Below are 72089 nucleotides of genomic sequence, written 5' to 3'. Positions count from 1 at the left end.
GAGTCTCCCATGACTGATTCTCCATGCCAGGATATTCAATTTCCCGGGGATTAATGGGTTCCACTACCACTTTTCATCAGAACAAGGTAGGGTGGTTGAGTCAATAAAGTTCCTCAAAGATGATACCGAATATGTCCCAGATGAGTCCAAGTCCCAGCTCCACTTCAATGATCCTGGACTGTTATCATTGTGAACCAGTTGGAAATGACTTACAAATGAGATATTATCCTTTTCGAATAATCTAGGGAGGCTAGCAATTACACCCCAGCACCCACTTTTCCTTCGAGCTACCGAGGGCCTGTTGAACCCTCCTTTCGCTCCAAAGATTGACTTTATTACTACAGCCCATATGTTGTTTGGATTTGCTTTGAACCGCCACCACCACTTTCCCAGCAATTCGATGTTTTGAGCTTTCAGGCTGCCAATACCTAGTCCGCCCCTTTCTTTAGAAGCACAGGTTTTGTCCCATGCAACCCACGAAATCTTTCTTTTGTCCAAACCACCACCCCAAAAGAACATCATTCTGATCTTCTCAAGCAATTTAATCACTTTAATGGGAGCTTTAAACATAGAGAAGTAGAAAGATCCTAGGCTGCCCAGGACCGCCTTACACAGTGTTAAGCGACCCCCAATTGATAGAGTCGAAGCCTTCCATTTTGACAGCTTCGTTGGAATTTCGCTATCAGTGGGGGTTCCAGTGAACAGCTCTAGCCATGGATGCACCAATTGGGAGGCCAAGGTATATAAGCGGTATGGAGCCGATGGAGCAGTTTAGGCATCGGGCCACCAACTCCAGTTCACATCCTTGAACGCCAAAGCCATATATTTTACTTTTGGACATATTAATTTTGAGGCCGGATGCCAATTCAAAGCAACGGAGAATACAGATTAGGTTTTTTGCATTTTCTATCGACCAAGAACCTAGGAAGATAACATCGTCTGCGTACTGGAGGTGAGAAAGGCTTGGGCCATGGTTTGGCAGTTTTATCCCTTCAAAGATTCCAATTTCTTTACCCTCTTCCATGGCAATATGCAGTCCCTCCGTTGCAATGATAAACAAGAAAGGCGACAACGGATTGCCTTGCCTGATTCCACGTTCCATAGAAAACTCTGAGGTAGCAGCTCCATTTATTAGAACTGAAATCCTAGCTGAGGAGAGGCACCCGTGAATCCATGATCGCCATTTGGTACCAAAGTTCATCTGTTCAAGAATCGAATCAAGGTATCCCCAGCTAAGGCTGTCGGAGGCCTTTTCAAAGTCGACCTTGAAGGCAAACGCCTTCTTTTTACACTTTTTTAGCCAAGAGATCGTTTCGTTTAGAATGAGGGTGCCGTCGAGGATATATCGATCTTTGATGAGGGTCGTCTGGTTTGGACTCACAACCAGGTGAACGACCTTTTTTAATCTTTCTGCTAGAACCTTTGCTATGGTTTTATACAAACAACCAATTAAACAGATGGGACAGAAATCGTCAATGGTATTAGGGTCCTGAATTTTGGGAACCAGGGTAATAAAGGAGGAATTGCATCCCTTATCAATGTTGCCTGACGCTTCGAAATATTTAACAGCGAAATAGAAATCGTTGCCTATAGTGTCCCAATGTTTCTTAAGAAATGCAAAGGAGAAACCGTTTGGGCCGGAGGCCTTATCTGATCCACATGCCCATATAGCCGATTTTATTTCATCCAAGGAGAAAGGTTTTTCAAGGGACGAAGCCAACTGTGGAGTTAATTTTTTAAACTTAGCACTGATAAACTTTGGTCTCGACCTTATAGGCTCCGAGTACCTCTCCCGGAAATGGTTGACTACTTCTTGTTTTATCATTGATGGGTCGGTGATCCAAAAGCCATTTACTTTGAGGCCATTTATTCTTTTTACCCTATGATGTTTGTTTATAATTCCATGGAAGAACCCACTGTTTTCATCCCCATCCAACGCCCATTTTACTCTAGATTTTTGTTTTAGATCCGCCACTCGTGAGGATTCAAGCGTCAGGATTTTTTGGTGGGCATTATGTCTTTGTTGCAGCAACTCATTATCAATTGGACACCGCTCTGCATGGAGATCAATGGCATTGATAAGATTAGACAGATCAAAAACCTCCTTTCTTCGCATCTCCAATAGTTCCGTTCTCCACCTCTTAATGTGCTCCTTCAAGTTTTTAAGCTTTCCTGCTGTGATGGATAAGGGGGAGGTATGAAGTTGACTTCTAGGATCATAACGGGTTGCCCAACCCTGTTTCACTATATTTTCAAACCCAGCATCAACCATCAAAGAATTGAAGAAACGGAAAGGGTAGGGGCCAAAATCTAAGGAACCGGAAGAAAGGATAATGACACAGTGATCCGAGTGAATCCTGGGCATCGCTGTGACGTTTAGGAATGACCACGTGTCAAGTACATTTGCAGATACTAGGTATCTATCCAGCTTGCTGTGTTTGTTACCAGCTCGGTTCGCATAGGTAAACCGGCGCCCACCCATTTTGATTTCAATTAGCCCTGCCAGATGGATGAATTTATTAAAATGATATGCACTGTTGGGGCAAAAGTTTGGGCCAAGCCTTTCTTCAGGGAGCCTCACAACATTAAAATCTCCAAAAACAAACCAATGGCAATCTGAATCAGAGCTCACAAGACTTTGGAGATTGTTCCATAGTGTCTTCTTCCTCACCGGTTCTTGGGGAGCATATACATTTACAAAGCAGCATCTCTTTCTAAGACAGAGCCAAACACCTTATACAGCTAAGAAACCGTCACCCTTAATTGATTTGGATATATCGAAGCTCATAGGGTCCCATAAGGACACAATTCCACTTGAGGCCCCAACAGGATCGACCACATCACACTGAAAATTTAGGGATCCCCATAATTGTCTATCTAGGTTACCTTTGACTTCAAGGGATTTTGTTTCTTGAAGCCCAACCAAGAAGGAACGATTTTGGATTCTAGACTCCTTGACCCAATTTCTTTTGACTTCACACCCAATTTCGCATATATTGTTGGAGAAGATATTCATTGATCCAGAATCACCACTCCACATCTTTAGATCAGGGGTTTGAGATGATCTGCACAGTCTTTAACCCTGAATCCTACTCTCTCCCCCACTTCAATCATCTAGAGCACCTCCATAGATGTAAAGTCAGATTTCTCTTGAACCTGATGGGATGGAACACCTGTATTTTTATGGGGCATCAGCGGTTCTTGGAGATTATCCTGGGGATGACTTCCAGCCGGGTTGATTGGCGTTGACGAAGAGGTTGGGGATAACTCTATAGGAGAGGATCTCAGATTTTGGGCCAAGATAGAATTAGAATTGCAGGGCTCATTATTAAGGTCCAGAAGCTTGGTGGGCCTTCAATGTCCACTAACGGAGTTGACCCAATCCGAGTCCAATCTCATGCTGGAGCAGGGGGGGACTTCCACTTTGACTTACATGCGACGGATCGACTCCCTTCTGTCGTCCGTTAGGGTTCTCGTTCTTGTACTGCTCCTTGAGAACTGGGATCGTCTCGCATGATCGCAACTTTTCGTATTCCCCGTCCTGACTCTGGTGAGAATACGTCGGGGACGAGATCGGCGAATTCAGGTCCTCCTCCGAATGTACTTCATAGTCATCATCACGACCTCCATCATACCACCAGTTCCCATTAGGGTACTGGAAATCATTTGATGCCAGAACAGGACTGAGCTTTATAGACTCAAACACATCTTCCATACATTGATCTCAAAACGGATTCCATCAACAAAGACGGGAGTAGAGAAGTTAATTAGTCCAGGATGTGAGGTGAGAATACCTACTCTCCCAAAGGCTAGGTTTGGAGAGTCTGTTGGGCATTATTCCGGAATAACCACTGATCCCCACAGCTTGGCTATAGTGGTGAAGGCTTCCTCACACCATGCATGTTGTGGCACCCCTTGAATAATTATGGAGGCTATTCTCTCATTATAATTGTACTCCATAGACCAGTTTGTGAGGGATTTGAACCATGGCCTCCAAATGGCTTCCCCATTAGATAGAAAGTCATTTTTCTCATGAACACTTTCGAAATCCAATAGCATCTTCATGCCCCCTAGATACCTCAGCTGGATGTTAGGGCAACCTTCAACTTCCGGAAGTGCCTTGACGTTCATAAGGGTCTGAAAGTTTTCAGTTTCTCTAACCAGAGTGCTATTCATGCACTCCTTCGACCCTTCTGTAGAGATCATTCTGATACTTCTCTCATCTGCCCTGACGTTATTCTTGTTTCTAATACCATCCATTGGGTCGTCAGTCATCCTCGTATATTGGTTAGGAGGAGATCCTTTCACTGCATCAGCATACGGCCTACCGTTTTCATGTTCAGCTCTCGTATGAAGAGATGCATGGTTGTAAGAGGCCCCTGGTTTACCTTTCGGGTGGGGGGTAATAATCTTGGACTCTTACCTTTTCTATGAAACTTGGCTACGTTAACTCTAATCCTTTTGATACCGATGAGGATCTCATTCAGACGCGATTCGAAAGCTCTTATGTCTCGGACCCTGAGGAAGCGAACGAAACCAAATCTTATTTTTAGTCGGTTCAGCTTTCTGGCAACATACACGTCCACCACGGCCCCATACATGCTGAAAGTTTTCCACAACGCCGTTTCGTTCCAGTCCGGAGGGAAGTCTTGGACGTAGTAAGTAATTGCTCTCCCATTGACGTCGTACTCTTTACCGTAGTTTCCCTCATGTTTCTTCTTCCGACGGACTTGCTGCCAATCGTCGAGTCTCTCCACGCCGTTTCGTTCCCTCATGTTTCTAGTCTCCCTCTCTCTTGAAGAGTTTTATTATATAACGATTGTTGCTTTTTTTTTCTTGATTTAATATTTTTTTTTGTTATTCTAATTATTTTTTCCAAATAAATACATTTATTTATGTCCGTTTTGAAATATTTTTGTGTTGCCGTCTTTCAATCAAATATTTAATTTTATGTTTAATATCGTATATAGTTCATATTTTTTTTTTTTTTAACATTTTGTTATATTAAGTTCTTTTTTGAAACCAACAAACTTTTATTAAAAAAAGGAAAAGAGAAGAAGACACAACCTCACAATTAAGGGGAGAGAAAAGGGTAAATTATTGAAATCGTCCATATGGTTTGGTCAAAATTTCATGTTTGGTCCTTAACTTTTCTTTTGCACTCGGATCGTCCTTGTAGTTTGATTTTGTTGTATTTTTCGTCCTTTACATACATAAAATTAGGGACCAAACGTGTTATTTTGACCAAACCATAGGGACGAAAAATGCAACGAAATCAAACCATAGGGACGATCCGAGTGCAAAAAAAAGTTAGGGACCAAACATGTAATTTTTATCAAACCATAGGGATGATTTTAGTAATTTACTCGGGAGAAAATGAAGCAAGACCTCACCACAACATAGATATATCGAGTTACCCTATTTCTACTTTTACATAAATGGATTAATACATCATTCTAGCCAATTATATGCATCCTTATTGTTTCTATCTTTGAACCATAAGAACAACGTTGATTGGACAATGTCCACAACCTTTGTTGATGTAATCCTTGTTTGATTAAAAGTTTTATCATTCCTCATTGTCCACATACACCAAATCGTTGCAAATCAAATACTCACTAAGACCTTTTTCTTTTTTGGGCAATTCCCCCATGTTGTCGCAAATTCTAGTATTTCAGTTGTCTTATCAAATAAGGCATCGGAATACCACACAATCTGAAGACCCATTCCCAAGTATCTTTTCCAAATGGGCACATGCACAATAGGTGGTCAGTTGACTCCTCTTTTAAGTTACATTCACCACATGTAATAGATGTAATATTAATTCCAAGATTCTTGAGTGTTAAGGTGTCACTTCCCCGGCCGACGGTAGAAACGTCGGGTTGTGCGACGTTAGGATGTTGGATCATAGTTATCAGATACATTGAATATAATATATATATATATATATATATATATATATATATATATATATAACTTCTCTCTAAACCCTTCCCAACCCTTAGTACTTCCTAAGTGCTAAGAGGCGAGTCCCAGAGCGCCAGATGTCTCCGAGAAGAACAATTTTTCGGCTTGGAAGTTTTGTTCCCGCAGAGCTCGGTTCCTATCCAAACTCTCTTATAAGTAAGTTATGCTTACCCTACTTTAAGTATAGGTTATGTTTAAGTTTATTATCGTTATTATGAACTTATAAGCAATATATATATATATATATATATATATATATATATATATAATATGATATGCAAAGTGTTATTATAATATCTTTTAACTGCTCGCAGTACGGGGAATCCGGTTTGAAGGGTCGCATAAGGTTGTTGGATTTCAGAAGTGCTATAATGCCAAAATGGTCCTGTCCTCCGGTGTTTCATGTCTGGCTCTTGTCTGTACATGGTGGTTGAAAAGTATTGTATAACACTTATGAAACAATATCGCTCGTAAGTAGTCGTAATAAATATAGTGGTAATGATACTAGGTTTCGTCAAAGGAAAATAGAATTATTAGAAGTGAAGCGCTACCCGAGTTGGGAATCATCACTTTAACAAGTGGGTGCATAGTTACTTTCATATTATACATAGATATGAAGTATTTTAATATAAATTACGTGCTATGTGTGCATATTATTTGTGTTCTTGATATATATGTTGGATGAACAAAATATACATGTATTATTTGTTTTAAACTGTATATGTATTTTACACCTATAATTATGATGGGTAAAGATGGGTGGATGATACAGATTATGAAATGAATGATGAGAGACCTCGATGTTTAAGATGATTTAGTCATTCAGCGGAGTATAGATGACGACCACAGACTATTCTCGACAGTCCAGTGGAACGCTAGCAGGCTCATAACCTGTAGGTGTTTTTAAACTAAGTGTTCACCAGATGTACTCCATCCTCCTCATGATTGCCTTATTTGACATGTATTGCTGAAGAATCCCCTAAGTAGTGTTGTCATCCTGATGAAAATCCTTAGGCTAGGTCGTTTACTTTAGATGCTTTAGGGACAGAAAGTGAGGATAACGGGAATGAGTAATCGGGTTGTTTAATTTGATGGAATTAATAAACTTAATTATTATGGGTTGAAAACCATATTTGCTTACCAGGCTCCCAAGCCTGACCCACTCAGTTTCTTGTATATATGTAATGGAAAAAGAGCACATGAGTGATGGTCTGATGAGAGATCAATGAATTATAGGTCACTAAAATAAATAGATGTTGTAAGGCCTATGTTGTTTCGGTTTATGCTTTTGATCTGTATTGACAATGATATCCCGAGGTTTTTAATATAATGAAAATACATTTCTTCGGAAACGCTTTGATAAATTCTTTATCACATTTTTGGGAAAAAATTCCGCAACATAATTCTTCAAAAGTATACTCTGATTTTCAAATAAAACATAAACAAATCGGTCTTTTGTGGCTGTGAAAATGGGGATGTCACAGTTATATCATGAAGCATTACTTTCTATTCATTATATAATATTGGTTACATAATTGTTTGAAATACAGGTACGAGACTAATATTTTATGTGTTTTGATGATTTTGGGATACTCTGATTCATGATAATGACTTTTGGGAACTTGTTTTGTAAAACTTGTGGATTTTGGGATGGTTTTTTAAAAGAAATTTTTGCTTTGATTTTTGGGATGTTGCAGCATAATATTATCTAAATAGTTTGGGCAGAGTATCTACTAGGCATAATATCATCCCATGTTATGAGCATAATTATCTAACTACATTTATTAATAAATATGTATGGTTGCATTTTAACATGTACCCCCCCCCCCCCAAAAAAAAAAAATTGGAAAATGGGGTCGTGAACTAACATGTGAGTTATGAAAACGTTGTTGTAAGCTAGAAACCACAAGTCAGCACTTCAAGAGGCACTTAGGGCAGTGGTACGAGAATCATCGCACAAAGAAAACGAGTGTGAGGGGTGAGGAAATGATCTGTGGAAGCTTGTTATTTATAGCAAGTTTTGGAGTGCACGTCGTGCTTCTATGTGTGATCCAGAGAAGGATTCCACATGTCGTCATCTCCTCGTTGTAACACCGAAAATTTCAAAACAATTTTTCATTTAAAATAATCATTTTATTCTTAGAAACACTTGTTTAGAATCTCATTCATAATCGGATTACAAAACATAACTCCATTTTCACTTACATAGAAAACCAGGATCCTCCAAAACATAACTCTTTCTCTGGTGTGTACAATCAAGCCAGTGCCGTCCTGTGATACCGAAAGAAACCTGCAAAACATCACACAAACACTATAAGCACGAAGCTTAGTGAGTTCCCCAAAATACCACACACATAACACATATAAGCCACTCGAGGCTATAACTCTATGGGTCCGTGCACCCAAACTCTGTGAACCCTCAGGTTCTAACTCTGGGAACCTTCCGGTTCTAACTCTAGGAACCCTTCGGTTCCAACTCTGCAAACATGCACAACATAAATCACATAGAAATAATGCAGTACAACACATAACATACATAGCATACAAATACTCTGTCACATAACTCTGGTTACCTACTCAAGGTAAAGTATAGTGAGAAGACTCACCTGGCAAGCAGAAAGCAGATATCTCCACACTTGAATCTCGAACTCGCCACCGCCTAACACGTAAGGCAAAAACTCTCATGACTATAACTCTCGAGACTAGAATCAATCCTCTCAATGCACCCTCTTAAGGGTAAAAGACTATTCTACCCCTCTCTTGGCCCAAAGGCCACATCGCTGACCAAACCCTAAAAGTTAACGGTCAATTCTTGGTCAAAGTCAACCCCTGACTGACCCTACTCGCCGAGTCAACCCTATGACTCGCCGAGTTCCCATAATCAGTACTTCACTCAATCCGCGACCTAACTCGCCGAGTCACCCCGAGACTCGCCGAGTCCAACAACTCTGAGTCCACTCGCACACAACTCACCGAGTCATCCCTTGACTCACCGATTCTCGACTCATCCAGGGAATATCGGGACTCTTCGACAAGACTCGTCGAGTCCAAGAACAGACTCGCCGAGTCCAAGACTATCATCAACCTACTCGCCGAGTTGTTCATACAACTCGTCGAGTTCCAGGCCATCTTCATCCAACTCGCCGAGTTGTTCTTCCAACTCGCCGAGTCCCAGCTCATCTTCAAGCAACTCGTCGAGTACACTCATGTGACTCGCCGAGTACCACCGGTCTGAATCCATTCAGAAGCATTCCAGGCCATGCAATTGCTCCAAAACATAGATCTAGCCTCCTACCACTCATCCATCACGTAAAGTGGCAAACTTTACGTGAATCCAAAGAGATCTATGCATTTTCACTCTAGGGTTTGGGTTTGGGACAAAATAGCTCCATCAATCACTCACAAACAGGGACTTTCATGCTCTCTGATCCTTCTCCCTTCCAGATCTGAGGTAGCAACCTCAGATCTAACCTCTAGACTCCAATATATCCAAGGATATGGTCTCTAACACCCCCAAAATGATGAATTAAAGAAATAGCAGCTCAAAAACGAGATATTACCTCCAAGAGGACGCCCCAAATGCAATGAAACTCAATTCCAAGCAAAGCCCCTTGCTCCAAACCTCTTCTTTTCTAGGATCTCTTCAACAATCACCTCTCCAAGCTCCAATTTGCTCAACCATGCTGTTTCTCCTCGAAATTAGGGTTTCTGGGACTCAAGGGGTGATAGAGAGGCTGAGAAGGAGACATAATGATCTTTAAATAGGGCTCAACCCCGAGAATTAGGGTTTTCTCCACTCAGCGCCTACTCGCCGAGTCCATCTCATTGACTCGCCGAGTCGGCTACTTAACACGCGACCCAGTCGCGACTCTACTCGCCGAGTCTACACATGGACTCGCCGAGTTGCTCTTTCCCCATTTACTCTTTTAGCCCTTCACTCTACTCTTGATATTTCGGGATGTTACACTCGTGCCATGTCATCCCATATCCAGACGGATTGACTGTCAGAATGCGCACAACGCACTACGCGCGAACGTGTGTGACGGTAAAAATCCAACTTTGAAATTTCGTAATTCTCGCTTACGAACTCTATTTTCTACGAATCTTATATATATATATATATATATATATATATATATATATATATATATATATATATATATATATATATCTGTGTAGGTCTCGTCATTCTCTACAACTATTCTTTTGGTCGTTTTAGCTAGTTTTGAATTTCGTTTTTCGACTAGTTTTTATTACCGTTTTGATTTTATAAAAAACATAATTTTCTTATACGGCTTCCGTTTTAGGTGTCCTTTGTCTCATAATTCCTACTTTAAGTAGTACTACGATTGCCTAGTTTGTGACTTTTTCCAAAAGTCAACTATTATTGTTGTAGTTTTCATCGTTGTAGCTTTGTAAGTACGGTAGATATTTATTTACTATACAAGTCATATCTCACCCATATCGAGTCGGATTCTTGTGAAATTTGTATTTTTGGAATCGCAGCGGCTTAAAGAGTCTAAATATGTTAACCTGCTCTTAAAGTGATACAACTTTTTTGTACACTCATTTTTTAGCCTAAAGGTTGACGTAATTAAGGACGAAAAATTCGAGTATATTAAAATATATCGGATGGTTACTAGGTTGCCCTTATTACATTTTCACGCTTTGTCGTTAAATACTAACGGTGGTTAGTGATGTATTCTCTGGGTTGTCACAAGTTGTTTGGTTTATCTCACTGTTACTCACCTGAAATTAGTGTTTGTTATTATCCGATTAATGGTGTTCCTTTTTCTTGGAGATTCTCTTATCTCATGGAAGACTAGGAAACATGATGTTGGTTCTCATTCTTTCACCGAGGCCTAGTATCACACAATGGCCGTGATTACTTGTGAGATTGTTTGATTCTATACTTATATTGATTACGTGTGGACATAAGTGTTGATGTTTCCAAGCCACTCCCTTACATTGTGACAACATAAAATGTGATGCATATTGCTCATAAAATGTGATGCATATTGCTCGTAATTTGTGTTCCACGAGTGGAAGAAACATATTAAGATTGACTGTCATCTCACTCAGCATTATCTTCAACTTAGAATCATATAGCTTATCTATCTTCCTTCACTTATAGAGATTCTATGTTGATGATATTTTTATTAAGGTCCAGTCTACTTCATGTTTTTGTTTCTAATTTGACAGTTCCAATGTTTACTATTAACAGTTTAAGAATGTTAGCATATTACATATATTTATGTTGGGCCTTTATTTAGTCTTTAGTTATAGACTTTTTATTTAGTAATTAACTTTGCCTTAATTATTTTCTAAAAATAGGCTCCCCTTCTTTCATTGTAATCCTATCTTTTCATTAATAATAAAATTCTAGCCGTCTTTGGCTCTTAATCTTCAAAAAACATAAGTTTGGCTAAAACAATTGAAAAATGCATATTTTGGAGTCCCATATTCCTACACATATACATATTGAAGTCTTTCCATTCTTCCTGATGACTCTTGACAAAAGAAAGAAGATAAAACTTCACATATCTACATGGTATCTTTGTTCTATAAAACATAGCTTAAACAACTTTAAGGCAATAAATAAGCCTTGACATGAATCTAAAGGGAAGGATTGTTGAGGAGAAATGCGACTTTCTAATGTATTAGCTATATGCTATATAAGATTAAGACATCGAAAAAGGTTTGGCTACAGATAATCTCATTGCCAACCATAATACCTTGTTAGTGACTCTTTTGAAAATCGAAAATAACGGAAGATTGGACCCTACACAAAATGCAGAAGTCAAATGGTTAACCGAAAGAGATGAAAACTCAAAATTCTTCCATGGATATATCAATTATCAAAGAATCAAACTTTCCATAAAAGGCATTTCAAGTAACAGGGTTTGATTTACAAATCCTTCATAAATCAAAGATGAGTTTTATCATTATTTTTCCAATAGCTTCAAAGAGGACTTGAATATTCGGTTAAGCTATGATAGCGATAGTTTAAGAATTCAGCTAAGATACTGAGTAGGACAAAAACAATTTTAAAAATATACTTTGTCTCCTTATAAATGTTTTCATCTCGCGTGAGGGCTACAAATTAATCCTGCAAAAAGCAAGATTTTTGGTGATGTAGTTCCTTTACGAAAAGTTCAAGTGGTTGCAGTCTTTACCCAAAACAAAGCAAAGAAGTTATCGTGATCCTATTTAGGTCTTCTAGTTGGACATAACACAGCTAGAGTCAACGCTTGGAATCCCTTCCGCGTCCTCAGCAGACATCCCATCATTATGTCATTCCATACCACTGTCACAGACACAGTGTTCAACCACCATACTCCAAATCTTCCATTCTCACTACTACTTTCACTTCCGTGAACTAACACTTCCCCCCCCCCCTCGAGGTTACATACTTTTCTCTTCCCTTACCCAGGGAAATCCACTTGTCAACCTTGTCACTACTCCATGTATCGCACATGCTCTGGATCTGCTCGCAAGGACTCTCGGGTCCATGCGCTACCTCTCCCCAGCAAATGAGGGTCCGACACCTTCTCCCATACAACAGCTCAAAGGGTGGCATACTAGTGCACTAATGATGGCTGTTGATATAGGATAACTCAACCAAAGATAAATACGTGTCGCAACTCCCTCCGAGATCTAATACACATGTCCGAAGCATGTCTTTGAGCGTCTGAATCGCTCGCTCGCTCTAAAGTGTCCTCAGACATCATCATGATAAGCTCTAGCTCATTTCTCATATCTCTCCTCGAGACTGAGCACCAGGTCAGCTTTTGGCTCCACAGCTGAGCCTCCAAAGGTCACCCATATCATGATCCAAATATCCCACTAACTTCCTCCCCATGACCACTACCCCGGCCCAGGGGCATGCAAGTCACAAAATTCTCTTTTCCTCATGCGAGAAAATACAATCCAACCGAGGATCGTCTCAACTCTAATCTCTGGTTTCTGCTGCGCATCTCGCCGTATCTCCTGGTAGAGACGGAGACCCCAGTATCGCCCCTGGGTCAACACCTAGGCTCCAGAACTCAATACTAGGGCTACTCAAGCCCAAAACTCTTCCACATCATACACTAATCGGAGATCATTCCATCATCACATTCTCTTGCCATCTAGCGAGTACTACGACTCCCCGCAGTATCACAACACCCTCTAACTAGTGAGTACTACGACTCCCCGCAGTATCACAACACCCTATGACTAGTGAGTACTACGGCTCCCCGCAGTATCACAACACCCTTTGACTAGTGAGTACTACGGCTCCCCGCAGTATCACAACACCCTCAGTACTACAGCTCCCCGCAGTATCACAACACCCTCTGACTAGTGAGTACTACGGCTCCCCGCAGTATCACAACACCCTCTGACTAGTGAGTACTACGGCTCCCCGCAGTATCACAACACTCTCTAACTCCACTAGCTCATGCTCCGCAGACTATCACAGGCGGCTACCCATACTCAACTCGAATACACATTCCAGACTCTGAAAGTAATCGACATATCAAAATGCCCACCCTTGCGAAGCTCCACTCTCTTAATAATCTCCCTGGATGCCCATACTCGAAGGGCTCCCACTAGATCTGTAGATACCTGATACACCACAAATCGTTTCAACTCAAGATTCACGAGTAACTCCGAAATAAAGGTATCATACCCGGATACCTCGGAATATCCCAACAGAACATCACAAGATCCTGCCACAACCACTGATTCCCTTACTCCCAATACCATACACTCACGACAATACATTTCCTTTGAATCCCATAATAATTTCTGATATCACACGATGCGCAACTTCAGTGCATCCAAACACTCAATTGGAATACAAGGAAGGAGCAAACCCTTCAGAACACACTGATGATCCTCCGAAACCCTTTCCACTACTGCTCAAAATTCAAGCAAGAATACACATCCTAGCCCGGGAATTGGCTACTCGATAATCGGCTACCCATATCTCAACCCAGAAGTTCTCAACTGCCCATACCATCATTACGATCCTTCCACTCGAGACGACTCTGACCACCATCAGATTCCTGATCATTGACCACCCGCCGTGGAGACACCCATCCTCCTCTTAGACATATATCACATGCATTATCTCGCCCTGCACCTTTCCTTAATCACTAATGACCCTGATCTCATGAATTCAAGCCGCAGGTTCTGCATCCAACCTCTAACCGCTCTTGCACAAATCTCTGGTTCTCTCAATAAACCACCTGGTTCTCCCCCACTTAGGGTTCGAACCATCACTATCTGACACCTCATCATCCTCACGAACTATTTCCACCAGCAATAACACACCTGCCCCTGGAAAGTGCTATGCAACATCCGATAATCCCCTTTAAGGAAATTAATCGATCTCATAACTCTGATCCTCAGATGAACTCCTCAAGAACTTCTTGCCACGACTGCCTCTAGTCGTTCCAAATCTCGTACCAATCTAGTACCAAACAACTCAACTACTCAATAACATCCCTGACTCATAGACCGAACCACAAAATCATCGTACCCCTCACCTCAACTCATCAAACATCGCTCCAACACCGGGATCATCCCAAGAACAGGGACCCACTCCCATATTCAACACCCAACATAGATAAAAAACTCTCTGCACTGCTAAACTCGACTGAACTCCCCACTGATACCACTACAATACATCCTACTATACTCAAATAGGTGTAGTGTGGTCCTCGACTATCTCAGTTCCAACTGACTTTCTGCTCATGATAAATCACTGCCTCGTGGCACACATGCTACCTGATACTCTGGGAGAAATCATCATCAATAACGACCTGCAGGGTTTACCCCCAAACCCCGAAACTAAAACATCAGGCCTCTCATGTTCCGCACGCGAACATAAATAGCACCACTCACATAGAAGGCGACCTCTCCTCTATCGACTGATTGCTCAACTCAGACCGAAATTCTCCTCTCCCTCTAACTCCTTACCAAAATACTCTGATAGGCTCTCGACTTCCCTCTCGAGGGACGCCTCTCCAAACTCAATCATGGCCTACAGGCCTAAAACCCATAGCGCCCAATCTCTACCTCATCAATCGTGACCGGATAACCGGAGAACCACAAGCATCATTCACTACGAACCATGGTACTCATTCCATGACATCTCTGATGGGTTTTGGTCAGAAGACATCCTATGTGCTCATACAAACCCTAATGCTCGGATCTAGGTTTCTCTATTGTACATACTTTGAATCCAAGACTATAAACCCTAATTCTAGCATATGGAAATCAATATTAACATATAATTAGGTTTAAGAACATACCTTGATTGTTATATAGCAATAACAATCCAATTCCTCCTTGAATTGACCTTGGAAAGCTGAGAGTCACAAGTGTCACTCCTCTAATGGCTTACAAACACCATAAGCAAGTGGAGAAGGTATAAAGAGAGAGGAGAGGTGTTAGAATTCGTCCCTAGGACTTCTTGGGAAGGGTTGGACGAATTCCTATGCCTTAGGGGGTTTATATAGGTGTAAAGATTAGGGTTTTAGTCCTTATCCTTATCTAGTTGCTTATCCACCAAGCAACCATAAGATAAGTCCTAGAAATCCTTATCCTAGTCAAATTCTAAGGGATTTACACCTCAAATTCGTTCACCATATATATATAAGATAATCCTTACCTTATTTTGTAACTATCACATAATTACAATTCAGCCCCTCTAGTTTAATTAATTACACTTGATCACAAAATTAATTCTTAATTAATTATTGACCAATATTAATTAAACAAATATGATTTATGCTTTAATATATTATTCTTATAACATATTAATAAATCATAATAACCTCTCTCTCTATTTATTTCTCCAATCAAGTTGCTTTGGTGAAGGCAACCCAAAAGGACCATGCACCATCGGGTCAAGTACATACCAAAATAGTTATGGACTTAGACACTAATCCAACAATCTCTTCTCAATATGCTCCGGTGTATGGTACCCTAACCATAACATCACTCCCCAATCCGCTCCGATGTATGGTACCCGGACCATAACATCACTCCTCAATCCGCTCCGATGTATGGTACCCGGACCATAACATCACTCCTCAATCCGCTCCGATGTAGGGTACTCGAACCATAACATCACTCCTCAATCCGCTCCGATGTAGGGTACTCGAACCATAACATCACTCCTAAATCCGCTCCGATATAGGGTACTCGAACCATAACATCACTCCTCAATCCGCTCCTTAGAACCCTCAGAATACTCCATGTATCAAGTATGGGTCCTCTGCTTTCAGTAGTACGGGCCCATACTACCTGCCACATCTATCCATACTTTCCACACGGACCATCCCAAAGCTCCTAAGTAGCTACTCTACCTGCTCTTTCACCAATCCCATCGCGCATGCTCGCTCCCCAGCGAAATTCTCTACTCTGCCAGCGCACTCATCTGGCTAGGGTTACTCCCTAGGCTCTTCCGTTGTCCTCCCACTTCTTTGCTATCAACTGCTGAAGAGCTCCTAATGATGCCAGCCATCTACCTCCTGAATATCGTCATATTCACTTGGTAGCTGACTCTCATCATCGAGAGTTCCACAAAGCACAAAGCAAGTAGCATTCGAGCATCGAAGAATACATATGACTCACTCTGGGTGATAACTCCGCTTGCTCTGCTCATCCTCGGAAGTACCACCGAACTCTGCAACTCTTCCCCTCGCGGGCTCTAACTATTCTTTCTCCAAATACCACAGTACTCATCTAGGTATCTCCCCTAGATTACTCCTCTACTCAAATCCCCTAAAGGATTCCAATCAAATATTCTCACTCACCACATACTCAAAAGCACATCGCATATCACAACAATTCCTAGGCTAAGGCATCACAAATCATGCCACTCTAGTCCTAATATATGGAATACCTAGCCTGTCTCTAGCATGCAATAATATCTCATAAAGTGCATCATAAATATCTCATAACACAAAAGTAAGGGTATTTTGGGAAATCACCGTTCGGGCTCTGGCTGATTGTACACACTGCTCTTTCTTGCTTTCTCTTTGACACTTATTCACTTTTAGAAAATTATTTCTTTAAAAACTTTTCTTACTTCCTCAGTTTGAGTCCAGATTTACCCGAAGGCGCATCCGAATCCCTCAAACCAAGGCTCTGATACCAACTTGTAACACCGAAAATTTCAAAACAATTTTTCATTTAAAATAATCATTTTATTCTTAGAAACACTTGTTTAGAATCTCATTCATAATCGGATTACAAAACATAACTCCATTTTCACTTGCATAGAAAACCAGGATCCTCCAAAACATAACTCTTTCTCTGGTGTGTACAATCAAGCCGGTGCCGTCCCGTGATACCGAAAGAAACCTGCAAAACATCACACAAACACTATAAGCACGAAGCTTAGTGAGTTCCCCAAAATACCACACACATAACACATATAAGCCACTCGAGGCTATAACTCTATGGGTCCGTGCACCCAAACTCTGTGAACCCTCAGGTTCTAACTCTGGGAACCTTCCGGTTCTAACTCTAGGAACCCTTCGGTTCCAACTCTGCAAACATGCACAACATAAATCACATAGAAATAATGCAGTACAACACATAACATACATAGCATACAAATACTCTGTCACATAACTCTGGTTACCTACTCAAGGTAAAGTATAGTGAGAAGACTCACCTGGCAAGCAGAAAGCAGATATCTCCACACTTGAATCTCGAACTCGCCACCGCCTAACACGTAAGGCAAAAACTCTCATGACTATAACTCTCGAGACTAGAATCAATCCTCTCAATGCACCCTCTTAAGGGTAAAAGACTATTCTACCCCTCTCTTGGCCCAAAGGCCACATCGCTGACCAAACCCTAAAAGTTAACGGTCAATTCTTGGTCAAAGTCAACCCCTGACTGACCCTACTCGCCGAGTCAACCCTATGACTCGCCGAGTTCCCATAATCAGTACTTCACTCAATCCGCGACCTAACTCGCCGAGTCACCCCGAGACTCGCCGAGTCCAACAACTCTGAGTCCACTCGCACACAACTCACCGAGTCATCCCTTGACTCACCGATTCTCGACTCATCCAGGGAATATCGGGACTCTTCGACAAGACTCGTCGAGTCCAAGAACAGACTCGCCGAGTCCAAGACTATCATCAACCTACTCGCCGAGTTGTTCATACAACTCGTCGAGTTCCAGGCCATCTTCATCCAACTCGCCGAGTTGTTCTTCCAACTCGCCGAGTCCCAGCTCATCTTCAAGCAACTCGTCGAGTACACTCATGTGACTCGCCGAGTACCACCGGTCTGAATCCATTCAGAAGCATTCCAGGCCATGCAATTGCTCCAAAACATAGATCTAGCCTCCTACCACTCATCCATCACGTAAAGTGGCAAACTTTACGTGAATCCAAAGAGATCTATGCATTTTCACTCTAGGGTTTGGGTTTGGGACAAAATAGCTCCATCAATCACTCACAAACAGGGACTTTCATGCTCTCTGATCCTTCTCCCTTCCAGATCTGAGGTAGCAACCTCAGATCTAACCTCTAGACTCCAATATATCCAAGGATATGGTCTCTAACACCCCCAAAATGATGAATTAAAGAAATAGCAGCTCAAAAACGAGATATTACCTCCAAGAGGACGCCCCAAATGCAATGAAACTCAATTCCAAGCAAAGCCCCTTGCTCCAAACCTCTTCTTTTCTAGGATCTCTTCAACAATCACCTCTCCAAGCTCCAATTTGCTCAACCATGCTGTTTCTCCTCGAAATTAGGGTTTCTGGGACTCAAGGGGTGATAGAGAGGCTGAGAAGGAGACATAATGATCTTTAAATAGGGCTCAACCCCGAGAATTAGGGTTTTCTCCACTCAGCGCCTACTCGCCGAGTCCATCTCATTGACTCGCCGAGTCGGCTACTTAACACGCGACCCAGTCGCGACTCTACTCGCCGAGTCTACACATGGACTCGCCGAGTTGCTCTTTCCCCATTTACTCTTTTAGCCCTTCACTCTACTCTTGATATTTCGGGATGTTACACTCGTGCCATGTCATCCCATATCCAGACGGATTGACTGTCAGAATGCGCACAACGCACTACGCGCGAACGTGTGTGACGGTAAAAATCCAACTTTGAAATTTCGTAATTCTCGCTTACGAACTCTATTTTCTACGAATCTTATATATATATATATATATATATATATATATATATATATATATATATATATATATATATATATATATATATCTGTGTAGGTCTCGTCATTCTCTACAACTATTCTTTTGGTCGTTTTAGCTAGTTTTGAATTTCGTTTTTCGACTAGTTTTTATTACCGTTTTGATTTTATAAAAAACATAATTTTCTTATACGGCTTCCGTTTTAGGTGTCCTTTGTCTCATAATTCCTACTTTAAGTAGTACTACGATTGCCTAGTTTGTGACTTTTTCCAAAAGTCAACTATTATTGTTGTAGTTTTCATCGTTGTAGCTTTGTAAGTACGGTAGATATTTATTTACTATACAAGTCATATCTCACCCATATCGAGTCGGATTCTTGTGAAATTTGTATTTTTGGAATCGCAGCGGCTTAAAGAGTCTAAATATGTTAACCTGCTCTTAAAGTGATACAACTTTTTTGTACACTCATTTTTTAGCCTAAAGGTTGACGTAATTAAGGACGAAAAATTCGAGTATATTAAAATATATCGGATGGTTACTAGGTTGCCCTTATTACATTTTCACGCTTTGTCGTTAAATACTAACGGTGGTTAGTGATGTATTCTCTGGGTTGTCACAAGTTGTTTGGTTTATCTCACTGTTACTCACCTGAAATTAGTGTTTGTTATTATCCGATTAATGGTGTTCCTTTTTCTTGGAGATTCTCTTATCTCATGGAAGACTAGGAAACATGATGTTGGTTCTCATTCTTTCACCGAGGCCTAGTATCACACAATGGCCGTGATTACTTGTGAGATTGTTTGATTCTATACTTATATTGATTACGTGTGGACATAAGTGTTGATGTTTCCAAGCCACTCCCTTACATTGTGACAACATAAAATGTGATGCATATTGCTCATAAAATGTGATGCATATTGCTCGTAATTTGTGTTCCACGAGTGGAAGAAACATATTAAGATTGACTGTCATCTCACTCAGCATTATCTTCAACTTAGAATCATATAGCTTATCTATCTTCCTTCACTTATAGAGATTCTATGTTGATGATATTTTTATTAAGGTCCAGTCTACTTCATGTTTTTGTTTCTAATTTGACAGTTCCAATGTTTACTATTAACAGTTTAAGAATGTTAGCATATTACATATATTTATGTTGGGCCTTTATTTAGTCTTTAGTTATAGACTTTTTATTTAGTAATTAACTTTGCCTTAATTATTTTCTAAAAATAGGCTCCCCTTCTTTCATTGTAATCCTATCTTTTCATTAATAATAAAATTCTAGCCGTCTTTGGCTCTTAATCTTCAAAAAACATAAGTTTGGCTAAAACAATTGAAAAATGCATATTTTGGAGTCCCATATTCCTACACATATACATATTGAAGTCTTTCCATTCTTCCTGATGACTCTTGACAAAAGAAAGAAGATAAAACTTCACATATCTACATGGTATCTTTGTTCTATAAAACATAGCTTAAACAACTTTAAGGCAATAAATAAGCCTTGACATGAATCTAAAGGGAAGGATTGTTGAGGAGAAATGCGACTTTCTAATGTATTAGCTATATGCTATATAAGATTAAGACATCGAAAAAGGTTTGGCTACAGATAATCTCATTGCCAACCATAATACCTTGTTAGTGACTCTTTTGAAAATCGAAAATAACGGAAGATTGGACCCTACACAAAATGCAGAAGTCAAATGGTTAACCGAAAGAGATGAAAACTCAAAATTCTTCCATGGATATATCAATTATCAAAGAATCAAACTTTCCATAAAAGGCATTTCAAGTAACAGGGTTTGATTTACAAATCCTTCATAAATCAAAGATGAGTTTTATCATTATTTTTCCAATAGCTTCAAAGAGGACTTGAATATTCGGTTAAGCTATGATAGCGATAGTTTAAGAATTCAGCTAAGATACTGAGTAGGACAAAAACAATTTTAAAAATATACTTTGTCTCCTTATAAATGTTTTCATCTCGCGTGAGGGCTACAAATTAATCCTGCAAAAAGCAAGATTTTTGGTGATGTAGTTCCTTTACGAAAAGTTCAAGTGGTTGCAGTCTTTACCCAAAACAAAGCAAAGAAGTTATCGTGATCCTATTTAGGTCTTCTAGTTGGACATAACACAGCTAGAGTCAACGCTTGGAATCCCTTCCGCGTCCTCAGCAGACATCCCATCATTATGTCATTCCATACCACTGTCACAGACACAGTGTTCAACCACCATACTCCAAATCTTCCATTCTCACTACTACTTTCACTTCCGTGAACTAACACTTCCCCCCCCCCTCGAGGTTACATACTTTTCTCTTCCCTTACCCAGGGAAATCCACTTGTCAACCTTGTCACTACTCCATGTATCGCACATGCTCTGGATCTGCTCGCAAGGACTCTCGGGTCCATGCGCTACCTCTCCCCAGCAAATGAGGGTCCGACACCTTCTCCCATACAACAGCTCAAAGGGTGGCATACTAGTGCACTAATGATGGCTGTTGATATAGGATAACTCAACCAAAGATAAATACGTGTCGCAACTCCCTCCGAGATCTAATACACATGTCCGAAGCATGTCTTTGAGCGTCTGAATCGCTCGCTCGCTCTAAAGTGTCCTCAGACATCATCATGATAAGCTCTAGCTCATTTCTCATATCTCTCCTCGAGACTGAGCACCAGGTCAGCTTTTGGCTCCACAGCTGAGCCTCCAAAGGTCACCCATATCATGATCCAAATATCCCACTAACTTCCTCCCCATGACCACTACCCCGGCCCAGGGGCATGCAAGTCACAAAATTCTCTTTTCCTCATGCGAGAAAATACAATCCAACCGAGGATCGTCTCAACTCTAATCTCTGGTTTCTGCTGCGCATCTCGCCGTATCTCCTGGTAGAGACGGAGACCCCAGTATCGCCCCTGGGTCAACACCTAGGCTCCAGAACTCAATACTAGGGCTACTCAAGCCCAAAACTCTTCCACATCATACACTAATCGGAGATCATTCCATCATCACATTCTCTTGCCATCTAGCGAGTACTACGACTCCCCGCAGTATCACAACACCCTCTAACTAGTGAGTACTACGACTCCCCGCAGTATCACAACACCCTATGACTAGTGAGTACTACGGCTCCCCGCAGTATCACAACACCCTCTGATTAGTGAGTACTACGGCTCCCCGCAGTATCACAACACCCTCAGTACTACAGCTCCCCGCAGTATCACAACACCCTCTGACTAGTGAGTACTACGGCTCCCCGCAGTATCACAACACCCTCTGACTAGTGAGTACTACGGCTCCCCGCAGTATCACAACACTCTCTAACTCCACTAGCTCATGCTCCGCAGACTATCACAGGCGGCTACCCATACTCAACTCGAATACACATTCCAGACTCTGAAAGTAATCGACATATCAAAATGCCCACCCTTGCGAAGCTCCACTCTCTTAATAATCTCCCTGGATGCCCATACTCGAAGGGCTCCCACTAGATCTGTAGATACCTGATACACCACAAATCGTTTCAACTCAAGATTCACGAGTAACTCCGAAATAAAGGTATCATACCCGGATACCTCGGAATATCCCAACAGAACATCACAAGATCCTGCCACAACCACTGATTCCCTTACTCCCAATACCATACACTCACGACAATACATTTCCTTTGAATCCCATAATAATTTCTGATATCACACGATGCGCAACTTCAGTGCATCCAAACACTCAATTGGAATACAAGGAAGGAGCAAACCCTTCAGAACACACTGATGATCCTCCGAAACCCTTTCCACTACTGCTCAAAATTCAAGCAAGAATACACATCCTAGCCCGGGAATTGGCTACTCGATAATCGGCTACCCATATCTCAACCCAGAAGTTCTCAACTGCCCATACCATCATTACGATCCTTCCACTCGAGACGACTCTGACCACCATCAGATTCCTGATCATTGACCACCCGCCGTGGAGACACCCATCCTCCTCTTAGACATATATCACATGCATTATCTCGCCCTGCACCTTTCCTTAATCACTAATGACCCTGATCTCATGAATTCAAGCCGCAGGTTCTGCATCCAACCTCTAACCGCTCTTGCACAAATCTCTGGTTCTCTCAATAAACCACCTGGTTCTCCCCCACTTAGGGTTCGAACCATCACTATCTGACACCTCATCATCCTCACGAACTATTTCCACCAGCAATAACACACCTGCCCCTGGAAAGTGCTATGCAACATCCGATAATCCCCTTTAAGGAAATTAATCGATCTCATAACTCTGATCCTCAGATGAACTCCTCAAGAACTTCTCGCCACGACTGCCTCTAGTCGTTCCAAATCTCGTACCAATCTAGTACCAAACAACTCAACTACTCAATAACATCCCTGGCTCATAGACCGAACCACAAAATCATCGTACCCCTCACCTCAACTCATCAAACATCGCTCCAACACCGGGATCATCCCAAGAACAGGGACCCACTCCCATATTCAACACCCAACATAGATAGAAAACTCTCTGCACTGCTAAACTCGACTGAACTCCCCACTGATACCACTACAATACATCCTACTATACTCAAATAGGTGTAGTGTGGTCCTCGACTATCTCAGTTCCAACTGACTTTCTGCTCATGATAAATCACTGCCTCGTGGCACACATGCTACCTGATACTCTGGGAGAAATCATCATCAATAACGACCTGCAGGGTTTACCCCCAAACCCCGAAACTAAAACATCAAGCCTCTCATGTTCCGCACGCGAACATAAATAGCACCACTCACATAGAAGGCGACCTCTCCTCTATCGACTGATTGCTCAACTCAGACCGAAATTCTCCTCTCCCTCTAACTCCTTACCAAAATACTCTGATAGGCTCTCGACTTCCCTCTCGAGGGACGCCTCTCCAAACTCAATCATGGCCTACAGGCCTAAAACCCATAGCGCCCAATCTCTACCTCATCAATCGTGACCGGATAACCGGAGAACCACAAGCATCATTCACTACGAACCATGGTACTCATTCCATGACATCTCTGATGGGTTTTGGTCAGAAGACATCCTATGTGCTCATACAAACCCTAATGCTCGGATCTAGGTTTCTCTATTGTACATACTTTGAATCCAAGACTATAAACCCTAATTCTAGCATATGGAAATCAATATTAACATATAATTAGGTTTAAGAACATACCTTGATTGTTATATAGCAATAACAATCCAATTCCTCCTTGAATTGACCTTGGAAAGCTGAGAGTCACAAGTGTCACTCCTCTAATGGCTTACAAACACCATAAGCAAGTGGAGAAGGTATAAAGAGAGAGGAGAGGTGTTAGAATTCGTCCCTAGGACTTCTTGGGAAGGGTTGGACGAATTCCTATGCCTTAGGGGGTTTATATAGGTGTAAAGATTAGGGTTTTAGTCCTTATCCTTATCTAGTTGCTTATCCACCAAGCAACCATAAGATAAGTCCTAGAAATCCTTATCCTAGTCAAATTCTAAGGGATTTACACCTCAAATTCGTTCACCATATATATATAAGATAATCCTTACCTTATTTTGTAACTATCACATAATTACAATTCAGCCCCTCTAGTTTAATTAATTACACTTGATCACAAAATTAATTCTTAATTAATTATTGACCAATATTAATTAAACAAATATGATTTATGCTTTAATATATTATTCTTATAACATATTAATAAATCATAATAACCTCTCTCTCTATTTATTTCTCCAATCAAGTTGCTTTGGTGAAGGCAACCCAAAAGGACCATGCACCATCGGGTCAAGTACATACCAAAATAGTTATGGACTTAGACACTAATCCAACAATCTCTTCTCAATATGCTCCGGTGTATGGTACCCTAACCATAACATCACTCCCCAATCCGCTCCGATGTATGGTACCCGGACCATAACATCACTCCTCAATCCGCTCCGATGTATGGTACCCGGACCATAACATCACTCCTCAATCCGCTCCGATGTAGGGTACTCGAACCATAACATCACTCCTCAATCCGCTCCGATGTAGGGTACTCGAACCATAACATCACTCCTCAATCCGCTCCGATATAGGGTACTCGAACCATAACATCACTCCTCAATCCGCTCCTTAGAACCCTCAGAATACTCCATGTATCAAGTATGGGTCCTCTGCTTTCAGTAGTACGGGCCCATACTACCTGCCACATCTATCCATACTTTCCACACGGACCATCCCAAAGCTCCTAAGTAGCTACTCTACCTGCTCTTTCACCAATCCCATCGCGCATGCTCGCTCCCCAGCGAAATTCTCTACTCTGCCAGCGCACTCATCTGGCTAGGGTTACTCCCTAGGCTCTTCCGTTGTCCTCCCACTTCTTTGCTATCAACTGCTGAAGAGCTCCTAATGATGCCAGCCATCTACCTCCTGAATATCGTCATATTCACTTGGTAGCTGACTCTCATCATCGAGAGTTCCACAAAGCACAAAGCAAGTAGCATTCGAGCATCGAAGAATACATATGACTCACTCTGGGTGATAACTCCGCTTGCTCTGCTCATCCTCGGAAGTACCACCGAACTCTGCAACTCTTCCCCTCGCGGGCTCTAACTATTCTTTCTCCAAATACCACAGTACTCATCTAGGTATCTCCCCTAGATTACTCCTCTACTCAAATCCCCTAAAGGATTCCAATCAAATATTCTCACTCACCACATACTCAAAAGCACATCGCATATCACAGCAATTCCTAGGCTAAGGCATCACAAATCATGCCACTCTAGTCCTAATATATGGAATACCTAGCCTGTCTCTAGCATGCAATAATATCTCATAAAGTGTATCATAAATATCTCATAACACAAAAGTAAGGGTATTTTGGGAAATCACCGTTCGGGCTCTGGCTGATTGTACACACTGCTCTTTCTTGCTTTCTCTTTGACACTTATTCACTTTTAGAAAATTATTTCTTTAAAAACTTTTCTTACTTCCTCAGTTTGAGTCCAGATTTACCCGAAGGCGCATCCGAATCCCTCAAACCAAGGCTCTGATACCAACTTGTAACACCGAAAATTTCAAAACAATTTTTCATTTAAAATAATCATTTTATTCTTAGAAACACTTGTTTAGAATCTCATTCATAATCGGATTACAAAACATAATTCCATTTTCACTTGCATAGAAAACCAGGATCCTCCAAAACATAACTCTTTCTCTGGTGTGTACAATCAAGCCGGTGCCGTCCCGTGATACCGAAAGAAACCTGCAAAACATCACACAAACACTGTAAGCACGAAGCTTAGTGAGTTCCCCAAAATACCACACACATAACACATATAAGCCACTCGAGGCTATAACTCTATGGGTCCGTGCACCCAAACTCTGTGAACCCTCAGGTTCTAACTCTGGGAACCTTCCGGTTCTAACTCTAGGAACCCTTCGGTTCCAACTCTGCAAACATGCACAACATAAATCACATAGAAATAATGCAGTACAACACATAACATACATAGCATACAAATACTCTGTCACATAACTCTGGTTACCTACTCAAGGTAAAGTATAGTGAGAAGACTCACCTGGCAAGCAGAAAGCAGATATCTCCACACTTGAATCTCGAACTCGCCACCGCCTAACACGTAAGGCAAAAACTCTCATGACTATAACTCTCGAGACTAGAATCAATCCTCTCAATGCACCCTCTTAAGGGTAAAAGACTATTCTACCCCTCTCTTGGCCCAAAGGCCACATCGCTGACCAAACCCTAAAAGTTAACGGTCAATTCTTGGTCAAAATCAACCCCTGACTGACCCTACTCGCCGAGTCAACCCTATGACTCGCCGAGTTCCCATAATCAGTACTTCACTCAATCCGCGACCTAACTCGCCGAGTCACCCCGAGACTCGCCGAGTCCAATAACTCTGAGTCCACTCGCACACAACTCACCGAGTCATCCCTTGACTCACCGATTCTCGACTCATCCAGGGAATATCGGGACTCTTCGACAAGACTCGTCGAGTCCAAGAACAGACTCGCCGAGTCCAAGACTATCATCAACCTACTCGCCGAGTTGTTCATACAACTCGTCGAGTTCCAGGCCATCTTCATCCAACTCGCCGAGTTGTTCTTCCAACTCGCCGAGTCCCAGCTCATCTTCAAGCAACTCGTCGAGTACACTCATGTGACTCGCCGAGTACCACCGGTCTGAATCCATTCAGAAGCATTCCAGGCCATGCAATTGCTCCAAAACATAGATCTAGCCTCCTACCACTCATCCATCACGTAAAGTGGCAAACTTTACGTGAATCCAAAGAGATCTATGCATTTTCACTCTAGGGTTTGGGTTTGGGACAAAATAGCTCCATCAATCACTCACAAACAGGGACTTTCATGCTCTCTGATCCTTCTCCCTTCCAGATCTGAGGTAGCAACCTCAGATCTAACCTCTAGACTCCAATATATCCAAGGATATGGTCTCTAACACCCCCAAAATGATGAATTAAAGAAATAGCAGCTCAAAAACGAGATATTACCTCCAAGAGGACGCCCCAAATGCAATGAAACTCAATTCCAAGCAAAGCCCCTTGCTCCAAACCTCTTCTTTTCTAGGATCTCTTCAACAATCACCTCTCCAAGCTCCAATTTGCTCAACCATGCTGTTTCTCCTCGAAATTAGGGTTTCTGGGACTCAAGGGGTGATAGAGAGGCTGAGAAGGAGACATAATGATCTTTAAATAGGGCTCAACCCCGAGAATTAGGGTTTTCTCCACTCAGCGCCTACTCGCCGAGTCCATCTCATTGACTCGCCGAGTCGGCTACTTAACACGCGACCCAGTCGCGACTCTACTCGCCGAGTCTACACATGGACTCGCCGAGTTGCTCTTTCCCCATTTACTCTTTTAGCCCTTCACTCTACTCTTGATATTTCGGGATGTTACACTCGTGCCATGTCATCCCATATCCAGACGGATTGACTGTCAGAATGCGCACAACGCACTACGCGCGAACGTGTGTGACGGTAAAAATCCAACTTTGAAATTTCGTAATTCTCGCTTACGAACTCTATTTTCTACGAATCTTATATATATATATATATATATATATATATATATATATATATATATATATATATATATCTGTGTAGGTCTCGTCATTCTCTACAACTATTCTTTTGGTCGTTTTAGCTAGTTTTGAATTTCGTTTTTCGACTAGTTTTTATTACCGTTTTGATTTTATAAAAAACATAATTTTCTTATACGGCTTCCGTTTTAGGTGTCCTTTGTCTCATAATTCCTACTTTAAGTAGTACTACGATTGCCTAGTTTGTGACTTTTTCCAAAAGTCAACTATTATTGTTGTAGTTTTCATCGTTGTAGCTTTGTAAGTACGGTAGATATTTATTTACTATACAAGTCATATCTCACCCATATCGAGTCGGATTCTTGTGAAATTTGTATTTTTGGAATCGCAGCGGCTTAAAGAGTCTAAATATGTTAACCTGCTCTTAAAGTGATACAACTTTTTTGTACACTCATTTTTTAGCCTAAAGGTTGACGTAATTAAGGACGAAAAATTCGAGTATATTAAAATATATCGGATGGTTACTAGGTTGCCCTTATTACATTTTCACGCTTTGTCGTTAAATACTAACGGTGGTTAGTGATGTATTCTCTGGGTTGTCACAAGTTGTTTGGTTTATCTCACTGTTACTCACCTGAAATTAGTGTTTGTTATTATCCGATTAATGGTGTTCCTTTTTCTTGGAGATTCTCTTATCTCATGGAAGACTAGGAAACATGATGTTGGTTCTCATTCTTTCACCGAGGCCTAGTATCACACAATGGCCGTGATTACTTGTGAGATTGTTTGATTCTATACTTATATTGATTACGTGTGGACATAAGTGTTGATGTTTCCAAGCCACTCCCTTACATTGTGACAACATAAAATGTGATGCATATTGCTCATAAAATGTGATGCATATTGCTCGTAATTTGTGTTCCACGAGTGGAAGAAACATATTAAGATTGACTGTCATCTCACTCAGCATTATCTTCAACTTAGAATCATATAGCTTATCTATCTTCCTTCACTTATAGAGATTCTATGTTGATGATATTTTTATTAAGGTCCAGTCTACTTCATGTTTTTGTTTCTAATTTGACAGTTCCAATGTTTACTATTAACAGTTTAAGAATGTTAGCATATTACATATATTTATGTTGGGCCTTTATTTAGTCTTTAGTTATAGACTTTTTATTTAGTAATTAACTTTGCCTTAATTATTTTCTAAAAATAGGCTCCCCTTCTTTCATTGTAATCCTATCTTTTCATTAATAATAAAATTCTAGCCGTCTTTGGCTCTTAATCTTCAAAAAACATAAGTTTGGCTAAAACAATTGAAAAATGCATATTTTGGAGTCCCATATTCCTACACATATACATATTGAAGTCTTTCCATTCTTCCTGATGACTCTTGACAAAAAAAAGAAGATAAAACTTCACATATCTACATGGTATCTTTGTTCTATAAAACATAGCTTAAACAACTTTAAGGCAATAAATAAGCCTTGACATGAATCTAAAGGGAAGGATTGTTGAGGAGAAATGCGACTTTCTAATGTATTAGCTATATGCTATATAAGATTAAGACATCGAAAAAGGTTTGGCTACAGATAATCTCATTGCCAACCATAATACCTTGTTAGTGACTCTTTTGAAAATCGAAAATAACGGAAGATTGGACCCTACACAAAATGCAGAAGTCAAATGGTTAACCGAAAGAGATGAAAACTCAAAATTCTTCCATGGATATATCAATTATCAAAGAATCAAACTTTCCATAAAAGGCATTTCAAGTAACAGGGTTTGATTTACAAATCCTTCATAAATCAAAGATGAGTTTTATCATTATTTTTCCAATAGCTTCAAAGAGGACTTGAATATTCGGTTAAGCTATGATAGCGATAGTTTAAGAATTCAGCTAAGATACTGAGTAGGACAAAAACAATTTTAAAAATATCCTTTGTCTCCTTATAAATGTTTTCATCTCGCGTGAGGGCTACAAATTAATCCTGCAAAAAGCAAGATTTTTGGTGATGTAGTTCCTTTACGAAAAGTTCAAGAGGTTGCAGTCTTTACCCAAAACAAAGCAAAGAAGTTATCGTGATCCTATTTAGGTCTTCTAGTTGGACATAACACAGCTAGAGTCATCGCTTGGAATCCGATTGTTATAAAGGTTATATCAAAATTCTCAAAATGGAAGGTCAATTCTCATTGTCAACCGAACGAAAAAGTACCCTTATAAAATCTATACTTGGTACACTTATTTTTCCATGTTTAAATCCCCTAAAAAGTCCATGAAACCAAGGAGGGATTTCTTTTGGGGTCAGTATAATGAAAAAAAAAACACCTCAACTGGATTAAATGGAATCTAGCTCTTGCAAGAAAAAACAAAGAAGATGATTGGGGTTAGGTAGTCTCTTTGGTGTGAATCATGCTCTTCCTAAGAAATGGAGATGGAAATTCCTTTGTGATCGGGATACAAAGTGTGTCCTTTTTGTTTAAGTGATTCATGGTAGCATCAACAGTCTTCTTATGTCGTATAATATGTCGGAACTTTGTTAAATGGAAAACACTCTCTTTGGGACTTATCCCACATTGGAAGAAAGAGGAAACTTATACTCGCTTAAAAAGCCTTCTACTAGTTGTTTACTAATTAGATCAAAGGCTTGGACTAGAGGGATTGGGCTAGTCAAATTGGTCTTGAAAGCTTAGATTAATATATATATTTAATGGTCAAAGATTGGCCTTGGGCCTTGGGGTCTCATTGACTAGTTACAATATTATATATATATATATATATATATATATATATATATATATATATATATATATATATATATATATATATTCGTTTTAACTGTTTTGACAGTTAATTTCGGTTAGCAGTTTTTGAGGGAAAAACCAGTCAATCTATTATAAATAGATCACCAAAGACCAGATTTCAGGTTCAAAAAAACCACACACAAATTTCCTAATATAATTTCGTACTCCACATACAATGAAGGGAACATAGAGAATTTCGTCGGAATCAAGAGAAGTTCTTGGTTGATTGTTGTATCCTCTTGACAGATCCCTACCAGGGAAATTTCTGTCTTAGGACTCTGCAAAGCAGGCCTCAATCTGTACAATTTCGTAGTAAATTTCCTGTGTAATCATCATACAAGTAGTTTGTTGATTGTATACTTCTGTCATAACAATCTAAGACAAAAATCAAAGAGTGAAGAATGGATCAAAATTCCATCATCAAAACACATGTGGAAAAGCCTGAGAAATTCAAAGGCTCAGATTTCTGGAGATGGCAACAGAAGATGTTGTTCTTGTTGGATTAATGTCTAAGTCCATAACTATATTTGGTATGTACTTGACCCGACCCGGCATGGTCCATTTGGGTTGCACTTCACCGGCACAATTTATATGGATAATCTTTGGAGAATAGTATATTTATGATTAATATTAATATATTATAAGTTCTAATATATTAATATGGAATCATATTATTTAATTAGTATTGATCAAAAATTAATTTAGAATTAATTAAGTGATCAAAATGAACTAATTAAATATGGACTCTTATATATATGGAATGGGCCAAGTTCATTTAGGTTGGGCTAAGCTTTCATGGATAGTCCATGGAGTGTTTAACCCATGGATCATACGAAATGAAAGGTCATGGATTTAACCCTAATCTCGATACTATATAAAGATGTCATTGGTTGGTGAAACCGACACTAGTGTGGTACACTAAGAAGGGCTAGCCGATTTCACTAGTGAGAACCAAGTATCCATATTCTCTAAAGTCTTCCAAGGTGTTTTTGGTGATTTGTGATTCCACTTGAGGCTTCCACACTATTGGGGCTAAGCTCTTAAAGCTTGAAGACATCAAGCTACATCAAAAAGGTATGTCATCTAACTAGTACTTGTAGTATAAGAAGTTCATAATATGCTAGTTAGGATTAAAGCCTTGGAAAGTTCTTATTTGCATGTATAATAGAGAAAACATAGATCCAAGGTTTATAGGGTTGCATGTACACCATAGGAGTGTTAGAATGCTCAAAACCCAACAGTTCTATATAACAACTCTTCATGTTTCCAATGTTCTCACTGATGATTCTCCCTCTCCTCCTACTGGTGTAACCATTGAAGAAGGAACAACACCACCCACTGTAGCCCAATTGGCAGAACATCAAAGGGTTGTGGAAACTTGGAACACAAATGAATATAATTGTAGAAATTATATTCTAAATGCCCTGGATGATTCCCTCTATGATATCTATTATACCATCACTACTGCAAGAGAGATATGGGAATCACTGGAAAATAAATACAAAACAAAAGTGGCATGTTCCAAGAAATTCGTGATTGGAAAGTTCATGAATTTCAAGATGGTGGATACCAAATCTGTCCTCAAACAAGTGGAGGAAATTCAAGTCATTGCACATGATCATGAAGTTGAAGGTATGGGTATAAACTCTAACTTTCTTGTTGGTTCAATCATTGAAAAACTTCCTCCTTCTAGAAGAATTTCAAACTATATCTTAAACACTTAACTGATGACATGAGTTTTGAGCAACTTGTGTTGAGAATTCGTGTGGAAGAAGATAACAGATTGAATGAGAAGGCAGATGCAAATTTCTTGGAACCAAGTGCAAACTTTGTTGGAGAAGAAAGTACTTCAAGGACAAAGCACAACAACAAGAAAGGGAAGCAAGGCTCCAAAAACTCCTCAAAAGATGGCAAAAACCATGGCCCAAACAAGAAGAATTTCAAGAAGAATTATGGTCCATGCTATGTTTGTGGCAAAACTGGACACAAGGCCAAAGATTGCAGATTCAGGAGGGTCAAGGAGGAAATAATGGAGGAAACAATTGAGGAAACAATAGAGGGAACAATGGAAACAATGGTGGCAATTCTGGTGGAGGAAATTCTGGTCAAGCCAACATGGTTGAATCACCAAATCAATTTGTTGTTGTGATTCAAACCAACATGGTTAGCAATTGTGTGGATTGGTGGATTGATATTGGATCCACAAGGTACATTTGCAACTCCCGAACCATGTTTCCTACATACCAGAAAGTCTCGAATTCTGAGCCAATGTTTATGAGGAATGACTCTACTGCAAAAGTTGAAGGAAAGGGAAAAGTGAAACTACAACTGACTTCTGAAAAAGAACTTGTTTTATGTGATGTCCTGCATGTTCCCGAAATTACTAAGAATTTGATTTGTGGTCCTATTCTTAGTAACAAGGGATTCAAACTTGTATTTGAGTCTGATAAGTTTGTTCTCACCAAAAGTGGGATGTATGTTGGAAAGGGATACCTTAGTGAGGGTCTCTTCAAAGTCAGTGTCTTACCTTTGTACTATGGTGTTGAAACACCAAACAATGATGTAACCAATGTTAATGCTAATGCAATAATGGGCACTACTAGCCCCTCTTCTATGTATATGCATGATCCTTAATTTTTGTGGCATTCTCGTTTGGGACATGTCAATTTTCGCTCTATTCAAAGAATGGCAAAACTTGGCATGTTACCAAAATGTTCATTAGATAAAAACATAAAATGTGAGGTTTGTGTAGAATCAAAATTTTCACAACATCCTCATAAATCGGTTGAAAAATCTAATGAAATACTTAGCTTAATCCACTCTGATTTATGTGATTTTAGAGCAACACCTACAAGAGGAGGAAAGAATTATTATATATCTTTTATTGATGATTGCAGCAAGTATTGTTATATTTATTTGTTAAATAGCAAGGATGAAGCCTTGAATTCTTTTAAGAATTACAAGGCTGAAGTTGAAAATCAACTTGATAAAAAGATCAAAATTCTAAGGTCTGATCGAGGAGGAGAATATGAATCCAAAGACTATGCTGAATTTTGTTCTTTAAATGGTATTATACATCAAACAACTGCTCCATATACTCCTCAACAAAATGGAGTGGCAGAAAGAAAGAATAGAACATTGAAAAACATGATTAATTCAATGTTAATTACTTCTGGAGCACCACATAATCTGTGAGGAGAAGCATGTCTTGCAGCAAATACAATACTTAACAGAATTCCTCATAAAAAGAGTGACAAATCACCCTATTATCTGTGGAAAGGGAGGTTACCCTCTTATAAAAGGATGAAAGTGTGGGGTTGCCTTGCTAAGGTACAAGTACCTCTTCCTAAGAGGACTAAAGTTGGACCAAAAACCATAGATTGCATCTATATATCTTGGCCCTGCCATGAATAGTGCAACATATAGGTTTCTTGTGTATAAATCACATGTTGATGAGATCCATAACCAAACCATCATGGAATCAGCAGAGGCTGAATTCTTTGAAAATGTTTTTCCTTTTAAGGATAAAGGGAAAGAGGTTACCTGCTCTAGGAAAAGACCTATAGATGATGGATTGAATGATACCATTCCAGACAAAATTTTACAATCAAATGAAGAGAAGTCTTCAAAGGTTCAAGAAGAGAACTTAGAACCTAGAAGAAGCAAATGGGGCAAAATAGCCAAAGATTTTGGACCTGATTACATGACCTATGTAGTGAATAAAGAACCACAAACATATAAGGAAGCTATGGACTCCTCTGAAGCTTCTTATTGGAAAGAGGCAATCAAAAGTGAGATTGACTCCATTGTGCAAAATAACACTTGGAAATTGGTAGATTTGCCACCTAGGCAAAAACCAATTGGGCACAAATGGATATTCAAGAAGAAGTTTAGACCTGATGGTACCATTGAGAAGTACAAAGCTCGTTTAGTAGCTAAAGGGTATCGTCAAAAGGGGGGTCAAGACTTCTTTGACACCTATTCACCCGTTACAAGAATTACATCAATTCGCACATTAGTAGCAATTGCAGCCATTCACAATTTGGAAATACACCAAATGGATGTGAAAACTGCCTTCTTGTATGGTGAACTAGATGGAGAGATATATATGAATCAACCTAAAGGGTTTGTGGTTAAAGGTCAAGAAAACAAAGTATGTAAGTTAGTTAGATCACTTTATGGACTAAAACAGGCTCCAAAGCAATGGCATGAGAAGGTTGACAACACATTACTCTCTAATGGATTTAGAATAAATGAATGTGATAAATGTGTTTATGTCAAACAATACAAGAATGCTTATGTCATCATACGCTTGTATGTGGATTATATGCTTATAATGGGTATACTAATTTGGATGTGATCAATCAAACCAAGAAAATGCTACACTCCTCCTTTTCCATGAAGGACTTGGGAGTAGTAGATGTGATCCTTGGTGTAAGAGTTCAAAGAAGACCAGATGGTTACACTCTTACTCAGTCCCATTATATTGAAAGTGTACTCAAGAAGTTTGGACACTATGATGACAAGCCGGTTGTCACTCCATTTGATGCTTCTAGTCATCTAAAGAAGAATAAAGGTGATAGTGTAGCTCAGTTAGAATATACTCAAGTTCTAGGTAGCTTAATGTATATTATGAATTGTACAAGACCGGACTTGGCATATAGTGTGAGTAGATTGAGCCGCTACTCCCACAATCCTGGGAAAGATCATTGGTATGCATTAATGAGAGTGCTTAGATATTTAAAGCATACAATGAATTATGGATTGCATTACACGAGATATCCTCCTGTTCTTGAAGGGTATTGTGATGCAAATTGGATTTCCAATACTTCTGAGGCAAAATCCACAAGTGGGTATGTGTTCACTCTTGGTGGAGCTGCTATCTCATGGAAATCATCAAAGCAAATTGTGAATACTCGTTCTACAATGGAAGCAGAGTTTGTTGCTTTAGACAAAGTTGTTGAAGAAGCTGAATGGCTTAAAAGCTTTCCTAAAAGGTATTCCTTTGTGGCCTCAACCTGTTACTGCCATTGCCATACATTGTGATAGTATGGTTGCTCTTACTAGAGCACAAAGACATATATACAATGGCAAGTCGAGACACATTAGACGCAGACATATTACAATAAGAGACTTGCTGAAGAATGGAATCATTTCCATTAGCTACATAAAGTCAAAGGAAAATATAGTTGATCCCTTGACAAAAGGCCTTAGTAGAGAGCAAGTTCTCTTCACATCGAGGGGAATGGGCTTAAAGCCAACACAATGAGTCACCACCTGGCGAAAACCTAACCTAGCAACATTGGAGATCCCATGGTCTAGGTTCAATAGGATAACTAGTTGGGGAAGACTCAAAGAAGCACCAACACAAAGGTATGCTCGCTCCTATGATATTAATTTTGTGTTTTTCCGTTGGTGATATAGGGATGAATTCTTTATTCTTAATAATGCTGATAGCTTTTATAGTGGAATAGTACGGATTGTTCCAGATTAGCATTACCTATGTGAGATGGATGTAAGGTCGCATCTTTGGGAGCTGATATGGCTAAGCTCTCTAAAAGTCTCATGAAGAAAGGATTGTTCACGACCGAAATGAACGCACCGGTAAGAAATGATCTATGCTTAGATATGATATGTGTGATACTTCTTGTTTTTGATTCTACTATAAAAAGTGGTTAGTTCAAGACTCTAGTTCACTACCCACAAAGTAGATCCAAGTAGTACTCACTATGAAAGGTTCAAGTTTCCAACACCTCTTCAGATGCATGTCATATCTTATTTCCCTTATTTGAATATCAAAGTTCACTTATTTTCTATTCAAATGTGGGGTATTCTTGGAGTTTGAATACAAAATGTGGTGTATTGTTGGAACTTTGTTAAATGGAAAACACTCTCTTTGGGATTTGTCCCACATTGGAAGAAAGAGGAAACTTATACTCCCTTAAAAAGCCTTCTACTAGTTGTTTACTAATTAGATCAAAGGCTTGGAGTAGAGGGATTGGGTTGGATTTGGTGATTGGGCTAGTCAAATTGGTCTCAAAAGCTTAGATTAATATATATATATATATATATATATATATATATATATATATATATATATATATAATGGTCAAAGATTGGCCTTGGGCCTTGGGGCTCTTGGGGTCTCATTGACTAGTTACAATATTTTATGTATATATATATATTAATTCCGATTTTGACTTTTATTATATATTAAAAATCTGTTAAATTCGTTTTAACTGTTTTGACAGTTAATTTCGGTTAGCAGTTTTGGAGGGAAAAACCAGTCAATCTATATCTATAAATAGATCACCAAAAACCAAATTTCGGGTTCAGAAAAACCACATACAGATTCCTCATATAATTTCGTACTCCACATACAATGAAGGGAACATAGAGAATTTCGTCAGAATCAAGAGAAGTTCTTGGTTGATTGTTGTATCCTCTTGACAGATCCCAACCAGAGAAATTTCTGTCTTAGGACACTGCACAGCAGGCCTCAATCTGTACAATTTCGTAGTAAATTTCTTGTGTAATCATCATACAAGTATGTTTTCTGTAAATTGATTCTTATATTATATATATATATATATATATATATATATATATATATATATATATATATATATATATATATATATTTCAATTTCGTTTGTTTTATTTCAATTAGTTTGTTGATTGTATACTTCTATCATAACATAATAATCAGGTTATCTCCCCTTGGAAAAACATCGTTTCTTCTTATCAAGACCTTACTCTTTGTGGTATCAACTTCGATTATTTCATTGCAAGGAAGGTAAGAAACGATAGCGATAAAAAAATTCAGGCCAGTAAATGGATCCAAACACATCAATCTCAAGGATGGTTTCCTAAGACTTTTGTGTTAGAATCAATTAAAAGTTGCAATATTAGCGATCGTGTAACTTATGCTGATGCAAGTTATTCTTGTATGTGGCGTAGGAATGTGAGAATGGGGCCAAAAACTACTTAGTTACGACAACTGCTACACTTTTCGGAGTTCTTGGTTACTAGTAAAAATAACATCTTTAGATGGAGAGTGAACCTAAATGGATTGTCAAGTATGGAAGAATTAGATAAAATGGGGATTGAAATCCCCTGAATTATGTGTCCAATATGTAACATTGCCCAAAAAACTCAACTGTTTACCTCTTGCCTTACAATCTTGGGTCAGATTTTGTGTTGCTTAGAGAATATCTCCATCGAAATTTGGGTCTAAGAAGGCGCTGGTATCTCTTACAGTTTGGCGATTCATAAATTCAATCACTTTTCAGGCGATGAATTCTCTCCCTCCAGCTCCTTATCAGAGTGGTAGCTTTTATGAATTGAATTGTTGTTCAAAAAATATTCAAGGTCGTCTAATTCACAAACTGTATATTTTGGAGAAAAGAAAAACTAAAAATGCAAATATCTAACATATCAATCATACAAAATACACATTACGGACTCTCACAACAGTGTTAGTGAACCATCCATAATATGGCTATATATGGTTATAGTTGAATTTTATACATTTGCAACCACATTTTCTAGTTTTGTAGTAAGGATTAATGGAGATGGTGAGTGTGTTCATCCAAGAAGCATAACCCAAAGCTTATGTGAGAGGCAAAGAGACCATTGTTATAAATGCCATTTACATATAGTTTATATAACTAGAAATCCTATGAGCTTTCGTCAGCCAGAGTAAGGCAACCTGCATCACAACACAGATGATTATTTATTTTTTGGAAAACCCAACACACACCCCTTAATCCTACTCCTACTTCTACACCTTTCCAATAAACCTGATAGCATTTGGCTAAAGGTCCTTTTAGTAGATTGAGTTTTGTAAATAATAAGTACATAAAAAAAAAAAAAAAAAGTATGATTTAACAAATTTTATGGAAATATTATACTAACCCCAACTTGAGGGAAGTACCAGAGCTCTCATAATCTTGTGGAGGACCAGTAGAGTTGCTGATATTAGTCGATTCTGATGAGTCACCATCATCACCAGAATAACCACCAGTTAGCTTCCAAGCATTAGATATCTTCAAAAGCTTCGTTTCCACCATTCAAATGTAAGTTAGAAAAAAAAATATGTGCACCACGAAGCAATAAATTCAAAGAAAACCAACCAACTTTAGCAACCATACAAAAAAGATCAAACTTAGTATGTTAAGAATGTGATTAATCACTTCGTTTTTGAAAGGGGCATGGGTTGCTAAATTAAAGTTTGATGGTGTTCTTTGATATGTTTACTCAAAAAGAAATGTTTGGAGAGCTTGATTCATACTTCTTGTCTTAGTTTGTTGTTCTCCTCCATGAGTTTCACTTCCTGCATGCAAGTTTTAATGACTTTAAGCAGGATTTTATATTACTACAAAAACTATCTTTGTAATGCCAAAAGGCATCACTAGATGTCCTTTCGTTATGTACACTTTTTTGTCACTAAATGGTAATGACTTGTTTGATATGAACAAGCTTAGATCGTTTATTGTTAAGCAACGTGAAATTGTAATCATAAAGTTTGAGTTTTGAGTTCTGAGTTCTGACCTTCTCTTGAAGATGATTAATCTCATTCATAATAACCTCGCCCTGGAACAATAAAACTAGAAATAAGCGTACACCCAGAGGCTCATTCCTATGTAAGTTGCAATGGTAAATCTTTTGTAAATTTCTTGGGTTAATCTAGTTAAAGAAAAAATTATCTACCTTTCTTTAGATAAAAGATGTCTTTTTCATACATTAGAAACTAGGTGTGAGACCCGTATGTTATACGGGTTCGATAAAACAAAAAATTAAATATGAAAGTTTAAACAAAAATTTATTTAAATTTAAAATTTTAGATTTGAAATTTAAAATTAAAAATTTGAATTTAAAAGGAAACATATTAAATATTATATGAGTAGTAATATTATAATTTATTGGTTATTTTCAATTAAGGTAATTATTAATTGAGGTGCAAATATAATGTGTTAATTAAGAAAAAATAAAAAATAAGAAAATGACAAATGGAAAAAACATTTAATCAAAAATACCAAAAAATGACATGTGTCCAAGTTAATGAGAGAGTGACATGTGGCAAAATTATTTTCATTTATTAAGTAGGATTTATGAGACTAATGTGGTGTTTTTTTTTTTTTTGGAAAGGATTTTTTTCACCACTCGCGAGCAAACATATGTGAAAAGATTGTGTTTCAGAAGACAAAAAACATAAAAACATATGTTGGTCTGTTTTTTCCGGAAGATGTAAAAAATAACTTCTAAAGTTGAAAGACGTTTCTAACCTTTAGCTTTTACAGTCCGTCCTCTTTTTCAATTTGTTTCTTTTTTCTTGTTTTATTTTCAATTTTTTTGTTTGTTTTTTTTTTCCGATTTGTTTTGTTTTGGATTGTTTCTTGTTCTTTGTTGATTTTATTTCCAATTTGAGCATGGTTCTTATTAATTTTTGGAACATGATGGTTTTTGAAGATGATAATGGTGGTGGTGGTAATGACTTAGGTATAGTTGATGGCAGGTGATGATTTAATTTTATTTTATTTAGATAATAAAGAATAAATTTTAGCCTGCAGACTTTAAAAAAACAAACAGACATGGTAAAATAATGCAGACATTTTACCTCTTAAAAAACAAACACCTATTTGATCAAATACATTGCTTGCTAGATTATCGGTCAAATGTAATATATTGTTTAAAAGACAATGAGAAAATAGATATAATTGTAACTTGGAAAATTTTTAAAAGCCCAAAAATGTTGCAATTTTATGATATAAAGGAGAGCAATAACTAAAACAAAGCAAATGCACCTTTTTGGCTACAACACGGCTCAATCCAGCTTCAAGCGATTTCTCAAGCTGGTGCAGCTCTTCAATACTTAAACCCTGAAGCTCCTCCCCTCTCAACTGCCTGTTTCACACAAAAAGAATCACCCGAGATCCAGAAGTTACATGCATGCATGCATATGCATAAATACATATATATATACACATTCTACATATGTACATACAAAAATATATGCTCTTATACATACACATTGCGTACACACATGTATATACATATAGCTATATGCCTATATCAACATACGCGTATGCATGTATGCCTATTGTAATGTACCTTAACTGAAGGGTTCTCTCGGCAACTTCTTTGCTTAAGTTGGCATAGTTGGTGTCTTCAACCAGCTGCAAAGAAAGATATTAAAATCCAAACCACAATTATGATAATTAATGTGAAGCAAAATCAAGTTATAGATTCTAGAATTAGGACTTGCTAAACATGATAAAATGAGAAGCGATGTGAATTAATTATAGCAAAATGAAGTTGGGTGACACAAGCTAGAGATCTTAGTATAGCAAGACTCCTCATCTTAGGGTTTTTGAAGGAAAGTCTATGTATATATATACCCTTTCACTTATATTTTTGAAAGGGTCCTTAATTTCCATGGTTCAACTCGGCTAAACCCTGGTCACAACCTTCCTCCAAAGACTTGAAAAGAAACACACGAATGGTGATATAACTGTTGAGGACAGAGAGAAATTAAATATAATGGAGTAAAAGACTAGGCTTAATTACCTGCAACTCAAGGGATGGTTGGTTTAACTTCTCAAGATTTTTTGAGTGCAAGCTACGCCTTTCGATTACTTCATCCATGCTGCTAGAGAGACGAGAAAGACAAAATGTATTAAATAAAAAATAAGGTATCAAAGACATCGTCTGGATGTAGTTAACCTAGCTATGGTGGTTTCATTTAATTTCAATAGTAAAGCTTCTGTTTGTTAATATTGTATACCCTAGAGATGTTTTGTTAGGTCCAGTATGCAAGTGTTTCTGTTGCTGGAGTAGTTATATATGAAGATTGAAATTCTAGTCTTGTGGGTGTTTCTAATTTCTATGGTTATAAGTTGCAGTATTCTTTAGCGTCTTATTTGCATCCTCTTTTAATTTCCATGAAAACTACATCATCGCTATTTTCATTGTATTTAAGTTTTCTAGATTAAAATTACTTACTTACCTATGGTTTGAAACCACAAGATTCTTCTAGTGTTAATTTCTTTATCCAAGGATGCTCAAGTACTTGACAAATAGCACACACTTTCTTAAACCATGTGTAAAGTACATATTGTTATTTTTAAGAACTTTGTACTCGTGTGGTTAATATATTAAAATAAATATATGCAAAAAATTTGATGATCCAAACAAGACCCATAAACGCTTGAGTGAAACACTAATAAACTACCTACAAAATTCCCTTATATACACAAAGAACTACATTAAATAAGAATTCTTAGGGTACACATATGTCATAACAAAATAATACGTTTTAGAAACTTGATATTACTGCAACCTAACAAAAAAGGTGAGTATACGCAACATGTGATGACCATGTGACTGGAGTTTATTTCTTCTGTGTCTTTGCCTAAACTCTAACTATATTAGACCTCTAATTAGAATTCCAATAAAGAAATACTAAAAACACATATACAAATCAAACAATCAAATATAGAACACTAATTGCAGGAACTCGTGACAAACCCTACGATCCAAAATTAAAGAAGCGAATATGAGAAGAATCATGAAACATTCACATACATATATCCATAAAACCACACTCTGACACACGTAAAAATACACACACATAACCCTAGGTACCTTGAGCTTGAATATTGAAAGAGCTTATCATTAGAGGAGAAGAGGATGACAGCAACATCAGCATCACAAAGTACAGAAAGCTCTTCAGCTTTCTTGAATAACCCTCTTCTCCTCTTGGAGAAAGTCACCCTTCTTGCTGTAGCATTGTCAATTTTTTTGATCTGTACTTTTTCCCTAGCCATCATTATATATATATATATATATACTTCCAGTCCAGGCAATACTACTTTTGGGAATATTTCATCCAAATCCCAGTGGAAGTTGTCAAAAAAACAGGAATAACCCAGGGTTCAAATCAAGGGTTTTCTATGAATGGAAACAATTAATTTTGTGAGATGCAAAAGAAGAAAAGAACCAAAAAGACAGCATTTTTCTTTGCCAAAATTGGGTGTACAGATCAGATGTCAAACTGGCTAGTAACCCTAGAGAGAATCAATACCAGACACGAACACCCGTTTACCCGATTCCCTCTTTTATCCAGATCCAGATGGTGGTAGTGATGATCGGGAATTAAAGTGCTTGATGTTTTTCAAGAAATTTAAGAAATTAGAAAGCAAATGAAAACTCCATGAAGAAGATATAGAGCTTTTTCATATCGAGCATGAGATTTGAAGGAGATTTAATCGATGTCATTGATGAAGGGTGAATTGGGGGAAGTGGTCTGGTTCTTGGGGGCTTGAGGAGAGGACTGTTGTGTAAAAGGAAACCGACGAGACAGAAAGAGTGTCGTTTCTACTATTTTCCGTTGTGTAATTTTTTTATGATTGAATAATTAAGAAGCGCAAGGGTTGAGAAGAAAGTCATATATTATTTGTTTTTTCTTATTTGATATTGTTTTATTATGTTTTTAAAGGGATGTTTGGGATTTTTTTTAACCAATCAAATATTATTTTTATAACTTTTCTTTTTCAAGTCGGAAACAATTTTATCAAAAGAATTTCAATGTTGCCATTTTCTGAAACCTTTTGATTATTATTTTAATTATTTGTCTATCATTTCTAATAAATGAAAAAAAAAATTATTACTTGTCAATTTTTCAAAGATTTTGCAATGTGTCATTATATAAGATTTTATAATTATTTAAATTTAGCATGTCATTATCTGATATTTTTATTTTTTTTATTAACCAATAATAATTTCACTAATTAATGAGTTTATTATTATATATCTAAAATATTCATTCTATTTAAATATTTATTAATTTATAAATATATTTGAATTTAAATGGATGCTTTAATGACACAATTAATGTCGTGTATTTGATGATATATTTGAATTCAAAACATATCTTTAATTTTTTGGACTTTTAGTTTGAATTCTAACAAATTTATTATTTATTCAAATTTTATAAAGAAATATGTGTGTATAATACATTTCTATTTCTACCTTAATAAATGAAAAAAAAAAAAAAAAACAACAACAACAACAACAGAATCTTCAAAGAAGTATTAAAATTCATAACAATTATTTATAATATGTCAATATTTTTTTTATTAGTATAGATTCAATAACTACTTATTCATCATTTCGTTTGTATTTATTTCGAAAGTTAATTTAAAAAATATTTAATGTTTACACCTTAATTTTCAACATCATTATTTAAAATATGACAATAGCTTTTTATCGGTATAGATTAAATTACTTATTTATTCATTATATCGTTCGCATTTATGTAAAAGTATTTTTTAAATAATTAATATTTATACATTGATATTAAACTTTTATGTTTAATAAACTTGTATAGTATACGGGTCTCACACCTAGTATAACTAAGAAAATAATCAGCATATTCTTATTATGTACTTGCCAATCATTCACCGAACTCCTACATTTATCGTTTGTTGTATGTGGTTCGTCGTTTTAATTGCATGCTACAAAATGCAATATCGAAATTTAAAGAATCAAATATGACATTCAAAGGCCCAATCTAAAACATAATATTGTACCTATTACCAGTGAAAAGATATAATTCCTGAAGATGGGCATGAATTAATCCTTGAAAAGATTGTTATTTTTGTATTAGTTTTTTTTGTTTAATGTATAGGGCCAGTGGTAAATTAGTTTCATGTTAGCAAATATATTTATTATATCTTATGTTGTATTGTTTTATATAACCGGATTATTGGTCCTTATCTTGATGTAATTTTGTATATATACATCTTATGAATAGAAGATCACTTTTATGGGAAAATACAAACAATTGCATGGTATAAGAGCTTATCCATCTCCCTATTATATTGCATCAACTAAAACCCTAGTTGACGGCTTCCTTCCTGCCGACCACTCTCTTGTTTCTCTTTCTTCATTACTCGTATGATCTTCCATTCTTTTTTCGATCTCTCTGGAAACAATATCTCAGATAAAATCTCTCTCATTATCAACATCAAACACGCAGTACCTTTAGTTCTAGATTTAGATGAGATGAACTATGATACTTGGCGAGAACTTTTCGAAATCCCTTGTATAGGATATATATAGTAGATGATCACCTTCGTCCACCAATAAAACCCGTTACACTACCGATGACAAGGAGAAGAACAAGATAACAACAGAATCGATTGTTTTCAAAGATGCTTGGATTCGCAAGGACTCAATTGTAAGACGTTTGATGTATGGAACACTCCCTGTTCCCTTCTCAACATGATATTTAAGAAACAAGCTTCTGCTTTCGATGTTTAGGAAAGTTTAGAGAAAGTGTTTCATGATAACAAAATGTCCAACATCATTCAAATAGATAGAGAGCTTCTCAGCATCACGATTAGTAACTCATCTATCTCCGAATACTGCAACAAAATTAAGTCTCTTGCTGACCGAAGGGAGGTGTCCCTTACTCCCATAGATCACCCTTCGTCACAATCTGCTCGCACAATTGAGTCTTCAAATAACACCTCCAACCTCGTGGTGGTTGTAATTCTTGAGGTGGTCATGGTGGTGGTTGTAACAACTATTATGGTGGAAACAATTACCATGGTGGTACTAATTACAACGATGGTGGCAATTTTTCCATTCAACAGAAACAATGACATCAATGTAGTGGAGGAGGAGCATGGGCATATGGGTAGTTTCTAGTTCATCAGCCTAATAGTGGAGCTCATCAAGCGGGTATATTGCCTAGTCCATCTGCATTACCACTTCAACTTAACAACAATGGGCCCAAACACCAACCTTCAACCCATCATCATCAACTTTTAGCACTCCTCAGCTAAATAGCCCATATATGAATCAATAGGCCTTTCACACTACTTATCCGACCCAACAACATATCTAAGAGCCTACCACTCTTCCCCATATGTTTAACACGATGTCTCTAACACAACTCGGGTAAAGTTAATTGGTATATGGATACCGGAGCCACATCGCATCTTCACTCAAATGCAGGTATTATCAAATTGGTTTCGGATAAAAATAGTAATTTTTCTTCATACGTTTTAGTTGGGGACGGATCATCTATGCCTATAACTAAAATGGGCCACACCACTCTTCCAAATCCATATCGCACTCTCATTCTTAAAAATGTCTTGATTACCCCTTTTATTATTAAAAATCTTATTTATGTTCGTCATTTTGTTCGTGACAATACTTGTGCTATTGAATTTGACTCGTTTGGATTTTCTGTGAAGGATTACCGCACCAAACAAATTCTCATGCGATGTGATGGAACTGATGATCTATATCTTATCAAATCCCCAACACATTAAGTTATCATCTCCATTGCCCCCATCTCTTTGGCATCAACGTCTTGGGCACCTAGGGCGTCATATTTTTAAGCATTTAGTTAATAATGGTTTTATTTCATGTTCGTCCTATAAAGACTTTAGTCTATGTCATGCGTGTCAAAAAGGTGAAACATATAAGGTTGCCTTTTAGTGCTTCAAATTTTGTTTCTTCTTTTCCTTTTGAACTTGTGCATTCTGATGTTTGGACATCTCCTATTGAGTGTACAAGTGGTATTAAATATTATGTTCTATTTCTTGATGGTTTTTCTCATTATGTTTGGGTATATTCGTTACGTGCCAAATCTAAGGTATTTGATAAATTCGTGCTTTTGTTAAAAATCAATTTCAACGGATATAAAATCTCTTCAATGTGACTACGCGGGGTGAAGAGAATAACAAAAAGTTTCAACAATTGTTTGATCATAATGGAATCCTTATATGTTTTTCTTACCCTTACACATCTCAACAAAATGGAAAATCCAAATGCATGATTTGCATTCTCAATAATGACATTTGTGCTCTTCTTTTTCATGTCCATATTTATGATATCCCCAAATTCACGGTCATTTTAAAAATTTTATTTAGAAAAGACCGATTTATTTATGATTTATTTGAAAATCAGAGTATCAATTTTAAAGAAATATGTTGCGGAATTTGTTCCCAAAAAACATGATAAATATATTATCAAAGCATTTCCAAAGAAATGTATTTTGTTTATATTAAAACTTTGGGATGTCATTGTCAATACAGAAACATAAGCATAAACAGACCTTACATTCATTTACACTAATGATTTACATCTCCATTAATCTCTCAGTGTAATGTGTCTTCGTATCGACACCTATGAGTGTAATGTGTCTTCGTATCGACACCTATGATACAAATAAACTCAGTGGGTCAGGTTGGGAAACCTGATGAGTACATAGGGTTTTCAACCAACAATAATATAGTTAATTTGTTTTTCACATACTTCATGCCAAACAATTAACCCGATTACCCATCCCCATTATCTTTATTTATTCTTCCCTATAGATTCATCCTAAGGTTCATCTCCTACATCGTATTTACCTCTCATCTCTTTACATCGTATTTCCTTATGTCTTTGTTCCTAAGGAATTTTCCTAATGATCATCGCCTACTTCACATAGACAGTAATGATCCGGGGATTACTCCCCCAATACGTGTCCAATAAGGGTTATAGTATCATCACATGAATACGTAGTTACTACATCGCCTAAACTCGTAATTCATCACCTACAAGTTATGAGTCTGTCAGCATTTCCACATGACTTTTTTAGGTTAGTCAGTGGTCGCCATTTATACTCTGGTAGATGACTATATCACAACATCGCAACATCGTAGGTTAAGGTTATGGCATCACCTACTCATATTTTATCTTGCATCACCTATTCATCATCGCATATTTATCATCACCTATCTCTCATCGCCCTTCGCTACCCAATACATATTTATAAGTATAAAAATACATATATAATTTAAATCAAGTAAAACGTGTATATTTTGTTCATCTAGTATAGATATCAAGAACACAGATAATATGCACACATAGCACGTAATTTATATTAAATAATTCATATCTATGTGTAAGATGAAAGTAACTATGCACTCACTTGTTAAAGTGATGATTCGAAATTCGGACATCACTTCGCTTCTAACAATCGTTTTTTTCTTCAACGAAACCTAGCATTATTATTGCTAAGTTTTAGTCTAATATTTATTGCGACTAATTAACTCGAGGTCTACAATTGATATTGTTTTACAAGTGTTAAACAATACTTTTCAACTACCGGATTCCCCGTACAAACAGAGGACATACATGAAACACCGGAGGGCATGACCATTTTGGCATATAAGTTGTTTTGAAATCCAACAACCCTATGCGGGCCTTCAAACCAGATTTCCCGTACTGCAGGCAGTTAAAAGGTATTATAATAACGCTTTATATTTTATAATACTTAGCACACATATTTTTTATAGGTTCACAATAACAATAATGAACTTAAACATAAGCTATACTTAAAGTAGGGTAAGCATAACTCACTTACAATGGAGTTTAGCGAAGAACCGGGCTCTACGTGGGCAGAACTTTTGAGTCGAAAGCTCTTCTTCTCGGAGCCTTCTGGAATTTTGGGACTCGCTACTAACTCCTAAGAAGGTCTAGAGAAAAGCCTTGAGGCTTTGAGAGTGTTTGGGATAGGAGAAGTGGAAAGGTATGAAGAAATGCGATGATTTGCGCCTCTATTTATAGGCTGGAAATGACTCAAAACTTTCTGTTTATGAGCCCTACACGACGTGTTGGTGTGCCAAGTGTCACCATGTAGTTGCAAGGCGTGGGGAAGAAGCAGTGGTCAGGATTGTGCAACGTGTCACTCGTTGATCATTCCAAAAACTAATTATCTAAAATCCGTAACTTTCGCATACAAGCTCCGTTTTTGATGTTCTTTATATCCACACGTAGGTATCGACGGGATTTAGAACTTTCGTTTAGACTCTGTCGGCTAATTCTGACTTTATTTTTAGTGTTATATTTTAACAGGCTTAGATAGGTAAAGTCCATTAAAAACTCATAACTTTGTCATCCGACGTCCGTTTTCGACTGACTTTATATCGTTGAGCTCCTATTAATGATATCTCTAATTCTCATTTAGGTTGTGTCGGCTAAAAATCGATCGATCTAAAATTCGATTTCCAAGTTGTGTACTGTTATGCGAAATCTTCAAAAAATCGTAACTTCCTCATACGAAGTTAGATTTGGACGTTGTTTTTGTGTATATTTTAGGTTTAACATATAATACAACTTTATTTTAGATTTTTAAGGCTAAAAAGTATTTTATCACAAACTCACTTTTTACGATACACAACGTCGTGCTGGTTTTGTCGCAAAACTTCGACGGGTCATAACTTCTTCATTATAACTCGGATTTCAACGTTCTATATATGTACGGAACCTTGTGACATATACTATACCTTAGTTAAGATTATTTATTTTACATAATCTTCTATCAAAAAGTCATTTGTGATGCTTATTGTCTCTAAATTGACTAGCCCAAATTTGCGGACGTTACAATTATCTCCCCCTTAGGATGATTACGTCCTGAAATCATCAACGAGACAGGGCTTGTATAATGACTCCATACGTTATCTTTTCATCTTAGGTAATAACCGTAACTCCTATGTTCCTTCGAATGAGTATCTAACTCTTGGACTTCTTGACTGCAGGTGGTGGTCAATCTTGCACCCACTCTCTATCTTGCGTTGGACTTTCAATCGTAACCTACGAGTTACAAAATCAATACTTATTGGAGACTCCTTCTTCTTCTTAACAGACTTAATATAAGTTCTTTCCTTCGATTATGGTAACAGACCGATGGGTCTTGTTCTAACGACCTTTCATCGTATGATGCAATGCTTAGACTCAGGTCCTTTTGAGTAAGATTCTAGAATGGAAGTTTCATTCCTTCATGTTCTAATGTGATATAATCACTTTCTAACATGTAGCACTTCTATCTACAAGCTCTTAATTTAACAACGATCGTGATACTTCTATTGATCACTTCAATTATCTTTCACTTCAATCGCCTGGCTTAAGTCAGATGCTACATTGATCTTGCTTCTCTGAACAACGTAACATACTCATCTTAGTCGGACTCGATATGATATGACCATTAGGGTCGGAATAATAATCATCTTTTTAGTCAATATCGAAACGATGATAACCACAGATATGAACAAAACAGAATCAATTACTAGTGCCTTGGTGACCTTGTGACTTTCCCTGATCCAAATGCGAGTAATGTGCTTCTGGTAGTATAGGCCTGTACTACCTTTCACACCTACTCATACTCATCTAGGGATGAGCATAGGCGGGTACCCGCCTCATTTGGCAAGAACCGGAACTAGAACCGGAACCGGCGGTTCCTAGAAAGTTAGAACCGGAACCGGAACCACTCTAGACAGTTCTTAAATGTTTGGAACCAGTCCCGAAACCGGCGGTTCCGGTTCCGAGAGCGGGTAACCCGGTTACATTAATTTTGTTAAGTTTTGTCGATAAAACTGCAATTTAGTTCGATCCAAATCAAATCAATTCGTACCAAAGACGAACAAAATCGGACTAATATATTCTAAACCGGTCTAAGTAACACACATATTTATATGATATATATATATATATATATATATATATATATATATATATATATATATATATATATGAAAAAGGGGAACGATATCACAATGAGATTTTCATCTCAAAAAGGGGGATATGGCGAAATCGGTAGACGCTACAGACTTAATTGGATTGAGCCTTGGTATGGAAACTTACTAAGTGATAACTTTCAAATTCAGAGAAACCCTGAAATTAATAAAAATGGGCAATCCTGAGCCAAATCACATTTTCCGAAAACAAACAAAGGTTCAGAAAGCGAAAATAAAAAAGGATAGATGCAGAGACTCGATGGAAGCTGTTCTAACGAATGGAGTTGATTGTCTTATGTTAGTAGAAGAATCCTTATATATATATATATATATATATATATATATATATATATATATATATATATATATATATAAACTGGTTTCGGCGGGTAACCAGCAAGTAGTGGTTCCGAAAAACGAGAACCGGAACCAGAACTGGTTAAGGCAGTTCCATAACTTTAGGAACCGGAACCGCTTAAGGCACAATCTTCTATCATGGTCTTCCAATCGAATACGACATCATGTCTAGTGCAGAGGAGGAATAATGGGGTGTTGCTAATACTATTGTCGGGACGTGTTGGATCCGTAATCTTTTACTTGAATTACATTATTCACCTCATCGGAATACTATTGTTTATTGTGACAATGTTAGTGTTGTATACATGTTATCCAATCCAGTTCAACATCAACAGACCAAGCATATAGAGATTGATCTTCACTTTGTTAGAGACAAGGTTGCTACCGACCATGTGCATGTTCTTCATGTTCATTCTCCGTCTCAATATGCTAACATCTTTACTAAGAGTCTACCTTCTCTGTTATTTCTTGATTTCAGATCCAACTTGAACGTTCGAGATCCTCCTCCCGTTCTCACCATAGGGGGGATGTTAGCTGATATATTTATTATATCTTATGTTTTATTGTTTTATATAATCGGTTCATTGGCCCTTATCTTGATGCAATTTTGTATATATACATTTAATGAATAGAATATTATTTTTATGGGAAAATACAAACAATTGCAAGCTCCATGTTTTTATTACTTTTCTAGTATAATTTTCTTATATTATGCATCTTAATTTAGTAGTTTACCTTGAAATGTGATCCAATGTTTTGGACATTTTTATATATAGCAGGCTTTACATTTTAATTCATTATACCATAACATCTGATCATACCAAAACAACTATTTTCATTGCAGTATACCAAAATAGTACAAGGATATCACATATTTATTATGGACTTGAAATTACATTTACATTCAACTAATTGGTAGGTTAAACAACATCAAATTAACCAAAACACTAAAAATGATGAAAACCATACCAAAATTTCATAACCATTATCATAACACTAGTTTTTTAGACTATATTTGTTTACTTTAATTGCTTTTTTATATGTTAGGTTCACTAGGATATTGCTAAGATACAACTACTAATGAATTTCCAAAAAAAATGAAAAAAAAGAAAAGAAAAGAAAAACCATGCATCAATTGTTTGGTAGTCTTTCATCAAACCAATTAAAATACCCGCAATCTTCATATGCATCGAAAAACGGGAGCAACCGAAATAATGTCTACATGGAATTTTATCAGTTTATTGAATACCATTGTAACATATATGAAAGGGCTGTTTGTCTCCGCATGTACATTTCGAGCTCGAGTCACTATCCTTAGAGTGCATTGTCATTCTTCTTTTGATAACATGACTAAATGTTAAATATCTCTACCATGTTGGCTACTAGGCCATGTAACCTTTTCCCACCTCTATATATTCATACCAAATTTTCCTTTCAATTGAAAATGTCTTTTTTAAGGTGAAATATTTAGTACGAAATTCAAAATGTGTACTCCAAAATACAAACCCTTATATTGAACGTGACTTTTTAGTTTAATGGTTAGTTTTAAATAATATTTGGATACATGATTCATAAAACTAAAATGCATACTTAATATACAAATATAATTGTTGCACACTAACTAACTATTCATTCGTCTTTTTGAGCTGGTACTTAGAAAAATCATGGTCTATTTAGAATTCTTTTTATCGGTCAATGTCTACTTTTCATTCCTTACATTCTAAACACGAAGGAAAATGAAGTTAAAATAGTAACATGAGTTTTGGCAAGTGCGTCCATAATTATGCATCATAGTGATCTATCCATTTTTTAAGTTCATTTTCGACAAGCTTTTCAAGCTCTTATTCACACTACCTAAACACTCGCATTCATGGTATCGGGCATCTTCCAGTACCTAACTTCGTCGGAGGAGCTTGAATATCATTTAAGTTTAGCGATAATTTCGAAGTAGCCTAGAGACAATTTAGAGTAAAATTTTCGGGTTATGTGAGAATGGGATTAGAAAGAATCATTAATAAATTATGGTTGAATAAATATATCATCCACTTATTTATGAGCTCATTTAACTTCATCGGGGTAACTCTCACTTAACAGAATCATAAATTCAACATAAGTCAACCTTTATGATTTCAATCAACCGTCCTCACAATGGAAACATGGTGGTTGAGGAGGGAAATTCTACATAAAAGGTCAATGGTTCAAACCTGACACATCCAAAATATTGCTAGTGCTTTACACTTGACCATCCTCATGGACCTTAGAGCGGATTGACGTGGACCCTGAGACGAATTGACATGAACCATTCAGATGGTGCGGTTTGCCATATGATTTTAATTAACTCCCACCTAACACCTCACTTAACTTGACCCTTTATGATTTCACCAAACTACCACTTAACATTTGCTCACCCAACATCATATCTCATCACTATATAATGAAACTCTCACCTAATATTTTCTCTCACAAACACGCTATCTCATCATTAATACAAACATGTTAAAATCATAACCAAATTTATATCAAAGCTATAATGACTCATTCATTCTTCTAATTCATTGAAAAGCTCAACTCTCGCTCTCTAAATGTCCTCCATGGTCGAAAATCTCCACTAAATTTAGAAGACCTTCAAGTTCCTCAAACTCTTGCAATGAACCCGGGTACTAGAAGATGTATGTTGTCATGAACTAAATATGGTAAACAATTCTTAGTTTCCTAGAACTGCGACACATACACTTTCTAATGTACTTCTAAATAACACTATTATTGTAAACGAAACTTGAACCCCAAAGTACTTAGAATTGAAACATTGCATCTTGATACGAGACCATTGGACTATAAAGCTTCGATAAAATTGTTACTTGTGTCCTAATTAAAAAACAAACTTTACCTCATATAACCCGTTTGGTTTTGAGTTTTGATGACATGGCGAATAAAAAAATATTTTATTTTATGTTTATGAAATCCCTTTTGCAGTTGCGAAAAAGGCTGGATCGGTGGGGGCCCACCACGTAAAAAGAAATCCTTGAAATTTGGCGGGGGGTTTCATAACCGAATGTTTCTGCTGAAGACCTGTTCCCCAAAAAGATGTCCGATTATATCTCAATTTCTTCTTCTTCTGATAGTTTTAGTTGATTAAAATCAAATCACTCAATTTCTTCATTTCATTTGATGTTCGTTAACCTAATTGCACCACCATGGATGAAGAATACGATGTGATAGTACTCGGCACCGGTCTCAAGGAATGCATCCTCAGTGGTCTCCTCTCCGTCGATGGCCTCAAAGTACGTCTTTCTCCAAATCATTTGTTGTGCGTATATATCTTTGAATGTATGTATGTATGTATATGTGTTCAATTTCTCATACTGAGATGCATTTTGTGATTGAAATGATCAAATCAATTTCATTAATCTCGATCCTGCTATTCGTTGTTTGAAATTTTGATTCCGATTATTTAGATCGTACTTTTTACTGCTGCAAATTGATGCTGTGTTCTGGTGCTCCAGTCCGTGGTATGAATTCATTTTCTGCTCCGATAAATTTTATTCTGTATTTGCTTTCAGCTGCAATTAGTATGTATATCGAGATTCAGCCTATTTTGATTACGTTCCTGTTCATGAACACGCCTTTTCTGGAAGTTCGTCTTAACATAATAACGATGGTAACAAAATTAGACACAACGAAATCTAATGGCAAAACTAAAAGCTCATAATATACGAGCCTACTTGTTCCTCAAGCTCTTCATGTTGAAATTCGTGCTAACCAGTAATTAGACTCCCATTGGATCCTATTTTGAGGTGTGACCTAACAAATAGCTAAATGTTGGTCTTGTATGATCATTGCTTGTCTATTTGTACAGGTACTTCACATGGATAGAAATGATTACTATGGAGGCGAATCAACTTCACTTAACCTAAACCAGGTATTATTAATATTATAAGTTTATAACTAAATAATTCATTCAAAACTTTTACTATTGTTTTTGTTATTCGTTTGACATTAATAGATTAATATGTATACTCTATAGCTCTGGAAGCGATTCAAGGGTGGTGATTCACCTCCTGCAGAATTAGGCCAAAGCAAAGATTACAATGTTGATATGGTCCCCAAGGCATGTGTAATTTTTTGAAAAATAATGAATACTTATTATGAGCAACCATCTTAAACTTATGTCAAATTGGTCTTTTTTGCAGTTTATGATGGCTAATGGTGCCTTAGTTCGTGTTCTAATTCACACTAATGTCACAAAATACCTTAATTTCAAGGCTGTTGATGGAAGCTATGTGTACAACAAAGGAAAGGTATATGAAAACCCCTTTAGCTTCTACAAATTGTAAATCATTCTAACTTGTAATCTTTTCAAAACTGGGAATTCTTTTCTTTCAGGTTCACAAAGTTCCAGCAACTGATGTTGAAGCACTTAAATCCCCTCTCATGGGATTATTTGAAAAACGTCGTGCTAGAAAGTTCTTCATTTATGTTCAAGACTACGATGATAATGATCCAAAATCAAAAGAAGGGTTGGATCTTAATAAAGTTCCAGCAAAAGATGTTATTTCGTATGATCTTAACCTCACCTTTTTTTTTCATTTATTCAATTATCTAACTTCATTGCTACTGTTTTATGATGTTTGACTTATTGTTTTATGTAGGAAAAAATATGGACTAGATGATAATACAGTTGATTTTATTGGACATGCATTGGCACTTTATAAGGATGACTCTTATTTGGATCAACCAGCTATAGATTTTATCAAGAGAGTTAAGGTGAAACTTTTTTTGTTTTTTCACAGAACTAAAAGATAACTTTATTATCTTTCATAATTTAAATAATGTTGTTTTAATGTACTATGAATAAGATTGTTTTTATTTTCTAATTGTCTAATAGTATTTTATATTTCTCAAATAGCTATATGCAGAGTCATTAGCTAGGTTTGCAGGAGGTTCTCCATATATCTACCCTCTCTATGGACTAGGAGAATTACCTCAGGTATAATCAATAAAAAATGATTTGTTTATTTAATTATTTAATTTGCTATTTGTATCTATTTAACTTTATTTGATAAATATTTTCAGGCATTTGCTCGTTTGAGTGCAGTCTATGGTGGCACCTACATGCTCAACAAACCAGAATGCAAGGTAATCCACAGAACTGGAATTCCAGATTCCATTCCTTTCCATGGATGGAATTCAATTTTGTTATATTCCTTCAAATCCCATGTTTCATGAGTGAAGGGAATTCAATTTCATTTACCATTCCATTCCATTCTTCCTTTTTCTTCAAAAAGACCAAAATACCCTTTGTCATATTCCAATTCCATTGACAGATTCCATTGCTTTCAATAAACAGGTAAAGTTTGAAGATGGGAAAGCAATTGGTGTGACATCAGAAGGAGAAACTGCAAAATGCAAAAAAGTAGTATGTGATCCCTCATATTTACCCGATAAGGTATAAAATTTAATTTTAATAAACTTTTAATCTTACCTTTTTCAATATAAATTAAAAGAAAAAAAAATCTCATTTCTTGAAACAGGTAAAAGCAGTTGGCAAAGTAGCACGTGCTATTTGCATCATGAGTCACCCCATCCCACACACTAATGATGCCCATTCAACTCAAGTCATCCTACCCCAAAAACAACTAGGCCGCAAATCAGACATGTAATAATTACTTTTTTACCCCTCAATAATAACATATATATTTACAAATTTTCAAATGACTCTGTAAGTTTGTTTTTTTAGGTATTTGTTTTGCTGTTCATATTCTCACAATGTAGCACCGAAGGGAAAGTTCATTGCCTTTGTGACAACAGAAGCGGAAACAGATAATCCGGAAACGGAATTGAAGCCCGGAATTGACTTACTTGGAGCTGTGGATCAAATCTTTTTTGATACTTATGACAGATACGAACCCACCAACGATGGTGCTGATGATCACTGTTTCATTTCCACCGTGAGTATAATTACGATTTTACCCTTCGGAATCACCTATTCCGATTCCATTCTTGTTTGAATTACATTATTTTTTTTTGTTTTGTCTCAGAGTTATGATGCAACAACACACTTTGAGTCCACGGTACAAGATGTGATTGCCATGTACAGCAAGATTACTGGAAAGGTAAACTTTATGACTTGACATGATCTGATATGATATGAAATACTGATACTGACCACTGTGTGGGTGGGTGATTGTACAGAGTCTTGACTTGAGCGTGGATTTAAGTGCTGCAAGTGCTTCCAATGACGAGTAGCAATAATGGGAGTGGGAGATTTTAATAAAAAAAATTTAAAGGCTTTTTGAATCAATAAATAAAATTAGGTAATTTCTTTTGAGTGTTTGAACTTTATGCATAGGAACACATTCAAGAATGCTTACTGTATTTGTGCAAATTTTGGTACTATTCTTAGATTTTTTTTAATGGAAGAAAAATGAGTAACAAACTATTTGTTTTTATTTATTTTTTGCAAAACATCATTAATATTAAAAAAAAATGTTAGCAATTGGAACTTTCTGTTCGCAAAATAATATTCTTTGAATGTATTTTATTAGTAAAAACACATACTATGTCACTCATTTATGTGTTTTTTTTAACAAATAGTTTGTTACCTATTTATGACATATGACAGTCTACCAATTATAAAACTATGACTAGTTTTTGAGTTTATGTGGCAATGAAAAGGATAAACAATGATGAAGGTTGTACATTGAAGTATTGCATGAAAAAATTATTGGGATAATCATAAAAATAACCAAATAATTTTGTAGAAAAAATGCAAATGACCCAACTTTTATCTATTTCCAAAAATGACCATTAATTTTGAAATAGTGACATTTCAGATTGTGGATGGTATAAAATATGTTTTTTTACCACCAAATAATTATCAAAAATTCTCTCAACCTTTTAATCCGAAATATTTTCTATCATTGTTTTTTCAACTAAACAAATTACTATTTTTTTTTTCTTGAATTTTAACAAAAACAGAGCATTTTTTTTTGAAATTTCATATTTGTCTTCAGATATCGGACATTTTTTTAAACTTCTGAATATATATTTCTTTTATTTGTACGCAATGTTTGGTATAACCGACATAAATGTATAATTTAAAAAAAAATGGCGGTTATGTGGGCAAATCTGAAAAAATTGAATAATTTCTTTATATTTTCCATAATGATGTGATTATTTTTTTGATCATCCTAAAATTATTCCATGTGTAGAAGAAAGTTTTATAATGATCATATTAGATGACATTCCATGAAGATTATGTAATGATTATTAACAATCTCATCTCATTATTATTATTACAATACTAAATACCAATAAAACAAGATCATAGACTATTAAATAATGATATTTTTTTAATCATGTTTCATTGATGACAATATCCAAACTAAAATTCTTGGAACACTATTGAATAAATCTTGATACAGATTTGGTGAAATGACAAGTTCATATACAATATTCTTGAAGTATGAACTTCAAAGGAGAAGAAACCAAAACACAAGAAGAAATTCTTAAACTCTGTAAAAAAAAACTTTTCATGAACACTAACTGAATACATCACTTTTCATTTCACACACCCAAACTAATCGTCAAATTGACAACATTTCTTTCACGCATTTCATCGAACACCTTGTATGCCTCCAACAAGAGTTCCCTACACCCCATACACAAAGACTAAAATGTAAAAAATTAAACAAATCAACAAGATCTTGGATCACTACACCTTCGATTCTTCGTGTAACCACTGAACTATGAATTAGAAGTAGAAGCAGGTCTAGTGCTTCTTTCTTCGTCCAGGGAGCTTTTCCGTAGCTAATCTGTATATCCAATAGACCTTTTTTCCCCAAATCATGAACACAAACAAAAGGAAACGTATTATTATGATTATTATTGTGAAATGGGAATGATTGATCTTGTAAAATAAGAGAGAAAAGTGGCGTACCAAAGCGATGACATGAGCGGCTATGAGAACAAGGACTATGAAGGGAACAACTTCAAGGATCCATGGCTTAATTGAGATTTGTTGCTGATTCAGATTCGCCATTGGAAATAGGGATTCGGATCAAATCAAATCAAGTCGTGAGATTTGAGAATTGAGAGCGACCCTCTTCCCGAGGATTTCTGAGTAGGTTATTCTGATTTCTGAGGGTACAAGTACAACGCTCGTTCTACCACTTTTCTCAAACATAGCATGTTTTCATCAGCACCCCCTACACTTACGCTTTTACAACATACTCACCTTCCACATCAAAGTGGGTGGAATGAACTTTGATTTTGATTTTGATTTTGATTTTGATATATTTTGATTTTGATTTTGATTTAAATTTGGTCTAGGATTATTATTTGAATCAAACAGATTTTAGAGAATTCTTTGGACTGGGAACCGGATCTAGTGACATATACTAGTTTCGGTTTTTAGGTACTCATACATGTTGGACCAGTACAACGTTCGTTACGTATCATACACGTCGTCGAAATAGAAGCGAAAACTTTCAACTTTAATAACCTGATTTCGAAGAACTGTAACCCTCATTCAATATGGAACCAAAGATGATGAAATTATAGCATAAATGAAAGTGCAAACTATAAACTACATGTTTGGAAAAAAATCTCATGTTATTACAACATCAAATGAATGAGTTATTTATTTTTAAAGGTTTCATAGATTACAAATAAAAACCGATCCAATACTCGGGAACCACATAACTGACACGGCTAAAAAACTGGAACAAAACACAGTCAATCAAAGAACCAAAAACCAGATTCATCACACGGCCACACCTAATTTGGTCTAAATTTTAAATCTTGTAATGAATATGGTTCACATATTTTATAAATCATTTCAAAATTATTTTTTACAATTTTATTTATTTTTTCAAATTTTCTAAATTCTTTTTTACAACGTTCACATTTTTTGTACAACCTTTTTTTAAATATAACGTACAATATTTTTTACAATATTATATAAATTATATAAAGTTTTTAATACAATGCTTTAAACTTGTTTTGCAAATTTTTAAAAACATTTTTCACATATAAAACTTGTTTTTATATATTCATGCAACTTTTTTAAACGAAAGTATTTCTACATGTTGTAAAAAAGTATAAAAAAAAGTTGTAAAAAAAGTTTAGAAATTATTGTAAAAAAAATATTCTAATTTTTTAGAAGAGTTTTTAAACATTTATAAAAAAGTTTGGTATTAAAGTTGATTATAAGCTTTATGGAAACTTTATGTAAAAAAGAAATAAAAAATGGCTTCTATACAGCATCTTTTACAAGTTTTTAAAAAATATATAAACTTATAAAAATTTGGTTCTAAAGTTGATTTATAAGTTCTAGAACCAATTTCTTCTACTAGTTTTTCTACAACGTATAATAAACTTTAAAATTTTTATAACTTCTGTATAAACACTAGTAAACAAAGTTGTAAAAAGAAATTGTATGAAAAGTTTTATACATAGAGTTTCCATAAGGCTTATAATCATCTTTAGAACCAATTTTTTTTTACATCTTTTAAATGAAAATTCTGAATATGTTACAACCCTCTCTATATATTTTTATATTTTTTTATAACATTTAGAAATACTTTTGTTTAAAATAATTGTATCGATATGTAAAAAAGAATTTTTATTTGTAAAAACAATTTCAAAGAAATTATAAAACATGTTTAAAACATTGTATTAAAAATTATAAAAACAAGTTTATTACCTTTTTGTAAATGTGTATGGAAAACCGATAAAAGAGATTATAAAGATTATAAAAAACTTTACAAAAGCTTGTAAAAACACCTATAAAAAAAAGTCTTTAAAGGGTTATATAAAAAGTCTTAAAAAAGGTAAATTTGTAAATAAAAAAGCACACACTAATTTTGGGGGAAAGTTAAAAAAAAAAGGACAATATTCATTAAAAAAAACTTGGGCCAATAGTGTAAGATTAAAATATGACATGCTTTAGTATAACAGGTGGAAAAATAAAAACTCAAAGAGTTTGTTATTTTTATAATATTTTTTGGTTTTTTGACAACTTGAATACATTTCATTTCCAATCATCTCTCTATTATTGTTTTCCTCATTTTTGTTAGACGAATATACTAATTTAGGGGTTTCTAATCCAAATAATGTTATTGTTTTTTTTGTACAAATGTCGACCCAAAATGATGATCAACTTTGAACTTGACTTTCATGAACTGTTTGCCTATTATCCCTTCTTTTATTTTGATGACAAACTTCTAATCTACTCATATAGCTTTGTTTGTATGAGTGTGTAACATTCCTTGAACATCTCACGCAAGAGTATCTCTTAATGATATGTGATTTTTTTTGGGTTCAACACATTTGTATAATAAAGAGGTGGTTTTATTTCAATGAAGATCCATGGATTCTTTTGATTAACAAAGCAAAATCTTGAATAAATTATCGAAATAGATGAACGATTTCCACAGATTGAGATACTCGAAATGGAAGGACTTATTATGATTTATGTTGTAAACATAAATATATTCATGTGACAATGGTTATAAATTATAATCTAGTACAAATAGTTAAAATCAATGAGTTCATGCCTTTTTCGACTTGGACAAAGTTTTCTTTCTTTGTGCAAGCATGTATCCATACAAATGAGGAATTCCTGCAACCAAAATATGTTCATTTTAGTTTTACAACAAATTAAATGGAAAAAAAAAAAGTCTTTTCTATGCAAAGATGATGTTTTTATAAGTCAAACGGTCAAACCTATGATGAGAGATTCTTGAGTGGACTTACCTGGTAAGTAGATTGCAAACACCACAAAAGCAAAATAGAAGTAATCAAATGAAAAGTTCCATTTGTTGGGCATCCTTATGGAATACTTTTCAGATTCCTGAAAATACAAGGATAAAATCGTCATTTACTAAATAGTAGGGTCAAATGGTCTTTTTACTGTCTAAATAGAAGGGTAAAATGGTCATTTACTCAAACAAAAGCAATATACTGTTTCTTTGTTAGTAAGTATTGTTTCTAAATGAAAGGGTAAAATGGTCATTTACTAAGTAGAAGGGTAAAACAGCCATTTACTCTAACAAAAGTAAGATACTATTTCTTTGTTAATAAGCATCGTTTCTAAATAGAAGGGTAAAATGGTCATTTTTACTCGAATTCAGATAGTTTATTCAGTCTAGAAAAGGAAAAGAAAAGAAAGAACAACTTAATACAAAAAGTCAAGGAAAAGAACAGGGTAAAATGGTCATTTTACAAGGTAGTAGGAATGTAGGGTTGTTACCTTCATATAAGGTAGGGCATTATAGATCATAGCAATTTCACTTGAGATGCCAGTTGGATATAACACAAGAAAGGTGCTATACCTACATTCACACAAACCAAAAGTTACAATTTTTATAAAAAAAAAAAAAAAGTAGAAAAATAATAATGGGAAATAAAATCTTCAACTTAGTTGACCAAAGAATCAAGGTCAAACCTGAGCCATAAAAGCCAGTATGGAGTAGAACCAAATGCCTCCTTTGTCCCAAAGAAAGAGTATCTAATAATCTAATTATCAACACCATAAATATATTGCTACAAAATAATAAAATCATTTATTTTTTTTCTTCCATTTCTTCAAGCTCAAATATTGTTTTTTACCTCAGTGATACTCCAACTAATGACCAAAGAGCTAACAATAGGATGTGTTTGAACCTGTCACAATCAAGTTTTTTTTTTTATCTCAGTAAAAAAAAAAAAAAAAAAAAAAAAAAAAAACTGAGAATTATTAACAAAAAGGAAGAAAGTAAGTGACTCTAACCTCAGGGAAACTATAAAGGATTCCCCATACTACATACAATCTTGAACTTATTTGAGGCAATGTTGCTGAAATTGGGGATCTTACCAAGCCTTTTTCATGCCAAAAACAACATAAAAAAAATAAGAAATTATACTTTTGTTGAAATTTAAATTGTGGAAATGATGAAATCACAGCTTATCAATGAGAAGTGAGAAGTATAGAACTTACCTACGACACCATGTAGTATCTGTTTCAAAAAAGTAAGCAAGCAAGAAAAGAAAGAAAGATTAGTAAAATACACTCACAATGAATTCATAATCTAGAAACTATTTTGTCAAGATTAGGGTTTTAATTATTCAGAGTTTAAGGGTGATGCTGCTGCTGATGATGATGTAACTATGCAATGTACATCCATGGGCCATGATTCAAGTACTTTTGATGTCATTTTACATGAAAGAAACTCTAACCCTAAATCAGACCATGTAACATAAGTATCTTGAGAAATTAGATTGATCCATATGAAATAAAGGGGAAAAAAACTAAATACCAAATCTTTTTGAAAGAAACAGGTTGATCTACGTAAACCGAAGGGGAAAAAAGATGTATCGAACCCTAATTGTTAAAGCAGATTGTCTTAATTGAGAAAAGAAAGGGAGAGATTTCCGATCCATTTTTACAGAGATCATGTTCGAATTCAATGACGAAGTTAATAAATAGATTTCAGTCGTGACCTACTTTTTTCCAAAGATGTATATTATGGGAAAGCTCAAACTTAGACTGTAACAAAGTTTTACCATCTTTAGAAGTTCAAATTTTCCCACTCCAATTTCAAACCCATTTCGTAGGAATCGAAGTATATGTATCATATAAACGCTAGATCATTGAGGGTTTTAGAATACCTCTAAAAAGGCAGCAGATTGAGCTAATAAGAGCGGCTTTTCGATGTTACTGTAAACCTGTTCATGCCCTGATTCCTTTAGAGTTTTCAAAGCCAAGAACAATACTTGAAACCTAAAATTCGAGAAAACAGAGAGATGAATAAGATATGAACTGAACAACGATTAAGATCGGAAAAGGGATAAAATTAGATTGTAAATCTGAACTTGCCATCCGGCGAAGACAATCCAGTTATAAGCGATGAGATAGAATCGCCTGAGAAGGGACAAAACCCCTGCCATTGTTGAAGTCGCTTGCGTGCAGTGAGATGAGAAATGGAGAGTGAAAGAGAGATTATAATAGGCGGTTGGATTAATTGGAGCAAATTGAAATTGAATGGCAAAAAAGTAGTTTGTTGAACGAACAGATGGAAGTTGTAAATGACATTAAATCTAATTTAATTAGGTAGGCAGATGGATCGAACTTCTAGGTGTAAGTAACCCTCCCATATTTTATGTTTTTCTACTAGCAACTTGAATTACTTAAAAAATTTATATTATATTTTAGGCTAATTTACTATAAACTCTTGGTTTTACCTTTTTGATAAAAAAAAATAATAATAATAACAATAACCGGCAGTCCGGCCTCGAGGAGGAGGGAGGAGAAATAAAATGTAGACAATCTTTCTGACTATCACATAGATGACCATTGGCATGTTCGTCAACAAAGACATGTAGACGAGGCAAAGAGGGAAACAAAATGTCAAAGTTAGCAAGCAAAAGATGAAAAGAACATGGAACATAGAACAAGTGTATAAAAAACCTACAAATGAGGCAAACAAGAAAACGGCAAAGTCAATGTGAACGGTAAAACAAGGACATGAAAAAAGGGGATCATAAAATGAGTATGATCATTAACTAGTTCTCATCAATATAGAGATCAAACAACAAAACACACGTGTGGGCTAAGCTACTCATCTACATTAATATTAACTATTAAGTATTCGCACCCTCCTATCTAATGTTATGTCCTCTGAAATAGCAAGTTCATACATGCCTAGCCTCATACTATCCTCTTACTTTTTTTTACGACGTCCTCATCTCCTATTACCACCGTTCTTCATTGACTCTATCATCCTTACTATTGTTTATATTTGGACATGTACATACCGTCTCAATCATCTACTCCTCAATTTTTCGATGATCCGCTTTACTCTTAACAAATTTCTTATAGTTATATTATGTATCATATCCAAAAGATTCATATCACAATTCCACCTCAACATCTTCCTTTCAGCTATTTTCATCTTCCTTTCAAGGTATTTCTTATTCGGTTAACATTCAGATACATACAACATGGCAAGTCTAATGGATGCCCTCTAAAACATCCCTTTTAATTTTAATGGGACCTTCCTATCACACAAGACTCATAAAGTTGCCTTTAATTTTACCAAAAATGCATTTATGCAATGGGTGACATCTACCTCCACACCCCCTTCCTCACGGGTGGGGAGCTTATTTAGGCTAGAAGGGGTTATTCACCATGTTTTCTAATTTTTATATATATTATACTTTCGGCCCCAAAATCAAAAGTTCATGCTCCGTCACTGATATTATTTATTTAAGAAGGACAAAAAAAAAAAAAAAAACTAAGAAGCAATCAATGGCTTTATGCAAGTGACATATACAAATTCACCTTTTAAAGAGATAGTCGTCACGTGATTTTCTTTTTCTTTGATTACATAAAGGGAGAATATAAATGCAATGCTTTTAACAGAAAAAGCAAGTTACACGTTCAAAATGAAAGACAAGAATGTGTAACAAACTTTATTCAAATGAGATGACTAGGTACAAAATGTAAAATAACTTTTTGTATTTCGTAAAGTCTTTTTTTTTTTTTAACAATTTTATGTTTGTAAAGAAATAGTTTCTAGTTGATAGAATGATGTGAAATACTTGATGTTGAATATGGAAGGAGATTAAATTTGAGTTTTAGGTAATGGATACTTTGGATCAATAACTTTCGTTCTCTTAATTGAATTTCAATTAAACTCGGCCCAATCTTTTACTAAAAGGATTGAGCCGAATCCAACATGCATATATTTTAGATAGATACATACTTATATAGATATAAAAAATTTCAACTAAAAACTCGAAGACTAAAACAACTCAAATCTTTCTATTTTTGTGTTGGTTGGATCCACAATTAATCCTATAGATCCTTAGGATTGAGATATTATTTTAGATCCTGTATTTTCCCTGGAGACAGGTATTGGAGACAGGTATCACAGCTCTTTCTACCCATCCTGTATATTGTCCTTTTTTGTCCCGTATTGTAATAGAAACTTAACTGATTATTAGTTATTAGACGAGGTTTTACGAAAAAATTGTTCGTAGGAGAGAACAAATCCTTTTTTCAATACTTACACTCCTTATTATATTAGTTAATAATCCTAGTGATTGTATGGATATGCTTATTTTGATAGGAAATAAGATATTCAAATAAATTAAATGATTTTTCGTCGAATGACTATTCATCTATTGTATTTTCATGAAAATATGGAGCAAGAAAACTCTATGAAAAGATGGTGGTTCAATTCGATGTTATTTAAGAAGGAGTTCGAACACAAATGTAGGCTAAGTAAATCAATGGGCAGTCGTGGTCCTATGGTCCTATTGAAAATGCCAGTGAAAGTAAAGATCCGAATAGAAATGATACGGATAAAAACATTCAGGGTTCGGGTGGTCATGACAATTACAATAATGTTGATCTTTTTTTTGGCGTCAAGGACATTCGGAATTTTTTCTCTGATGATACTTTTTTAGTGAAAGATAGTAATGGGGACAGTTATTCTATATATTTTGATATTGAAAATCATATTTTTGAGATTGCCAATGATCATCCTTTTTGTAGTGAACTAGAAAGTTCTTTTTATCGGAATTCTAATGATCTGAATAATGGATCTAAGAGTAAGAATCCCCACCACGATCGTTACATGGATGATACTCAGTATACTTGGAATAATCACATTAATAGTTGCATTGACAGTTATCTTCAGTCCCAAAGCTGTATTGATAATTACATTGTAAGTGGTAACGATAATTCCAGTAACGATTACATTTCTAGTTCCATTTGTAATAAAAGTGAAAATAGTAGTCAAAACGAGGATATCACAACGAGTGACCAAACTATACCGGGATTTGTGGGTTCAATGCGAAAATTGTTATGGATTAAATTATAAGAATTTTTTTAAATCAAAGATGCATCTTTGTGAACAATGTGGATATCATTTGAAATTGAGTAGTTCAGATAGAATCCAAAGTTATCTTGGTAGAAATTTGATATCTTTATTTCCGGTTTCAAAATAGATAATTTTGTATCTAACTATATAAAGGCAGGCGCAGATCTATGAATAGGAAATGTTGTACTAGTATCTACAGGACCTAAATTATCAACAGGCTCGCCAAGCACGTTGAAAATTCGTTCGAGAGCCGCTCCACCGACCGGAACACTTAGTGGAGCTCCCGTATCAATTACATCCATCCCTCTCGTTAGACCATTTGTAGCACTCATAGCTACAGCCCTAACTCGATTGTTTCGTAATAATTGTTGTACCTCACAAGTCACGTTAAATTGGTTGACCACTAGTATCTCGACCCTTAACTACCAAAGTGTTATAAATATTAGACATTTTGTCTGGCGGAAAGGCTACATCTAGTACTGGACCAATGATTTGGGCGATACACCCCAATATCTTTTTGTCAAACGTGGTAACCCCAGAACCAGAAGTAGTAGGATTCATTCTCATATTCATAATATAACAATAAAGTAAAAAATCTCGAAATTTTTTGCGAACAGGATCGCATTCAAAATAAATCTCTGATGTCAAGTTGAACGTTAATTCAAAAGAAAGGAGAGTTAGCACACGATTTTGTTTGTACCATCCAACCGAATCCAATTTAATTGTTTACTTATTCAAATCTTTCATTTGTCTATCATTATAGACAATCCCATCTATATTATCTATGGAATTTGAACATGAACTCTATTTACGATTCAGTATTTCTATATTATCGGCTCTTCTTATTTCTATTCATTTAGGTATATCCTGTTGTTCTTTTTTTTTTTTTACCTTCTCATAAAAAAATTCCACGTATTTTCACATCTAGGATTTACATATACAACATCACTTACAACATATATCACTGTCAAGAGGGAATTTCTTAGTATTTGGGTGATTTTTAGTTATTTTGATTCAAAAAATAAATAAATAAGAATTGGGTTGCGCCATATATATGAAAGAGTATACAATAATGATGTATTTGCCGAATCAAATACCGTGGTCTAATAATCAAGCATTCTGATTAGTTGATAATTTTACTATTAGTTGGGAATTTTGTGAAAGGTTCCTGTAAAAAGTTTCATTAACACCTAATTCATGTCGAGTAGACCTTGTTGTTGTGAGAATTCTTAATTCATGAATTGTAGGGACGGATTTATGTCACCACAAATAGAGACTAAAGCAAGTGTTGGATTCAAAGCTGGTGTTAAAGATTATAAATTGACTTATTATACTCCTGAGTATGAAACCAAGGATACTGATATTTTGGCAGCATTTCGAGTAACTCCTCAACCTCGAGTTCCGCCTGAAGAAGCAGGGGCCGCAGTAGCTGCCGAATCTTCTACTGGTACATGGACAACTGTGTGGACCGATGGACTTACGAGCCTTGATTGTTACAAAGGGCGATGCTATGGAATCGAGCCTATTCCTGGAGAAGAAAATCAATATATTGCTTATGTAGCTTACCCATTAGACCTTTTTGAAGAAGGTTTTGTTACTAACATGTTTACTTCCATTGTAGGTAATGTATTTGGGTTCAAAGCCTTGCGTGCTCTACGTCTGGAAGATTTGCGAATCCCTACTACATATGCTAAAACTTTCCAAGGCCCGCCTCACGGCATCCAAGTTGAGAGAAATAAATTGAACAAGTATGGTCGTCCCCTGTTAGGATGTACTATTAAACCTAAATTGGGGTTATCCGCTAAAAACTACGGTAGAGCTATTTATAAATGTCTTTGTGGTGGCCTTGATTTTACTAAAGATGATGAGAACATGAACTCCCAACCATTTATGCATTGGAGAGACCGTTTCTTATTTTGTGCTGAAGCTATTTTTAAATCACAAGCTGAAACATGTGAAATCAAAGGGCATTACTTGAATGCTACTGCGGGTACATGCGAAGAAATGATGAAAAAGGCTATATTTTCCAGAGAATTGGGAGTTCCTATCGTAATGCATGACTACCTAACAGGGGGATTCACTGCAAATACTAGCTTGGCTCATTATTGCCGAGATAATGGTCTACTTCTTCACATCCACCGCGCAATGCATGCAGTTATTGATAGACAGAAGAATCACGGTATACACTTCCGTGTACTAGCTAAAGTGTTACGTATGTCTGGTGGAGATCATATTCATTCTGGTACCGTAGTAGGTAAACTTGAAGGGGAAAGAGAAATCACTTTGGGCTTTGTTGATTTACTGCGTGATGATTTTATTGAAAAAGATAAAAGTCGCGGTATCTATTTCACCCAAGATTGGGTCTCTCTACCAGGTGTTCTACCTGTAGCTTCGGGCGGTATTCACGTTTGGCATATGCCTGATCTAACCGAGATCATTGGATATGATTCCGTACTACAGTTCGGTGGAGGAACTTTAGGGCACCCTTGGGGAAATGCACCCGGTGCCGTAGCTAATCGAGTAGCTCTAGAAGCATGTGTACAGGCTCGTAATTATATGACAAATATAGTAAGCAGTGTAAGGGGCTAATATTGTTTTAAGATAACCAAATATATAAAAATTTTATGTTGTTAAGAGAATCTATAATGTGTAGTTTAATAAAATAGTTAAAGGAGATGTGATTGTTGGTATAATAGATTAAATTAAACCATAGTGAGATGTTAATGATGCCTTCAATGCAAATTAAGTTCAATAGCCATTGAATTCAGAAACAAAAAATAAGTTTTAAATAAATGTTTCATTGAATTTCTATAAAATTCAATGCAATGTAAGGAAAAAAAATAGAATTTTATAAAAATATACGACAATCTATTAAAATTTATAGAATTCAATGAATTATTGATGTCATAAGAGGAGACAATTACAGTTTCCATTGCAAGTTTGAATGATTTTTTGCGACAAAAATGAACGAAAAAGCAAAAAATAAAGACTTCCATTCTCAAGAATATTGAAGTCAATCAATGTTCTTCCAAAAAATTTCACAATTCTTATAATTTTTTATCAAAACAATTAACACAAGAATACTTACTTATGATACTGGAAACTCTACCATGACTCTTAGGCATTAAGGAAGAAAAATAACAAATAAAAGGAACTAAAGTCTAAAATCACAAAAATAAGGGTTATTCGTCGAAATGATAAATTTTAAATTATTAAATATCAAAGATAACGATTTTTTAAACATTAAAATGACCATGGAGTTCAAAAATTGTAATTTTCAAACTCCATTATGATTCTTAAATTATATATATATATATATATATATATATATATATATATATATATATATATATATATATATATATATATTAAAATTGTATACCCTTAGCTACAGTAAAGTGGCTAAGGGATTGACATTAATGGTCCCTCAATTATTAATATATATTCACTAAAAATGTCCGGCAGAAATGGTCCTTTCATTATGAATGTGGTTGCAATTGTGTCTCCTTTCTTTTAGGGGTAGTTTAAAATGGTCCATTCATTATAAATGTGGTTGCAATTGTGTCTCCTTTCTTTTAGGAGTAGTTTATGTCATTTTTTATTATTATTTATATACACGTGTTGTTATGATCTAACTTTACCGCACCCACCGCTTTCTCATCCAATGAGGTTCAGATTTGTGTACATGGTCACCGCCCCTACCTTCTTTCATCCAACAGCACAAACCGACCGCGATCCTCTCGATCTTTTGTTAACCCTCTCTTAGTAGATGATAATCGATAACCACTCTTCCAAGAAAACCTTACTCCTCCACCTTCTCTCTTCACCGCCTCATCTCAACACCGTCACCACCACTAACGCCACCTTCTTTCAAAGCTTTCTTCTACCGATTAAGAATTGAGGTTAAATAGATGACTCGGTCGTTCAATTTTGGGGTTTTATTGAAGCATCTGGGATGAAGATAACACATCGATACTGGTGAGAAAAAGATCGAGAAATCAGCCCTACTCTACCCCCCTGTAGAAATCGATCTTTGACCAAAATTGCAGGTTAATTTATTTAATTTATTTTATTTTTCTTGCGATGAAACCCTACTCTACCTTCATTTTGTTCGATTCTTGCTAACAAAGAAGGTTCTCCAAAACCCTCTGTTATTGCTCAAATATGCGTTCCACCACCTCCTTCTATGATGCAACTAACCACCACCATCAATTTATATGCAACACATCACCATCGACCTCCCTTCACCGCCACGTACCACCATCGTCGTCGAATAGAATCTATGAAAACCCATATGCGATTATTGGGTCTGATGGATTTGAGGCTTCTGGGTCATCCACGATGGTCATACGTCTCAACACGATGCTGCCTGAGGATGTCCAGAAATCGATGGCTTAAAGGTTTGTCTTCAGTCAATGAAAATCGATTCCATCCCCATTGGATTTCAATTTCTTCTTGCCATGAGGTAAAAAAGTAGCGTTCCTAAATCTAATTACCTCTTTTACCATAATACTTTTTTTATTTTTTTATCATTATTGGTTTAAATTATGTGGTTTGTAGGCTGGAAAAGGGTAAGTAACAGCAAATGTCTGATCTTCAAAATGCACAACAGTTGTTCGATGGATTGCCTCAATGAAACAAATTAACATATGTTATGTTCACCAATATATTCTGCAAACATGTAATATTGAAATGAAATTTGAATAAAAGTTAAAATATTTTTTGAGTAACTATTGCAGTGAAGGTTTTGGTGTTTCTTACAGTGGCAATTGATCCAAGAATTAAAGATATACCACATCATATTGAATACGGTCCACTTCATTTGAATGAACTCTCATTTTTTTTTTCTATTACCTTCATTGTTTTACTCATTTTTTATATATCTTGATGTTTTTTAATTTTATTTAGGCAAGAAAAAGAAAAGTTGGGAATTCATCAAAGGATGAAATCTAACATTGAATGTCAGGTTAAGATCAACTTTTTACTTACTTTTGGGTTTCACCAGCCATTGATTTTATAACTAAATGGAAATTTTGATCATCACTATGCACTGTAATATACTAAACTCTGCTGCAAAAAAGTCTGGATTTGGAAGTGACTTATATAGAATTATAATTAATATCAACAAAAAGTATATCATTGTACTTTCAAATTAACATATTTTCAAACTCTGCAGGTATGTTGACTTTTTCGACCTAATGCAAGTGGGAATACCTGACAGGACAATTGTAGGGAAGATGAGGGGTAAATTTGTAAA

The 72089-nt window shown here is 36.2% G+C and overlaps 4 protein-coding genes, 1 long non-coding RNA gene and 1 pseudogene across 7 annotated transcripts; 3 read left to right on the top strand and 3 right to left on the bottom strand.

Annotated features, from left to right (window-relative positions):
* Positions 1 to 38507: 38507 nt before the first annotated feature.
* Positions 38508 to 43455, bottom strand: LOC111883411 (MADS-box protein JOINTLESS). Of its 3 annotated transcripts, none has more exons than XM_023879744.2 (8): positions 42676 to 43455; positions 41599 to 41680; positions 41143 to 41207; positions 40836 to 40935; positions 39583 to 39624; positions 39323 to 39364; positions 38966 to 39086; positions 38508 to 38740 (listed from the first exon to the last, which is right to left on the bottom strand). In XM_023879744.2, the coding sequence occupies exons 1-8, from the start codon at positions 42858 to 42860 to the stop codon at positions 38709 to 38711; spliced, it is 669 nt and encodes a 222-aa protein (XP_023735512.1). In that variant the 5' UTR covers positions 42861 to 43455; the 3' UTR covers positions 38508 to 38708. The 3 variants fall into 3 exon arrangements, with proteins under 3 accessions (XP_023735512.1, XP_023735510.1, XP_023735511.1); XM_023879742.3 differs by having other exon boundaries at positions 38947 to 39086; positions 42676 to 43448; XM_023879743.3 differs by having other exon boundaries at positions 38947 to 39086; positions 41599 to 41677; positions 42676 to 43447.
* Positions 43456 to 53934: 10479 nt separating this feature from the next.
* LOC111883422 (guanosine nucleotide diphosphate dissociation inhibitor At5g09550-like) lies at positions 53935 to 57384 on the top strand. Its single transcript, XM_052768106.1, has 13 exons — positions 53935 to 54244; positions 54820 to 54882; positions 54988 to 55071; positions 55154 to 55261; positions 55347 to 55519; positions 55613 to 55727; positions 55870 to 55950; positions 56037 to 56099; positions 56311 to 56409; positions 56495 to 56619; positions 56701 to 56911; positions 57002 to 57076; positions 57156 to 57384. The coding sequence occupies exons 1-13, from the start codon at positions 54158 to 54160 to the stop codon at positions 57207 to 57209; spliced, it is 1338 nt and encodes a 445-aa protein (XP_052624066.1). The 5' UTR covers positions 53935 to 54157; the 3' UTR covers positions 57210 to 57384.
* Positions 57385 to 58367: 983 nt separating this feature from the next.
* Positions 58368 to 59797, bottom strand: LOC111883458 (uncharacterized). Its single transcript, XR_002847444.3, has 2 exons — positions 58903 to 59797; positions 58368 to 58794 (listed from the first exon to the last, which is right to left on the bottom strand). It is a non-coding gene; the product is annotated as an uncharacterized LOC111883458 (long non-coding RNA).
* A 1612-nt stretch (positions 59798 to 61409) lies between these two features.
* LOC111883443 (very-long-chain (3R)-3-hydroxyacyl-CoA dehydratase PASTICCINO 2A) lies at positions 61410 to 64029 on the bottom strand. The gene is made up of 9 exons (XM_023879776.2): positions 63823 to 64029; positions 63615 to 63726; positions 62944 to 62962; positions 62737 to 62825; positions 62577 to 62630; positions 62413 to 62483; positions 62218 to 62299; positions 61722 to 61818; positions 61410 to 61587 (listed from the first exon to the last, which is right to left on the bottom strand). The coding sequence occupies exons 1-9, from the start codon at positions 63891 to 63893 to the stop codon at positions 61517 to 61519; spliced, it is 666 nt and encodes a 221-aa protein (XP_023735544.1). The 5' UTR covers positions 63894 to 64029; the 3' UTR covers positions 61410 to 61516.
* A 2138-nt stretch (positions 64030 to 66167) lies between these two features.
* On the top strand, positions 66168 to 66959 carry LOC122196624 (acetyl-coenzyme A carboxylase carboxyl transferase subunit beta, chloroplastic-like; annotated as a pseudogene).
* Positions 66960 to 68068: 1109 nt separating this feature from the next.
* LOC122196623 (ribulose bisphosphate carboxylase large chain) lies at positions 68069 to 69421 on the top strand. The gene has a single exon (XM_042899734.2). The coding sequence runs from the start codon at positions 68069 to 68071 to the stop codon at positions 69419 to 69421; it is 1353 nt and encodes a 450-aa protein (XP_042755668.2).
* Positions 69422 to 72089: the final 2668 nt, after the last annotated feature.

This window comes from Lactuca sativa, chromosome 2 (assembly GCF_002870075.4).
Source record: "Lactuca sativa cultivar Salinas chromosome 2, Lsat_Salinas_v11, whole genome shotgun sequence".
Lineage (NCBI taxonomy): Eukaryota > Viridiplantae > Streptophyta > Magnoliopsida > Asterales > Asteraceae > Lactuca > Lactuca sativa.
The sequence above is the reverse complement of the archived record's forward strand: the minus strand, read 5'-3'. Positions and strand labels throughout refer to the sequence as shown.

What these genes read in the sequence shown, in the direction of transcription:
- LOC111883411 (XM_023879742.3), bottom strand. Translation starts at nt 42,860, where the DNA reads ATGATGGCTAGGGAAAAAGTACAGATCAAAAAAATTGACAATGCTACA. An exon ending in GAGAGAACCCTTCAGTTAAG is followed by an intron (nt 40,936 to 41,142) that starts GTACATTACAAT and finishes TGTGTGAAACAG; the next exon opens with GCAGTTGAGAGGGGAGGAGC. An exon ending in GCCGTGTTGTAGCCAAAAAG is followed by an intron (nt 39,625 to 40,835) that starts GTGCATTTGCTT and finishes TTATTGTTCCAG; the next exon opens with GGCGAGGTTATTATGAATGA.
- LOC111883422 (XM_052768106.1), top strand. Translation starts at nt 54,158, where the DNA reads ATGGATGAAGAATACGATGTGATAGTACTCGGCACCGGTCTCAAGGAA. An exon ending in CTTCACTTAACCTAAACCAG is followed by an intron (nt 54,883 to 54,987) that starts GTATTATTAATA and finishes TATACTCTATAG; the next exon opens with CTCTGGAAGCGATTCAAGGG. An exon ending in ATGTTGATATGGTCCCCAAG is followed by an intron (nt 55,072 to 55,153) that starts GCATGTGTAATT and finishes TCTTTTTTGCAG; the next exon opens with TTTATGATGGCTAATGGTGC.
- LOC111883443 (XM_023879776.2), bottom strand. Translation starts at nt 63,893, where the DNA reads ATGGCAGGGGTTTTGTCCCTTCTCAGGCGATTCTATCTCATCGCTTAT. An exon ending in TACTGGCTTTTATGGCTCAG is followed by an intron (nt 62,300 to 62,412) that starts GTTTGACCTTGA and finishes GTGTGAATGTAG; the next exon opens with GTATAGCACCTTTCTTGTGT. An exon ending in ATGCCCTACCTTATATGAAG is followed by an intron (nt 61,819 to 62,217) that starts GTAACAACCCTA and finishes TTGTATTTTCAG; the next exon opens with GAATCTGAAAAGTATTCCAT.
- LOC122196623 (XM_042899734.2), top strand. Translation starts at nt 68,069, where the DNA reads ATGAATTGTAGGGACGGATTTATGTCACCACAAATAGAGACTAAAGCA.